The sequence below is a fragment of the Aegilops tauschii genome, chromosome 5 (assembly GCF_002575655.3).
Source record: "Aegilops tauschii subsp. strangulata cultivar AL8/78 chromosome 5, Aet v6.0, whole genome shotgun sequence".
NCBI classification, from domain to species: domain Eukaryota; kingdom Viridiplantae; phylum Streptophyta; class Magnoliopsida; order Poales; family Poaceae; genus Aegilops; species Aegilops tauschii.
Window position 1 is genome coordinate 381,350,744 of NC_053039.3, and position 72,089 is coordinate 381,422,832.

Sequence of the window (72,089 nt, forward strand, 5' to 3'; positions counted from 1 at the left end):
TGACAGTCCTGCCTAATGAGTAATGAATCAATTAGAAAGTGGGTGATGAGGAGTGGCTGCTGAGTGTTGAGGACATATCTCAGGATAAATCGGGTTGGATTAGTGGCTGCTGCACGCCTTAGCTCTGAACGGACAGGGAAGGAAGGCACGGTGGTGCGCCCGGGTGTTGGGGCACGTAGTAATTTCAAAAAAATTCCTACGCAGAGAGTGTGTCCACGTACCCTCGTAGACCGAAAGCGCAAGCGTTAGCACAACACGGTTGATGTAGTCGTACGTCTTCACGATCCGACCGATCCAAGTACCGAACGTACGGCACCTCCGAGTTCAGCACACGTTCAGCTCGATGACATCCCATGAACTCCGATCCAGCAGAGCTTTGCGGGAGAGTTCCGTCAGCACGACGGCGTGATGATGCTACCGACGCAGGGCTTCGCCTAAGCACCGCTACGATATAACCGAGGTGGAATATGGTGGAGGGGGGCACCACACACGGCTAAGAGATCAATGATCAATTGTTGTTTCTAGAGGTGCCCCCCTGCCCCCGTATATAAAGGATGGAGGAGGGGAGGCCGGCCAGCCCCTAGGGCGCGCCAGAAGTGTGGAGTCCTACTAGGACTCCCTAGTCCTAGTAGGATTCCTCCTCCCACATGGAATAGGAAAAAGGGAAGGGAAAAGGAGAAGGAAGGAAGGGGCGCCCCCCCTCCCTAGTCCAATTCGGACCAGACCATGGGGAGGGGTGCGGCCACCTTTTGAGGCCTTTCTCTCCTTTCCCGTATGGCCCATTAAGGCCCAATACGAATTCCCGTAACTCTCCGGTAGTCCAAAAAATACCCGTATCACTCAGAACCTTTCCGATGTCCAAATATAGTCGTCCAATATATCGATCTTTACGTCCCGACCATTTCAAGACTCCTCGTCATGTCCCCGATCTCATACGGGACTCCGAACTACCTTCGGTACATAAAATCACATAACTCATAATACAAATCGTCACCGAACATTAAGCGTGCGGACCCTACGGGTTCGAGAACTATGTAGACATGACCGAGACACATATCCGGTCAATAACCAAGAGCGGAACCTGGATGCTCATATTGGCTCCTACATATTCTACGAATATCTTTATTGGTCAAACCGCATAACAACATACGTTGTTGCCTTTGTCATCGGTATGTTACTTGCCTGAGATTCGATCGTCGGTATCTCAATACCTAGTTCAATCTCGTTACCGGCAAGTCTCTTTACTCGTTATGTAATGCATCATCCCGCAACTAACTCATTAGTCACATTGCTTGCAAGGCTTATAGTGATGTGCATTACCGAGAGGGCCTAGAGATACCTCTCCGACAATCGGAGTGACAAATCCTAATCTTGAAATACGCCAACTCAACAAGTACCTTCGGAGACACCTGTAGAGCACCTTTATAATCACCCAGTTACGTTGTGACGTTTGGTAGCACACAAAGTGTTCCTCCGGTAAACGGGAGTTGCATAATCTCATAGTCATAGGAACATGTATAAGTCATGAAGAAAGCAATATCAACATACTAAACGATCAAGTGCTAAGCTAACGGAATGGGTCAAGTCAATCACATCATTCTCCTAATGATGTGATCCCGTTAATCAAATGACAACTCATGTCTATGACTAGGAAACTTAACCATCTTTGATTCAACGAGCTAGTCAAGTAGAGGCATACTAGTAACATTCTGTTTTGTCTATGTATTCACACATGTATCAAGTTTCCGGTTAATACAATTCTAGCATGAATAATAAGCATTTATCATGAAATAAGGAAATAAATAATAACTTTATTATTGCCTCTAGGGCATATTTCCTTCAGTCTCCCACTTGCACTAGAGTCAATAATCTAGTTCACATCGCCATGTGATTTAACATCAATAGCTCACATCTTTATGTGGTTACCACCCATAGTTCACATCGACATGTGACCAACACCCAAAGGGTTTACTAGAGTTAGTAATCTAGTTCACATCGCTTTGTGATTAACACCCAAAGAGTACTAAGGTGTGATCATGTTTTGCTTGTGAGATAATTTTAGTTAAAGGGTCTGTCACATTCAGATCCGTAAGTATTTTGCAAATTTCTATGTCTACAATGATCTGCACGGAGCTACTCTAGCTAATAGCTCCCACTTTCAATATGTATCTAGATCGAGACTTAGAGTCATCCAGATCGGTGTCAGAGCTTGCATCGACGTAACTCTTTACGACAAACTCTTTATCACCTCCATAACCGAGAAATATTTACTTATTCCACTAAGGATAATTTTGACCCCTGTCCAGTGATCTACTCCTAGATCACTATTGTACCCTCTTACCAAACTCTTGGTGAGGTACACAATAGATCTTGTACACAACATGGCATACTTCATAGAACCTATGGCTGAGGCATAACGAATGACTTTCGTTCTCTTTCTATCTTCTGCCGTGGTCGGGCTTTGAGTCTTACTCAATTTCACATCTTGTAACACAGGTAAGAACTCTTTCTTTGACTGATCCATTTTGAACTACTTCAAAATCTTGTCAAGGTATGTACTCATTGAAAAAACTTATCAAGCGTCTTGATCTATCTCTATAGATCTTGATGCTCAATATGTAAGTAGCTTCACCGAGGTCCTTATTTGAAAAACTCCTTTCAAATACTCCTTTATGCTTTACAAAAAATTCTACATTATTTTCGATCAACAATATGTCATTCACATATACTTATCAGAAATGCTGTAGTGCTCCCACTCACTTTCTTGTAAATACATGCTTCATCGCAAGTCTGTATAAACTATATGCTTTGATCAACTCATCAAAGCGTATATTCCAACTCTAAGATGCTTGCACCAGTCCATGGATGGATCGCTGGAGGTTTGCATACTTTGTTAGTACCCTTTGGATCGATAAAACCTTCAGGTTGCATCATATACAACTCTTCTTCCAGAAATCCATTCAGGAATGCAGTCTTTACATCCATTTGCCAAATTTCATAATCATAAAATGCGGCAATTGCTAACATGATTCGGACGGACTTAAGCATCGCTACGGGTGAGAAGGTCTCATCGTAGTCAACTCCTTGAACTTGTTGAAAACCTTTCGCAACAAGTCGAGCTTTGTAGACAGTAACATTACCATCAGCATCTGTCTTCTTCTTGAAGATCCATTTGTTCTCGATGGCTTGCCGATCATCGGGCAAGTCAACCAAAGTCCACACTTTGTTCTCATGCATGGATCCCATCTCAGATTTCATGGCTTCAAGCCATTTTGCGGAAACTGGGCTCATCATCGCTTCCTCATAGTTCGTAGGTTCGTCATGGTCAAGTAACATGACTTCCAGAATAGGGTTACCGTACCACTCTGGTGCGGATCTTACTCTGGTTGACCTATGAGGTTCAGTAGCAACTTGATCTGAAGTTTCATGATCATCATCATTAGCTTCCTCACTAATTGGTGTAGATGTCACAGAAAAGGTTTCTGTGATGAACTACTTTCCAATAAGGGAGTAGGTACAGTTACCTCATCAAGTTCTACTTTCCTCCCACTCAGTTCTTTCGAGAGAAAATCCTTCTCTAGAAAGGATCCAAATTTAGCAACAAAAGTCTTGCCTTCGGATCTGTGATAGAAGGTGTACCCAACATTTTGGGTATCCTATGAAGACGCACTTCTCCGATTTGGGTTTGAGCTTATCAGGCTGAAACCTTTCTCACATAAGCATTGCAACCCCAAACTATAAGAAACGACAGCTTAGGTTTCTTGCTAAACCACAATTCATATGGTGTCGTCTCAACGGATTTAGATGGTGCCCTTTTTAACGTGAATGCAACTGTCTCTAATGCAGAACCCCAAAACAATAGTGGTAAATCGGCAAGAGACATCATAGATTGCACCATATCTAATAAAGTGTGGTTACGATGTTCGGACACACCATTACGCTGTGGTGTTCTAGGTGGCGTGAGTTGCGAAACTATTTCACATTGTTTCAAATGAAGACCAAACTCGTAACTCAAATATTCGTCTCCGCGATCAGATCGTAGAAACTTTATTTTCTTGTTACGATGATTTTACACTTCACTCTGAAATTCTTTTGAACTTTTCAAATGTTTCATCAAGAAGATATACCCATATCTGCTCAAATCATCTGTGAAGGTCAGAAAATAACGATACCAACCGCGAGCCTCAACACTCATCAGATCGCATACATCAGTATGTATTATTTCCAATAAGTCAGTAGCTTGCTCCATTGTTCCGGAGAACGGAGTCTTAGTCATCTTGCCCATGAGGCATGGTTCGCAAGCATCAACTGATTCATAATCAAGTGATTCCAAAAGCCCATCTGCATGGATTTTCTTCATGTGCTTTACACCAATATGACCTAAACGGCAGTGCCACAAATAAGTTGCACTATCATTATTAACTTTGCATCTTTTGGCTTCAATATTATGAATATGTGTATCACTACAATCGAGATTCAATAAACCATTCACCTTGGGTGTATGACGATTGAAGGTTTTATTCATGTAAACAGAACAACAATTATTCTTTGATTTTAAATGAATAACCGTATTGCAATAACATGATCAAATCATATTCATGCTTAACGCAAGCACCAAATAACATTTATTTAGGTTCAACACTAATCCCGAAAGTATAGGGAGTGTGCGATGATGATCATATCAATCTTGGAACTACTTCCAACACACATCATCACTTCACCCTTAACTAGTTTCTGTTCATTCTGCAACTTCCGTTTCGAGTTACTACTTTTAGCAACTGAACCAGTATCAAATACCGAGGGGTTGCTATAAACACTAGTAAAGTACACATCAATAACATGTATATCAAATATACCTTTGTTCACTTTGCCATCCTTCTTATCCGCCAATTACTTGGGGTAGTTTCCGCTTCCAGTGACCAATCCCTTTGCAGTAGAAGCACTTAGTCTCAGGCTTAGGTCCAGACTTGGGATTCTTCACTTGAGTAGAAACTTACTTGCCGTTCTTCTTGAAGTTCCCTTTCTTCCCTTTACCCTTTTTATTGAAACTAGTGGTCTTGTCAACCATCAACACTTGATGTTTTTCTTTATTTCTACCTTCGCCGATTTTAGCATCGCGAAGAGCTTGGGAATTGTTTTCGTCATCCCTTGCATATTATAGTTCATCACTAAGTTCTAGTAACTTGGTGATAGTGACTAGAGAACTTTGTCAATTACTATCTTATCTGGAAGATTAACTCCCACTTGATTCAAGCAATTGTAGTACCCAGACAATCTGAGCACATGCTCACTGGTTGAGCTATTCTCCTCCATCTTGTAGGCAAAGTACTGTCAGAGGTCTCATACCTCTCGACACGGGCATGAGTATGAAATACCAATTTCAACTCTTGGAACATCTCATATGCTCCGCGGAATTTCAAAAATGTCTTTGAAGCCCCGATTCTAAGCTGTAAAGCATGGTGCACTAAACTATCAAGTAGTCATCATACCGAGCTTTTGTCAAACGTTCATAACGTCTGCATCTGCTCCTGCAATAGTTCTGTCACCTAGCGGTGCATAATACTTCTGTGCGGCAATGAGGTTAATCCTCAGATCACGGACCAAGTCCGCATCATTGCTACTAACATCTTTCAACTTAGTTTGCTCTAGGAACATATCAAAATAAAACAGGGGAGCTAAACGCGAGCTATTGATCTACAACATAGATATGCTAATACTACCAGGACTAAGTTCATGATAAATTTAAGTTCAATTAATCATATTACTTAAGAACTCCCACTTAGATAGACATCCCTCTAATCATCTAAGTGATCACGTGATCCAAATCAACTAAACCATGTCCGATCATCACGTGAGATGTAGTAGTTTTCAATGGTGAACATCACTATGTTGATCATATCTACTATATGATTCACGCTCGACCTTTCGGTCTCAGTGTTCCGAGGCCATATCTGCATATGCTAGGCCCGTCAAGTTTAACCTGAGTATTCCGCGTGTGCAAAACTGTCTTGCACCTGTTGTATTTGAACGTAGAGCCTATCACACCCGATCATCACGTGGTGTCTCAGCACGAAGAACTTTCGCAACGGTGCATACTCAGGGAGAACACTTATACCTTGAAATTTAGTGAGAGATCATCTGATAATGCTACCGTCGATCTAAGCAAAATAAGATGCATAAAAGATAAACATCACATGCAATCAATATAAGAGATATGATATGGCCATCATCATCTTGTGCTTGTGATCTCCATTTCCGAAGCACCGTCATGATCACCATCATCACCGGCGCGACACCTTGATCTCCATCGTAGCATCGTTGTCGTCTCGCCAACTATTGCTTCTACGACTATCGCTACCGCTTAGTGATAAAGTAAAGCAATTACAGGGCGATTGCATTGCATACAATAAAGCGACAACCATATGGCTCCTGCCAGTTGCCGATAACTTGGTTACAAAACGTGATCATCTCATACAATAAAATATAGCATCATGTCTTGACCATATCACATCACAACATGCCCTACAAAAACAAGTTAGACGTCCTCTACTTTGTTGTTGCAAGTTTTACGTGGCTGCTACGGGCTGAGCAAGAACCGTTCTTACCTACGCATCAAAACCACAATGATAGTTCATCAAGTTAGTGCTGTTTTAACCTTCTCAAGGACCGGGCGTAGTCACACTTGGTTCAACTAAAGTTGGAGAAACCGACACCCGCCAGCCACCTGTGTGCAAAGCACGTCGGTAGAACCAGTCTCGCGTAAGCGTACGCGTAATGTCGGTCCGAGCCGCTTCATCCAACAATACCGCCGAACCAAAGTATGACATGCTGGTAAGCAGTATGACTTGTATCGTCCACAACTCACTTGTGTTCTACTCGTGTATATAACATCTACGCATAAAACTGGCTCGGATGCCACTGTTGGGGAATGTAGTAATTTCAAAAAATTTCCTACGCACACACATGATCATGGTGATGCATAGCAACGAGAGGGGAGAGTGGGTCCACGTACCCTCGTAGACCGAAAGCGGAAGCGTTAGCACAACACGGTTGATGTAGTCGTACGTCTTCACGATCCGACCGATCCAAGTACCGAACGTACGACACCTCCGAGTTCAGCACACGTTCAGTTCGATGACGTCCCACGAACTCCGATCCAGCAGAGCTTTGCGGGAGAGTTCCGTCAGCACGATGGCGTGATGACGGTGTTGATGATGCTACCGACGCAGGGCTTCGCCTAAGCACCGCTACGATATAACCGAGGTGGAATATGGTGGAGGGGGGCACTGCACACAGCTAAGAGATCAATGATCAATTGTTGTTTCTAGAGGTGCCCCCTGCCCCCGTATATAAAGGATGGAGGAGGGGAGGCCGGCCAGCCCCTAGGGCGCGCCAGAAGTGTGGAGTCCTACTAGGACTCCCTAGTCCTAGTAGGATTCCTCCTCCCACATGGAATAGGAAAAAGGGAAGGGAAAAGGAGAAGGAAGGAAGGGGGCGCCCCCCTCCCTAGTCCAATTCGGACCAGACCATGGGGAGGGGTGCGGCCACCTTTTGAGGCCTTTCTCTCCTTTCCCGTATGGCCCATTAAGGCCCAATACGAATTCCCGTAACTCTCCAGTACTCCGAAAAATACCCGAATCACTCGGAACCTTTCCGATGTCCGAATATAGTCGTCCAATATATCGATCTTTACATCTCGACCATTTTGAGACTCCTCGTCATGTCCCCGATCTCATACGGGACTCCGAACTACCTTCGGTACATCAAATCACATAACTCATAATACAAATCGTCACCGAACGTTAAGCGTGCGGACCCTACGGGTTCGAGAACTATGTAGACATGACCGAGACACATCTCCGGTCAATAACCAAGAGTGGAACCTGGATGCTCATATTGGCTCCTACATATTCTACGAATATCTTTATTGGTCAAACCGCATAACAACATACGTTGTTCCCTTTGTCATCGGTATGTTACTTGCCCGAGATTCGATCGTCGGTATCTCAATACCTAGTTCAATCTCGTTACCGGCAAGTCTCTTTACTCGTTATGTAATGCATCATCCCGCAACTAACTCATTAGTCACATTGCTTGCAAGGCTTATAGTGATGTGCATTACCGAGAGGGCCCAGAGATACCTCTCCGACAATCGGAGTGACAAATCCTAATCTCGAAATACGCCAACTCAACAAGTACCTTCGGAGACACCTGTAGAGGACCTTTATAATCACCCAGTTACATTGTGACATTTGGTAGCACACAAAGTGTTCCTCCGGAGAACGGGAGTTGCATAATCTCATAGTCATAGGAACATGTATAAGTCATGAAGAAAGCAATAGCAACATACTAAACGATCGAGTGCTAAGCTAACGGAATGGGTCAAGTCAATCACATCATTCTCCTAATGATGTGATCCCGTTAATCAAATGACAACTCATGTCTATGGCTAGGAAACTTAACCATCTTTGATTCAACGAGCTAATCAAGTAGAGGCATACTAGTGTCATTCTGTTTTGTCTATGTATTCACACATGTATCAAGTTTCCGGTTAATACAATTCTAGCATGAATAATAAACATTTATCATGAAATAAGGAAATAAATAATAACTTTGTTATTGCCTCTAGGGCATATTTCTTTCACCGGGCAACGGTGACGCTGTTGGGCGAGCGGCTCCTGACCTCGTGCTAGTCCGATGTCTCCTCCTAGAGTCATGCCGTCCGGGGACGGCAAGTCACCGGCGAGGCAGGCGGCTGGGGGCGAGTAGAGATCGGAAGCGCAGCAATACAAAGGGGAATCGGGGCCTGGGCCGAGCCAAAATCCCAGGGTGGGCCGCGGCGCACCATGGGCACCCTGTAGAGATACACACCCGAGTGGCGAACATGCATTTTCAAAACTAAATTAGGAACATTTAGCTGACCAACTAAATTACTCTGTTTTAATAATATCAGATTCGTATTTGAACAACTAAGCTTGTTTAGCTTGATGGGTGGAGCAGTGTGATACGTCTCCAACGTATCTATAATTTTTGATTATTCCATGCTATTATATTATCTGTTTTGGATGTTTAATGGGATTTAATATGCTCTTTTATATTATTTTTGTGACTAACCTATTAACCGGAGGCCCAGTGCCAGTTTCTGTTTTTTTGCCTATTTCAGTGTTTCGTAGAAAAGGAATACCAAACGGAATCCAAACGGAATGAAACCTTCGCGATGATCTTTCTTGGACCGAAAGAAAACCAGGAGACTTGCAGTGACAGTCTGGAATTCTGTGAGGCGGCCCCGAGATAGGAGGGCGCGCCTAGGGGGGTAGGCGCGCCCCCACCCTCGTGGGCCCCACGGAGCTCCACCGACATACTTCTTTCACCAATATATATACTCTTATACCCTAGAAACATCAGGGGGAGCCACGAAACCACTTTTCCACCGCCGCAACCTTCTGTACCCGTGAGATCCCATCTTGGGGCCTTGTTCGGCGATCTGCCGGAGGGGGAATCGATAACGGAGGGCTTCTACATCAACACCATAGCCTCTCCGATGAAGCGTGAGTAGTTTACCACAGACCTTCGGGTGAGGTTCTTGATTGACAACCCCTTTATCGCGTTGGTTGCGAGGTTCTTGATTGTTTATGCAGGTACTAGGTGACTTGTGTATTGTCTCCTACTAGATTGATACCTTGGTTCTCAAAAACTGAGGGAAATACTTATGCTACTTTGCCGCATCACACTTTCCTATTCAAGGGAAAACCAACACATGCTCAAGAGGTAGCAAGAAGGATTTCTGGCGCCGTTGCCGGGGAGATCTACGCCAAGTCAAGACATACCAAGTATCCATCATAAACTCTTCTCCTCGCATTACATTATTTGCCATTCGCTTCTCGTTTTCCTCTCCCCCACTTCTAAAATGATTTTCGAAAACCTTTGCCTTTTCTTCGCCCCTTTTCCGTTCGTCTCTTTTCGCTTGCTTCTTGTGTGCTTATGTGTTGGATTGATTGTTTGTCACGATGGCTCAAGATAATACTAAATTGTGTGACTTTTCCAATACCAACAACAATGATTTTATTAGCACTCCGATCGCTCCTACTACCGATGCTGAATCTTGTGAAATTAATACCGCTTTGTTGAATCTTGTTATGAAAGACCAATTTTCTGGCCTTCCCAGTGAAGATGCCGCTACCCATCTATACAACTTTGTTGATTTCTGTGATATGCAAAAGAAGAAACATATGGATAATGATATTGTTAAATTTAAGCTATTTCTGTTTTCGCTTAGAGATCGTGCTAAAACCTTGTTCTCTTCTTTGCCTAAAATAGTATTGATTCATGGAATAAGTGCAAAGATGCTTTTATCCCTAAGTATTTTCCTCCCGCTAAGATCATCTCTCTTAGGAACGATATTATGAATTTTAAATAAGTTGATCATGAGCATGTTGCACAAGCTTGAGAGAGGATGAATTTAAAGATTCGTAATTGCCCTACACATGGTTTGAATTTGTGGATGATTATACAAAAAATTTATGCCGGATTGAATTTTGCTTCTAGAAAATTTTTAGATTCGGCCGTGGGAGGCACTTTTATGGAAATCACTTTTAGGAGAAGCTACTAAACTCCTAGAAAATATTATGGTTAATTATTCTCAATGGCACATCGAAAGATCCACTAGTAAAAAGGTTCATGCGATTGAAGAGATTAATGTTTTGAGTGGAAAGATGGATGAACTTATGAAATTGTTTGCTAATAAAAGTATTTCTTCCGATCCTAATGATATGCCTTTGTCCACTTTGATTGAGAATAATAATGAATCTATGGATGTGAATTTTGTTGGCAGGAACAATTTTGCTAACAACGCGTATAGAGGAAACTTTAATCCTAGGCCGTTTCCTAGTAATTCCTCTAATAATTATGGTAATTCCTACAACAAATCTTATGGAAATTTTAATAATATGCCCTCTGATTTTGAGACTAGTGTTAAAGAATTTATGAATTCGCATAAGAATTCCAATGCTTTGGTTGAAGAAAAATTGCTTAAGATTGATGAGTTGGCTAGGAACGTGGATAGAATTTCTCTTGATGTTGATTCTTTGAAACTTAGATCTATTCCACCTAAACATGATATCAATGAGTCTCTCAAAGCCATGAGAATTTCCATTGATGAGTGCAATGAAAGAACCGCTAGGATGCATGCTAAAAAAGATTGCTTTGTGAAAGCGTGTTCTCCTAGTTTTCATGATAATAATGATGAAGATCTAAAAGTGATTGATGTGTCTCCTATTAAATATTTGTTTTCCAATATGATTCTTGATAAAGATGGGACTGGAGATGAGTCAACTTTAGTTAACAGGCGTCCCAATGATTCGGAGTTTTTAGATCTTGATGCAAAAATTAATAAAAGTGGGATTGAAGAGGTCAAAACTTTGCATAGCAATGAACCCACTATTTTGGATTTCAAGGAATTTAATTATGATAGTTTCTCTTTGATAGATTGTATTTCCTTGTTCCAATCCGTTTTAAATTCTCCTCATGCTTATGATCAAAATAAAGCTTTTACTAAACATATCGTTGATGCTTTAATGCAATCCCATGAGGAAAAGCTTGAACTAGAAGTTTCTACCCCTAGAAAACTTTATGATGAGTGGGAACCTACTATTAAAATTAAGATTAAAGATTATGAATGTTATGCTTTATGTGATTTGGGTGCTAGTGTTTCCACGATTCCAAAAACTTTGTGTGATGTGCTAGGTTTCCGTGAATTTGATGATTGTTCTTTAAATTTGCATCTTGCGGATTCCACCATTAAGAAACCTATGGGAAGAATTAATGATGTTCTTATTGTTGCAAATAGGAATTATGTGCCCATAGATTTCATTGTTCTTGACATAGATTGCAATCCTACATGTCCTATTATTCTTGGTAGACCTTTCCTTAGAACGATTGGTGCAATTATTGACATGAAAAAAGGAAATATTAGATTCCAATTTCCGTTAAGGAAAGGCATGGAACACTTTCCTAGGAAGAAAATTAAATTTCCTTATCTATTATGAGAGCCACTTATGGATTGCATACCCAAGATGACAATACCTAAATCTATTCTTGCTTTTATGCCTAGCTAGGGGCGTTAAACGATAGCGCTTGTTGGGAGGCAACCCAATTTTATTTTTGTTCTTTACTTTTTGTTCCTGTTTAGTAATAAATAATTTATCTAGCCTCTGTTATGATTGTGTTTTATATGTTTTAATTAGTGTTTGTGCCAACTAAAGCCTTTAGGATCTTCTTGGGTGATTATTGTTTGATCTTGCTGATAAAAACAGAAAGTATGCGCTCATGAGAATAATTTCCATTTTTTACCAGAGAGCGATAAAATACCAATTCCAACTGCAGTAGATCAGTATACAAATTTTCCTGGTCTTCCTAATTTTTCAATTTTTTTGGAGTTACATAAGTATTCGAAACCAACAGATTGCTACAGACTGTTCTGTTTTTGACAGATTCTGTTTTTCGCGTGTTGTTTGCTTATTTTGATGCATCTATGGCTAGTATTGGGGGGTATGAACCATAGAGAAGTTGGAATACAGTAGGTTTAACACCAATATAAATAAATAATGAGTTAATTACAGTAAATTAAGGTGGTGGTTTATTTTCTTATACTTACGGAGCTCACGAGATTTTCTGTTGAGTTTTGTGTTGTGAAGTTTTCAAGTTTTTGGGTAAAGATTTGATGGATTTTGGAACAAGGAGTGGCAAGAGCCTAAGCTTGGGGATGCCCAAGGCACCCCAAGGTAAAATTCAAGGACAACCAAAATCCTAAGCTTGGGGATGCCCGGAAGGCATCCCCTCTTTCGTTTTCGTCTATCAGTAACTTTACTTGAGGCTATATTTTTATTCACCACATGATATGTGTTTTGCTTGGAGCGTCTTGTATGATTTGATTCTTTGCTTTTTAGTTTACCACAATCACCTTTGCTTTACACACCTTTTGGGAGATACACACATGAATCGGAATTTATTAGAATACTCTATGTGCTTCACTTATATCTTTTGAGCTATACAATTTCGCTCTAGTGCTTCACTTATATCTTTTTAGAGCATGGTGGTGGTTTTATTTTATAGAAATTATTGATCTCTCATGCTTCACTTATATTGAGAGTCTTTTAGAACAACATGGTAATTTGCTTTGGCTATAAAATTAGTCCTAATATGATAGGCATCCAACATAGGTATAATAAAAACTTTCATATAAAGTGCATTGAATACTATGAGAAGTTTGACTCCTTATGATTGTTTTGAGATATGAAGATGGTGATATTAGAGTCATGCTAGTTGAGTAGTTGTGAATTTGAGAGATACTTGTGTTAAAGTTTGTGATTTCCCGTAGCATGCACGTATGGCGAACCGTTATGTGATGAAGTCGGAGCATGATTTATTTTTTGATTGTCTTCCTTATGAGTGGTGATCGGGGACGAGCGATGGTATTTTCCTACCAATCTATCCCCCTAGGAGCATGCGCGTAATACTTTGTTTCGATAACTAATGGATTTTTGCAATAAGTATGTGAGTTCTTTATGACTAATGTTGAGTCCATGGATTATACGCACTCTCACCCTTCCACCCTTGCTAGCCTCTCTAGTACCACGCAACTTTCGCCGGTACCATAAACCCACCATTTACCTTCCTCAAAACAGCCACCATACCTACCTATTATGGCATTTCCATAGCCATTCCGAGATATATTGCCATGCAACTTTCCACTGTTTCGTTTATTATGACATGTTCCATCATTGTCATATTGCTTTGCATGATCATGTAGCTGACATCATATTTGTGGCAAAGCCGCCGTTCATAATTTTTCATACATGTCACTCTTGATTCATTGCACATCCCGGTACACCGCCGGAGGCATTCACATAGAGTCATATTTTGTTCTAAGTATCGAGTTGTAATTCTTGAGTTGTAAGTAAATAAAAGTGTGATGGTCATCATTATTAGAGCATTGTCCCAGTGAGGAAAGGATGATGGAGACTATGATTCCCCCACAAGTTAGGATGAGACTCCGAACGAAAAATAAAAAAAAGAGAAAAAAGAGGCCATAAAAAAGTGAAAAAGGCCCAAATAAAAAAAATGAGAGAAAAAGAGAGAAGGGACAATGCTACTATCCTTTTTCCACACTTGTGATTCAAAGTAGCACCATAATCTTCATGATAGAGAGTCTCCTATTTTGTCACTTTCATATACTAGTGGGGATTTTTCATTATAGAACTTGGCTTGTATATTCCAATGACGGGCTTCCTCAAAATGCCCTAGGTCTTCGTGAGCAAGCAAGTTGGATGCACACCCACTTAGTTTCTTTTGTTGAGCTTTCATACACTTATAGCTCTAGTGCATCCGTTGCATGGCAATCCCTACTCACTCACATTGATATCAATTGATGGGCATCTCCATAGCCCATTGATACGCCTAGTTGATGTGAGACTATCTTCTCCTTTTTGTCTTCTCCACAACCACCATTCTATTCCACCTATAGTGATATGTCCATGGCTCACGCTCATGTATTGCGTGAAGATTGAAAAAGTTTGAGAACATCAAAAGTATGAAACAATTGCTTGGCTTGTCATCGGGGTTGTGCATGATTTAAATATTTTGTGTGATGAAGATAGAGCATAGCCAGACTATATGATTTTGTAGGGACAACTTTCTTTGGCCATGTTGTTTTGAGAAGACATAATTGCTTTGTTAGTATGCTTGAAGTATTATTGTTTTTATGTCAATATTAAACTTTTGTCTTCAATCTTTTGGATCTGAACATTCATGACACAATAAATAAAATTACATTAATAAATATGTTAGGCAACATTCCACATCAAAAATTCCGTTTTTATCATTTACCTACTCGAGGACGAGCAGGAATTAAGCTTGGGGATGCTTGATACGTCTCCAACGTATCTATAATTTTTCATTGTTCCATGCTATTATATTATCTGTTTTGGATGTTTAATGGGCTTTAATACAATCTTTTATATTATTTTTGGGACTAACCTATTAACCGGAGGCCCAATGCCAGTTTCTGTTTTTTTGCCTATTTTAGTGTTTCGCAGAAAAGGAATACCAAACGGAATCCAAACGGAATGAAACCTTTGCGATGATCTTTCTTGGACCGAAAGCAAACCAGGAGACTTGGAGTGGAAGTCTGGAACTCCGCGAGGCGGCCACAAGATAGGAGGGCCCGCCCAGGGGGTAGGCGCGCCCCCACCCTCGTGGGCCCCACGGAGCTCCACCGACGTACTTCTTTCGCCTATATATACTCTTATACCCTAGAAACATCAGGGGGAGCCACGAAACCACTTTTCCACCGCCGCAACCTTCTGTACCCGTGAGATCCCATCTTGGGGCCTTTTCCAGTGATCTGCCGGAGGGGGCATCGATCACGAAGGGCTTCTACATCAACAACATAGCATCTCCGATGAAGCGTGAGTAGTTTACCACAGACCTTCGGGTCCATAGTTATTAGCTAGATGGCTTCTTCTCTCTCTTTGATCTTCAATACAAAGTTCTCCTCGATGTTCTTGGAGATCTATTCGATGTAATACTCTTTTGCGGTGTGTTTGCCGAGATCCGATGAATTGTGGGTTTATGAACTTGATTATCTATGCATATTATTTGGTTCTTCTCTGAATTCTTATATGCATGATTTGATATCTCTGCAAGTCTCTTTGAATTATTGGTTTAGTTTGACCTACTAGATTGATCTTTCTTGCAATGGGAGAAGTGCTTAGCTTTGGGTTCAATCTTGCAGTGTCCTTTCCTAGTGACAGTAGGGGCAGCAAGGCACGTATTGTATTGTTGCCATCGAGGATAAAAGATGGGGTTTATGTCATATTGCTTGAGTTTATCCCTCTACATCATGTCATCTTGCTTAATGCGTTACTCTGTTCTTATGAACTTAATACTCTAGATGCATGCTGGATAGCGGTAGATATGTGGAGTAATAGTAGTAGATGCAGAATCATTTCGATCTACTTGACACGGACGTGATGCCTATATTCATGATCATTGCCTTAAATATCTTCATAACTATGCACTTTTCTATCAATTGCTCAGCAGTAATTTTTTCACCCACCGTAATACATGCTATCATGAGAGAAGCCACTAGTGAAACCTATGGCCCTCGGGTCGCTTTCTTATTATACTGCATCTCTTTTATTATCGCATCTCGTTTACTATTTTGCAATCTTTACTTTCCAATCTATAAAACAAAATACCAAAAATATTTATCTTATTATCTTTATCAGATCTCACTTTCGTAAGTGACCGTGAAGGGATTGACAACCCCTTTATCGCGTTGGTTGCGAGGTTCTTGATTGTTTGTGCAGGTACTAGGTGACTTGTGTGTTGTCTCCTACTGGATTGATACCTTGGTTCTCAAAAACTGAGGGAAATACTTACGCTACTTTGCTGCATCACCCTTTCCACTTCAAGGGAAAACCAACGCATGCTCAAGAGGTAGCACAGTGCTATTATGATATGAAGCACGTATGTTGATCGTATAGTGATCATAAAAGGGGGAAACCCTAAGCAAATGTTTTTTGAGCAAAAGAGGGTTTCCCCTCTGATTTCTATTAAAGAAACCACCACGGAACTAACATGATCAATTAAACCCTATTATGACTGTGCCATGGTAGATTTAAAACTGCAAACCGCAGAAATGCTATTTAGCATCCATTGTTTGCTTCGAACTAAGAACTAAATTCTAAGAGCTGAAAAGAATGTACAGTAACCAAGTTACGATCTATTTTCTGGTTGAGATCAAAAAGTTGAGGAGATATGAAGTACCACCTCCCTTGCGGCGTCGTGTAGGCATCGGCGGTGCGATGGCTATCGGTGGCGTTGAAGCATATCTGCGACGGTAGACGGGTGCATCGGGGGATAGGTCCCGTAGCGGTGGACGAGAAGGTCGTGTGAGCAGCCCCGACAAAGAGGACGACGACGCCGATGAAGCGAGAGGATGCGATCCAGGGCTCTTGGTCCGTCACCGTGGATGAGAAACGTCAATCTCTAGCAGTGGACGATGCGGTCTTGGTAGGTGCTCTGGCATGGCGGAGGACGGTGGCGATGGATGGGGTGGAGGACGACGGTGATGGATGGGGTGGCGGACTGAGGAGGCTGGTGTGGGGATGGTGTTCTAGCACGGATGGTGTATGAATGGGAAAATGGAGGGAGAGGTACGGGGAACCATGTTTTTGGGACGCGCCTGTCTGAAATATGGGAAAGTTACGAACTTAGCCCCAGTTTAAAATTTGGACGTCTCCTTGGTTGGGGAAAGGACGGTAATCTCGCATCTAGCCAATATTTGCCCAGAGCGATTTCGGGTGAGGAGAGGGTGTTTTGGCGCCCACGGTTGACACCCACGGTGTATGAACGGGGCTGACAGGTAGGGCGGTTGTGTCACGTCTGAGTGAAGTTACAAACTTGCCCCTATTGAAAATATTTGCCTACATCGATTTCGGTCAAGTCGAGTTTGTTTTGCCGCCCACCGTGTATGATTGGGGAAATGGAGGGAGAGACAGAGGTCTTTCGGATGAGCTTGAATCAAATGTGTTTTGCCGCCCATGTTTGGCGCCCACTGTGTCGGAATTGGCTCAGAGGCGGTCGTGTCACGTCTAATTGAAGTTACTAACCTACCCCTATTGAGAGCAGTGGAAATCCGGCAGATGGATTGTCCATCTAAGGGGTAGACAGTAATTTCCATCTGCCAAACACTTTGCTTCGGGCAGCCGACGTGGGAGTGGACATTTTGCTGCTTCTTTCAAATTTTGGGACAATAAGCATCCACGTTTACCCTGGCAACTAAATTCGAATCCATTTTGTATTCCTATACAAATCGTTATAAATCATTCTATGTGTTTTTATATATCTTCAAAAGCACGACAAAGATGTATTCCACTGTCATATATGAATATTATTTACAAATGCCGATACTCGAATTCAGAAGCTAGAATCCAGTTTAAGGTGAATTCGAATATTTGAAACCACTTTATGTCCAACTCAAGTGTCACATGCAGCATAATGTGTACTCCCATTTAGATATGTACACAAGCGATGTATCAAGATTCAAATACTGAGTCAATCAACCAATAATGTACAAAACTAACGGACATATAAACACTTATAGAGTATATGGATCAATAATATCAACTAACATACATAAGCCAAATAGGCAGCCAGTGTTCCCAGTTTGTACAGGTAGCTGCCACGTGTCCTCTTTGCCATCTGCTAGCGGACGGCTTTGCCGTCCGCTAGCAGACGACAAAGAGGCTATATATCCCCTGTTTTTATTTATATCCATTTAATTTCACAGGAATTCACACACAGATATACATATATATATATTTTTCACAGGCACAACAGGCATATGATGTATCCAACACATAGCTCCATCCATGACAACATACATACATAGAAACACAGTACATATTAAAGTAATATCACAATGTTCACCCAACACATTGTTCCATGCATCCATATAACAAGTTCCACATTATTCTTCGATACAAACGAAAAGAAGAACAGGGAAACAAGCACTCCAGCCATGCAAGCTTCCATATAGTGAATTAAATCTGGAAAATGGGAAACAAGAAAGTTAGAAGAAGAAGAAGAAGAAAACAAGAAGAAGAAGAAGAAGAAGAATAAGAATAAGAATAAGAAGAAGTTAAAGAAGAAGAAGAAGTTCTTCTTCTTCTTCTTCTTCTTTTCTTCCTATTCCTTCTTTCCTTCCTCTTCTTTGATTTTCTTCATCTTATTATGTCATTTGTGGACTAAATAGGCTAAATTATGCCAAAAATGGACTAAATAGGCTAAATAAGAAGAAAAATGCCATTTTTGAGCTAACCTAGCTAATTATGTCATTTTTGACCTAACTAAGCTTATTGTGTCATTTTAGAAGACAACAAGCTAAGTATATGACATTTATGAGGTTAGCAAGGTTATTATGCCATTTACGAATAAAAATAAGTAAGAGGAGGAAAAGAAGAAGAAGAACTTCTTCTTCTTCTTCTTTTCTTCCTATTCCTTCTTTCCTTCCTCTTCTTTGATTTTCTTCATCTTATTATGTCATTTGTGGACTAAATAGGCTAAATTATGCCAAAAATGGACTAAATAGGCTAAATAAGAAGAAAAACGCTATTTTTGAGCTAACCTAGCTAATTATGCCATTTTAAACCTAACTAAGCTTATTGTGTCATTTTAGAAGACAACAAGCTAAGTATATGACATTTATGAGGTTAGCAAGGTTATTATGCCATTTACGAATAAAAACAAGTAAGAGGAGAAGAAGAAGAAGAAGAAGAGAACTTCTTCTTCTTCTTCTTCTTTTCTTCCTGTTCCTTCTTTCCTTCCTCTTCTTTGATTTTCTTCATCTTATTATGTCATTTGTGTACTAAATAGGCTAAATTATGTCAAAAATGGACTAAAAAGACTAAATAAGAAGAAAAATACCGTTATCGCGGAGGTGTAGGAATGGTTGGGGCTGCACCAGTGGCAGACAGAGGTGAAGGACCGGTCGGGGTTCCGACATTGGCATACGCAGAAGGATTGGTCGATGCTTGCCGGGAGCCATGCTGGACCAAAGATCATTTCCAATAATGTCTCGTTAGCATGATGCAAACTGAAATGTGAATAGTAGTAACTAAGTACCAAATCAAACTCACCATGGTCGCCGGAGCAATCTGGGGCATCGGCGGAGGGGCCTGACCGTTTTTCTCGCACATGGTCTGCACATTTGGTTCTCACGAGTCAGTCATATTAGTTAGTAATGCCAACATTACGTGCATGATTGGGCTAATATGCACGAGAAACGTACCACGATGAGCTCGTATAGGGACCGGTTAGACGCCTCGTTCCGGTTCCTCTCCTCCAACAGCTTAGCCGTCCTCTCCTCCATCTCCCTCTCCCTCTCCGCCGCCTCCTTTTTTGCCTCCTCCAAAAGCGCCTGGGTCTTCAATCTTTCTTTCTCAACCAATGCCTGCAACACACCACTCCTTGTTAGCATTGTAATCATTGACGGATGCACACACAATGTAATGGAGGAAAGGTGAGAGAGTCCGTATAACTAACCGCCATGGCGAGATCCACGGGCCGTGCACGAGCCGTTATCTCATGATCAGAGCTACTCAGGCGCTTCTTGATCTGCGGGAGAGTGCTAGGACATTGTATCAGTCCATCACCAATGGCTTGAGAGCCATGGGGCCTCCCGCCACCAGATATCATCACCAGCTCTGTATCAAAAGGATCCTGGCTAGGGTTAAAGTCCTCCCCTTTCCTCGCCTTCCCCTCGTCTCTGTACTTCACAAGCATGTGGTGGGAGGAGATGTTGGTGAAGCTCTTTGGATGATCTAGGTCAGACTCCGTGAATGGCTTGGCCTTCTTGTACGGGGCCATATGGGCCATGCCATAGAGGTCGAACAGACTTGGCACATGCTTCTTGTGGTGGTGCGCCTAAGGGAGTGGAACAAAATATTAGTTAAGGGCTCAAACTAGCATGAAGAATGATATTGCTATGTAAATAGGTCATTTTGGAGCTAAGAAAGGTTATTATGTCATTTTTGAGGAAAATAAGCTAAATTTAGGTCATTTTCGAGGTAACCAAGATTATTATGCCATTTTTGACCAAAGTATGCTAATTATGTCATTATTGAGCTATCCAAGGTAGTTATGCCATTTTTAGCTAACTATAGCATATTTAGGCATTCTATAGAGCTATCTAAGGTTATTATGTCATTTTAGAGCTAATTACGTCATGAATGAACTAGCTAAGATTAGTTTAGGTCGTTATTGAGTTATCGAAGGTAGTTATGCCATTTTTTAACTAACTAAAGCATATTAAGTCATTTTATAGAGCTATTTAAGGTTATTATGTCATTTTAGAGCTAATTATGTCATGAATGAACTAGCTAAGATTAGTTTAGGTCGGTATTGAGCTATCAAAGGTGGTTACGCCATTTTTTAACTAACTAAAGCATATTAAGTCATTTTATAGAGCTATTTAAGGTTATTATGTCATTTTGGAGCTAAATATGTCATAAATGAACTATACAAGGTAGTTATGCCTTTTTTTTAACTAACTAAGCATATTAATTAAGTCATTTTGGAAGGGATAAATGCTAGCATGAAGAATGAAATTGCATGAATCATGTAGCAAACCACATACCCAGTTATCCCCATACTCAAACAGGTTGGAGCTCCCTTGATGGTGTGGCACACCTTCCATTTGGTCGCGCTTATCCTTGGCCCTTTGGTGTTCGACTAGCCATTGGGGAGAGCACCACGCATCCACCAACGCCTCCCAACAGTCCATCTTATCCACACAACATCTCGGGGGTACCTAAGTGAGTCAAGAGAAATTTTAGCGCTACGCCTACGAATCAAATCAAGAAAACTAAGTTCAAGGCCTTAAGAATAGGTAATTACCTGCATGTACTTCTCCTTACTCAGAAACTTGCCGCGACACTTCTTCTTGCCCCTCCTAATACCCTTCGAGGCGTAGTAGTCTCGAACGGCCTGCACCCGAGCCTCGTGTCGTAAGTTCTGAAGTAGGCGCTTGCACTCGGTTTTGACAACCATACACGCGGCCTCCTGCTCTCCCTCTGAAACCCTGTAGAAGGTCTGCAATCAAACAAGACAACACTGATTAGTACAATCACTAGGTAGTGTTGATTTTTAATTCTGTAAGGAGAAATCACCCAAAACCAACGGAACACAATGTCGGCCATCGTCTCGCACAAGACACCGTCGACCCTCTCCTATGGTGGGGCCAGGGCAACCGGGTACAGCTCCCAGGTCAGTGCTAGCTGTGGAGCCTGACCCTCACCGGGCAACGTGACCCACCCAGGGAAGTGCTACCGGCAAAGCACAACAAGGACCTGGTTGGGCCTGCGGACAACACGGGGGTGTACCCAGCCCCTGCAGTATGACAAGGCCAATGCATTAGATATTAATTTGAAGGAACATGAAGGCAAAAGGTTAAAAAATAGTAAATGCACTTACTTCAACCCTTTAGGCGCAATCAACCACCTTTGGTCGGGGGTCGTCGACACGGGCGGGAGCTTTGTACAGCCACGCTTGTAGAACTTCTTGCCCTTCTCAACCAGCTTGTCGTCGTTGTAGCTATCATCTAAAAAGGTGTCCTCTCTACCATCCTCCAGGACACTAGCCTCCGGAGTCTCGTGGGAAGAAGACTGCGGGATCGGAGTCTTCTGGGACGTAGACCCCGTGACCGGAGTCTTCTGGGACGAAGACCCCATGACCGGAGTCTTCTGGGAGGAAGACTCTGGGATCAGACTCACGTGGGGCGAAGGATCGGCGACCCGAGTCTGGTGGGGCGAAGGATCAGCGACCGGAGGCTCATGGACTGGAGTCCGAGGGTCCACGTAAGACGGAGCAGTCCGGTGGTCGGGTGAATCAGCTGAGGGTGGCGGCGAGGAACGCGTAGCAGCCTTCCTACCTCTCCCGCTGCCATGTCCACCTCTACGAGCCTTCTTCGTCCTCCCTCGACCTCTCCCAGCCGCAGAAGAAGCACCCGCTGCAGCTGTCTACATACCGTCCTGCACCGCTCTCCAGAGGGGCTGCGCTGCAATAAAGGAACCACCCCTCCCAGTAGCGCTCGCAGGAGGCTCGGGGCGCTCCGGACCCTTGCCCACCATCCTGTCAACACCTGCAATGACAAAAAGTAAACAAAATTAGTACAACATAAAAAATTTGGATACCTGACATGAACATAATAATATGTATATAATTTAAGTGTATCATCATCATGAACATAATAAAAATACACCCGATCAACACAAATATATATGATGTTTTTGTATCATCATCATGTCCGGGGTCGATCGGGGTGTCAGGGTGTCGGGGTCAGGGTCGGGGTGTGCTGTCAGGCTGTCGGGGTGTGGTGTCAAGGTGTCGGGGGTCGGGGTCGGGGTGGGGGTGGGGGTGAGGGTGTCGATTGTCGGGGTCTCAGGGTGTCGGGGTCGGGGTCAGGGTGTCGGTGGTCGGGGTCGGTGTCGGGGTGTCGGTGGTCGGGGTGTCAGGTGTCGGGGTGTCGGTGGTCGGGGTCGGGTGTGGTGTCAAGGTGTCGGGGTGTCGGGGTCGGGGTGTCGTGCCGGGGTGTCGTGTCTGGGTCGGGGTGTCAGGGTGTCGGGGTCGGGGTCGGGGGTGGGTCGGGGTGTGGTGTCAGGGTGTCGGGGGTCGGGGTGTCGATTGTTGGGGTCTTAGGGTGTCGGTGGTCGGGGTGTCGGTGGTCGGGGTGTGAGGTGTCGGGGTGTCGGTGGTCGGGGTCGGGGTCGGGGTGCCGGTGGTCTTCTCCTCGTCCTCCTCTCCTCTAGCTTTCTTCTCCTCCTCCTCTCCTCTTTCTTCTTCTTCTTCTTCTTCTTCTTCTTCTCCTTCTTCTTCTCCTTCTTCTCCTTCTCTTTCTTCTTCTTCTTCTTCTTCTTCTTCTTCTTCTTCTTCTTCTTCTTCTTCTTCTTCTTCTTCTTCTTCTTTCTCCTCCTCCTCCTCCTCCTCCTCCTCCTCCTCTTCTTCTTCTTCTTCTTCTTCTTCTTCTTCTTCTTCTTCTTCTTCTTCTTCTTCTTCTCCTTTTTCCTCTTCTTAAACCTAGCACTAATTAACCTAAAACAAAATAGGAAAAAACTACACCTAAACCTAGCTTATTCTTCTTCTCCTCCTCTTCTTCTAACTATTCTTAGTTTTTTTCATGACTAAACATAAACCTAAAACTAAACTAAACCTAAGACCAAACTAAAAGTAATCTAAACTAAACTAAATATAAAACCAAACTAAAAGTAATCTAAACTAAACTAAATCTAAAACAAAACTAAACGTAATCTAAACTAAAAAAACAGAAGAAAAAATAGGAGAAGAGGGGTGCAGCCGGGGCTCACCTGCGGCAGGGGTGGGATGGCCTGCGGCAGACCGGCAGGGCCCAGGGGCGCCGGGCGGCGGGGTTGCTCGGCGGTGGAGGGGCATTGGCCGGGCGGAGGGTTCACCGAGCGATGGTGGCGATGGGGCCGCGGGGCTCTGGGCGGCGGGGTGGCGCTGGCCGGGCGAAGGGGGCGCCGGGCGGTGGGGGCGACGGGGCCGCAGGGCTCCGGGGCAGCGGGGTGGAGCGGCGGCAGCGTCCGGGCGGCGTTGGCCGGGTGGAGGGGGCGCCGGGCAGTGGTGGCGATGGGCCGCTGGGCTCCGCGGCGACGGGGTGGTGCTGCGGCGGGGTGGGGCGGCGGCGCTCGGCGGCGGCGGCGCTCGGCGACGGCGGTGCGGGCGCGGGCGCGGGTGAGTTGCGGGCACAGGGTGGAGAGAGGGGTGAGAGAGAGGGGAGAGGGGTGGGGCCGGAGAGACAAAGAGGGGGCGGCCGTTACTAAGTGGGGGCACGTTCTTTGCCGTCCGCTAGCGGACGGCAAAGGGCGCGCATAGCAGAAGGGGGAGACGACCGTTAGCTGGGCCCTTTCTTTGCCGTCCGCCAGCGGACGGCAAAGGTCCATCGGGCAGATGACAAAGAATAGGCAGACGGCAAAGAATCTGACCTAGCCACGGCGTGCCCTATGGGGCCCACCTGGCTCTTTGCCGTTTGCCTTCTAGCTCTTTGCCGTCAGCTGGCTGATGGCAAAGAAGCAGCTGATGGCAAATAGCCTTTTTGCCATCTGCCCTTTCTTTGTCGTCCGCTTTGCGGAAGCGGACGGCAAAGAGCCTCTTTGCCGTCAGCTGGCAGACGGCAAAGAGGAGGCAGACGGCAAAATGCCAGATTCCAGTAGTGGTAGTCAGTAACTTGATTAGAGCAACAAGTTACAGCAGCAAACCTGTTACACAAATATATTTTTGAAAATGTACCTGCTGTGCAATTGGACTTCCAATTGGATCCTGAAAACTTGATGTTGGTAAGATGATTATAGCAACAAGTTACAACAGCAAACCAGGTAAACAAGGAAGTTTCTGAAAGGATACCTGTTGTGCCAACGGAGTTTCAGCTAGATCCTGCAAACTTGAATGTTGGCAATCATAAATAAAGTGTTGCAAGAGCCATAAGAAACTAACATCAAACTAGTAAACTAACCAGTTTTGGCAACATATTTAACTACACATGAACTAGTAAAACTAACAAGTTCTTGGCAACGTATTAAATTAACAAGTCGGTACCGTTTCCAGCAACACACACATCTGTAAATTTCTTTGATGTAAGCAAAATGATTCCAACACACACACACACACACACACATATATATATATATATATATATATATATATATATATATATATATATATATATATATAAGTTAAAAAGACGGTGTCCCTCATATAAACCTGACAGTTGTCTATCTATGAACATGCAAACATTACTAGTGCTACAAGTGATAACAGCAAACCATTTAAACAAACAGGGTATCAGAACGTAAATTACATGTGAATTCTGCTACACCCTAGAAGTACATATGACCAGCTATCTACGTGCTTAAGTAGCTATTTAAGTTCAGGCAAACAGGTAATTCTTAACATTAAGTATCAAACACATAGATAGGCGCAGTCTATAATAGGATTAACAGGCTATGGCATTATGTAATTAGTAGCAAACTAAATTAAGCCAAGCAAAGCAATTGAACAATTTTGCAATAAGTGGCTAACTAAAATTCCGAGAAGCAGGCAACTGAACTTACGCTAGCTCTTTGTATAGGCACACTGCAAGTTCTTTTTTTCTTACAAGGTTCTACAAAGGAGTCCATGGCATCAATTGCTTGGATACGCAGTCCCAATATTTTTTTCTTCCCACACTGCATTGGTACGTCGAATGGTTAATCTGATAAAATGGTGCGTCCTTGATATGTTATATGAGGACGGGTTGTCAGAATAGTTGTAGCCACACACATCACACTGGCTTTTACTGTATATTTCATGTGATTACATTTGGCATATCGAGATCTAAGCAATCTACATTAGGATGAAAAGACTGTCATCCTTCACATTATTGGCGAACTCAGTTCATAGAAACAAGCATTTCAACCATTCTATGGGTAAATCAAAAGCGCCACTGGAATATTTTTCACTACCCCAATCATACACGCAAAAAGGAGCGACGCCACCGTAGGGGCTGGTATGGGCGGCCGCCTCGGGTGGCTAGAAAGTGCGCACCTAGTTTGAGTCGTCCAGGTTGGCCCAGGCTAGTTTTGTTTGTCCCAACGCACGAGCAGGCAATGTAAAAAATCAAGAAAAAAGTTTCAATTTGGATGGGCCAACAACGTAAGTGCAAGGCATGCCCTATAGCAGGCTTGCGACCCAAACTAGCGCCTCCCATATCGATCAACAGCAGGAAAAATCCCAATTCCTTCGCTCGAGCCTCCAGTTTGGTTCACTCCTAACCTAGCCACCGCTGGACATACCGACACAGCACTTCCTCGCGCCCTCGTTGGAGGACAGTCGCCGGGCTTCAAGCGAATGGAAGGACAAGAAGATGAAGATCCAACCCTGGGTGTAGCCTGCGTGGGAGGCAGTGGCGGCAGCACAGGCATGGCATCGAGCTTGCGCAAACGAACAATCGCATCTTGCAAGAGCAGCATGCGCAACAAGAAGGTACATCACATCCCTGATTATATCTAATTCAACTGTTCAATTTCTAGCCAATAGTTAAACCTGGCGGTGTTGTAAAACTGCTTGTATGTAGGGCATCTATGAGAAAATGAAACAACTTTCTGCTTATTTTATAACTCCCCATTCAATACTGAACTGACTGAACCTGATGTATCTAATCAAGTTTCCGGTGCAAACATACAAGCTCATGTTGTTCTTGAGCCTGAAGTGTCTAATGAATAGACTGCTAATGAAGGATTTGATGCAAACATTTTACATGATCCTCGTGATGAACATATAGTGTCTAATGAAGGATCTAATGCAAGCATTTTGCAAGCTCCCATTGAAGGATTTAGTGTCTAATGATGATCTGCTATGTTGAGAAAGACATAGAGATTTGCAGGCATTGATGACAAGCAAATTATAGTACATTTTCATGGCTTGAGGAAACGTCGAGGCCATCTACTAGAAATTCCCCGTATCATGACAACGTAGCATAAATACTTTTCTAATCTGTTGTTTGAAACTATCACTACGAAAAAAGACACATCCGTGACATTTTGGGCTGAACAAATTTTTTTGGTCATGCTTATGACACTTCTATGACGATAATTGTGAAAAATCCCAGTATCATCATAGTTGTGGTGGGCTCCTACTTCTATGACAAAAAATCATGATAGAAAATGGGCTTTTCGTCCTGGGCGGGCCGGAGATGCAGCTGCATGACATTCTTTGAGCCGTCCATGACGGAAAAAACCGTGGTAGAAGCGAGGGCGAGGAAAATATCGGCGAGTTCCCGGTAATGGTGGGTGGTCGGGGCCGAGCGATGCACGGAGGTTTGCGCTTTTCTCTCGTACACGTACACACGTGTGTGTGTGAGGCCTTGCGCTCTAAATGAACCCGAGCGAGGCGTTGGGCTCTAACTGAACCCGAGCGATTGCACTAGCTACGTTACTGAACCCCGATCGATTCCTTGCTGTTAACTGAACCCGAGTGATTCCTTCGCTACTGCTGCTAACTGAAGCTGATCCGTGCTGTCTCTTGATGAATAGTGAGTGTTGTTGGGGGGGTTGGATGAAGAGTTCCCGGTGGGGGGGTGGATGAACAGGACCCCGTGGTAGTAGAGGTTGTTGCCGCTGGATGAATAGGAACCTGATCAAGCCTGTTGGGGGTGGATGAACAGGACCCCGTGGAGGGCTGGATGAACAGGACCCCGTGGAGGGCTGGTTGAATAGTTGTCGGTGGAGGGCTGGATGAACAGTAGCCCATGGAGGGTGGTTGAACAGGACCCCGTGGAGAGGGCTGGTTGAACAGTAGCCGGTCACATGTCTGTTTGCTTTAGTTATATCACAGCTAATAATTGATTGTTCCTGGATTTTGTAAGTTACAGTTATTTTTCTTGTAAACTGGTTGCTCATAATCTTTGTTTGTGAGTTACAGTTGGTTCAGTAGTCCTAGGGTCACATATCTGTTTTTTAGGGTTAGACAGTAGGAAAGGCTCCTACTGCATGAATATATTAAAGTAAGCTGGTCAACTGTACATGGAGTGAGAGGGGGGTGGGGGTGGGGGGGTGGAGAAGACCTACACAAGAGCTAATAATACATAATTGTGTTTCAAGGAGAAAGCTATGTTGTAGTGTCTAGAAAATCAGGAACCACATGTCTCTTGTGCTCTGGCAGTCTGTGAACAATGTTTGAAAAATCAGTCTTGAATCTGGCCCTCCAAGCAGAGAAGGAGGGTGTCACCTGCCGAAAGTAGTTATTGTTCCTCTCTTTCCAAAGACCCCAAGCAGCCACAAGAAATATATCCATGATCAATTTTTGGTGATGCCTAGTTTTTAGGTGGGTCATGATGTCCAAGCGGTTACCAACGGTTGGCCAGCTGATATTCAATTCACGCCAACAGTGCTTACTGAATTTGTAGTGGAAGAAAAGGTGCTCAACTGTTTCTTCAACATTTTCACCACAAAGCAGACAATCAAGATTGGTCCCGATGTTATAGTGCCTCCTCTTCAACATGTTTCGTGTGTTAACACTACCAGGAAAATGCTTATAGACAGTAGAATAGTAGTAGCGCTTTTTATAATAAAGCGCTGCTAGTACTTATCAGTAGCGGTTTTTATAAAAAGCGCTACTACTATGCACTTACCAGTAGCGTTGTTTTAGTAAAAAAAGCTACTACTACAATTGCCAGGCCGTTGCCGGCAGGCCAGGCATAGTAGTAGCGCTTTTATGTATGAAGCGCTACTGCTACCGGACGTAGCAGTAGCGCTTTCTACATATAAGAGCTACTACTACGGGCTCTTTATCCAGCCCAATGGCCCGCGCTCGACCTCTCTCTCTCTCTCACTCACTCCTTCGCCCTCACACACTCACTCGCCTCTCTCCGCCGTCGTCGGCGCTGCCCTCTCCCGCGCACCGCCGTCCCCCGCGCCGGAGCTCTCCCTCCGACCGCCCTCGCCCGCGCCAGCTCTGCTCCCCTGCCGGCCACCCTCCCCCGCCGGCCACCCTCGCCCACACCGGCTCTGCTCCCCCGCCGGCCTCCTCCCCGCGCCGGCCTCCTCCCCCACCGGCCTCCACCACCACCGTGAGGTACTCCTCCTCCCTCCATTTAGTTCATTAGGTTAGGTAACTTAGGTGAATTTAGTTAATTAACTTATGTGAATTTAGTTAATTAACTTATATGTTTTTTAGTTAGGGAAGTAGGTTAGGTAACTAATTAAGTAGATGCTAATTTAGGGCAGTGGTGTTTAGTTTATAGAAAAAATTCAATATAGTTTTTTTACTGTTTTTAGTAAGTGTTTAATAGAATTAGTTAGAAAATTAATAGAACTAGTTTAACTAGTTTATTTTTAGTAAGTACTAGTTTATTTTATTTATAGTAAGTGCTTAGTTGAACTAGTTGAATTAATAAAACTAGTTTATTTTTAGTAAGAAAATTTAGGTATATGAGATTTGATGATCTAATTAAAATTTTACTATAGAACTAGTTTATTTTTAGTAAGAAAATTAATAGAACTAGTTTAATTTTTTAGTTAAACCAATTATTCCCACATCGACGTTGACGATGCCTATCCCGCATCCTCGTCGTCGACTCGGCGGAGGAGGCCTGGGCTTGGTGAGGAGCCATGTCCGGGACTGGGCTCCGCCGGTCTGGTACTGGGAGGTGCTACCTTCCGGGGGGCGTAGCTTGGTGAGGAGCCAGCCCGTCATTGACCCGAACCTTCTTTGGTGGCGGTCGGGTGGGCCAGTGACGGTGCGGAGGCTTGAGGACCCCGCGGAGGTGGTACGTCACCGTGTCAGCGAGGAGGACGAGCACGTCCGTCGCTACATGGTTGCATTGGAGGGCAGGTTCTCCAATACCTGGGAGGTTCTTCAGGGATCTCACTGGAGCTATTATCCTGTGATGGTTCCTTCTCTTTGGGTGTCCACCGCCCGCGCCGATACCCGTCGTTCTCAACGGTTTTAGCTGTATTAGTGATGTTATATGTATGATACTATTCGAGATCTATTAGTGATAATATTCAACGATGTACGGACGAAAGAGATGGTTTAGTTTTGCTTATTGAATGAATGCTAATTTGAATACTAATTTATTTTACTATTTGGTTTTGCTTATTGAATGCTCAAATTGGAAAACTACTCCATCAAGTTTGAATGCTCATATGATGTAGATATAAACATGTATATCTTGTGTTGCTCAAATAGGATATATGCTTGCCCAAGTGGTCGGCCATGTTTGCAGGTTACACCTCCTATAGTGGCCTATGTTTTTCCGGAGTGTTGATTAATTTCCGTTCCGGCAAATTTCAGGCGCTCGATATGTCCTTTTTTAGCAAAGGTCATGCCGGATTTTTCCGTGAATTCTGGCATGACTTGTGTTAGAATATGTAGGAAATATCGAGTGGCCTGGATTTTCTCGAATAATAATTAAACGACATTTCGGGTTGACTTTAAGTCTGTTGAGGCTCCATCACCGAAGGTCGAAAAATCAGTGAGGGAGTGTATCCACCATATATGAGAGAGGACGAAGAAGCCCGACTGTTGTCGTGGGGGTCGTTTTTCCTTCTTCTCCTTGTGCTAGACCTTTGTTATGCACTAGGGGAAGGAGGTATAACGACCATCACCGACGGTCGAAAAATCTATGAGGGAGTGTATCCACCATATATGAGAGAGGACGAAGAATCCCGACTGTTGTCGTGGGGGTCGTTTCTCCTTCTTCTCCTTGTGCTAGACCTTTGTTATGCACTAGGGGAAGGAGGAGTAACGACCATCACCGACGGTCGCAAATGTCAGAGAGGAATCAGTGAGGGAGAGTCTCCACCATATAGACTCGGCAGACCGATAGTCAACCCGTGATGAATAATAATGATCTAATTCATATAGTACATATACTGAATTGTACAAGTTTAATCTTTGAATTATGAACGTAAGAAATGTCGTCATCGGACGACGAAAGTCTCCCGGGGGAGTGCAGCTGGTGCAACGACGACCGAGGTCTGTGCGACAGGCCTCACGTGGACGAAGATCGGCGCTTCAGCATTAAGCTCCAGGAGACCTTCGATGTTGAAACGGTACGCAACGACGAAAAGTGTTTTTTTCGTAATTAAGCATGACTTCAACTATTTCAACGTGTAATTTTCATCTTTTACAATTCGAGTAGCTTATCCCATGCCATGCAAGACGCTATGTCTTGGAGAGGATGGGTTTTGAAGACCGCGAAAATTTCGAAACAAAGAAAATTCACCTAAGGACCCATCATGATATGGGTTTTGAAGTAAATCTGTATAATTCTGAGAGCGTAACCCATTTTGGTTGCAAAAATTAGGAAGCACTTTGCAAGATGTATGGTTTTTATGAGGGTATGCTTGTCACCATGGATCTTGGTGATCCTGACATCGACCAAGACAATATGGACATTTGGGTCCTTGTTGATACGCTTCCAATTCTACCGCTATGTGAGTTTCTCAAACATAGTTATTAACTAATTTATATTTTTCATTTCAAAATAGTTGACAGCTTATTTCCATTGATAGCTTATTTTCATTGTTCAAACAATGTGCGGAACATGGTAGACAGAACCTACTACACCGGTGGCTCTGAGTTAACTTATCAGGAGAAAAATCATCAGGTCGCATTTTGTACTGGTCTTGAGAATTACAATATCTATTATAAAACTCCTCCACATTATGGTCAATACGTGCCACTAGTGCACGTGTTGAACTACGGTAACATCCATGGAGATGCCATGGTAAGATTTTTTACTATTACGGCATCCGTGCATCTTTTGCATAAATTCTTTTAAAACTTAACTACATTGCTAACTACGAAGTTATTACTATGTTTTTCAACAGAAAATCCCGAATGATTGTGTGCCTCATCTGATGTATCAAAATTGTCGCCTTGATGTTTTGAACATACGGCCAGGTCATCCTACGAATCTCACCTGTCCATATCGGATTTCTAAAAGAAGTGGAGACATGAAAAATCACAGAATGGAAAAAATGTATGGACAGTCGTAAGGAGGTACTTGGAAGAAACATTGTGCGAAAGGCAAGAATTGAAGACAGGATAATCTCCATTCTCCATAATGGAGAGTCAGGACCTATCTTGTTTTATGCTATTTTACCTAAGAGAAGGTAGTAGGTCCTAGTTAATAATACTCATGATCATGTGCTAAGAACAACTAAGTAGGATTGGTTAGATGACTATGATGATGATGTGGTATCAAGTAGAAGTTGTATGATCGATGATGATGAGTATGACTTGTTATTATGATACCAATGATGAGTTATTTATTATTATGATCGATGATGCATGATGCTAAGTTGTTATATGAGCATGATTACTTATTATATATAACAGTGGGTGAAATGAACCTGGATTAGATTCAAGTGAAGCCAACATGTGGTGCACATCGAAAGTACTACTAATCCAAACTAGATCAAGTTTGGATTAGAGGAGTACTTTCGACATGCACCACATGTTGCCTCCACTTGAATCTACTCCACGTTCATTTCACCCACTATTATATATAATAATTAATCATGGTCATAAAATCATATGATGAAAGTACTGTATATAAAACCACACAATGAAAATAAGCTGTATTTTTAAAAATACAGGAAAAGTTAGCAACAACGCTTTTTAGAACAAGCGCTACTACTACTTACAAGTAGCATTAGCGTTGTCCAAAGGAAAGCGCTACTGCTAACTAGGTACAGCAGTAGCGCTGCCTTTCTAGCGCTACTGCTACTAGTTAGCTGTAGCGCCTTAGTGGTAGCGCTGGACCCAGCGCTACTGCTATGCATATTTCAAGCGCTACTACTAGGGTTTTCCCTAGTAGTGTAAGGCGATCAACTAGGAGAAACCACCCAAACACTTTGATTTTGTGAACACATTTTGCTTTCCACAACCATCCAAAAGCTGCATGTGCAATTATCTCTCGGAAGTAGAACTTATAGTAATCCGTGCTCTTGAAAACCTGCGCCCCCCACGTATAAATCCATGTGTCTTTGTTCTCAGAGAGGGTGGTGGACCTGACATTAGTTTGGAGGGCTCAGAGTTCTTCATGAGCCTGAATGGAAAGGGGTAGTTGAAACGCCTCCCTAATATTGGAAATCATGAGCATACCGTTGACCGAGGCATCTTCCAAGGTGGTGTAGAAGAAGGCTCAGGGAAAGGCTTCTGCAAGAATGTGTTGAGTCCAGTCATCTTTCCAAAAAAAGGGTTGTCCTACCATCATTGATCAAAACTTTCGTGACCCCACGGTAGATTGGCATAAGTTTCACTAGTTCACGCCACCAGAAGGAGCCACAGGAGGGCATCGCATGTGGGATCACACCCGAGTAGTCTGTGTCCCAAATAAGTTTCACCCAGGGTACATCTAGTTGATTATAGAACTTGTGGAGCAACTTGAGCAGCATCGCATCATTTTGAATTTTAAGATTGAGAACTCCCAAACCACCATTATTTTTTGGGCGACACACCATATCCCAAGCAGCCAGCGAATTGGACTTGTCACCCATCTCAGTTTTTTTCTTCCACAACCCATGTCTTCGAATTTTATCAAGCTGCTCGATTATTCTGGGGGGAGTCTCAGTACTCCCATGGGGTAAATGGCTATTGAGGTGACCAGCGAGTTCACGAGAGCTAGTTTCCCAGCATATGACATAAGAGACATGGCCGCCGTAATCCTGCCTTCTGCCTTGCACACCCAGGGAGTCATGTCCAGCACCGATGGTTTTGTGGTTCCAAGAGGGAGGCCGAGGTACGTGAATGGCATGCAGGCCGTGACGCATCCAAAGATGTCTGCAAGTTCATTGCACTTGTCTTCCGGGGTGTTGATAGGGATCAACGTGGACTTATGGAAGTTGATGTGCAGGCCAACTGAGGCAACATAGTCTGTTAGGATTTCCTTCATGATCGTCGCCTGATTTACGCAAGCTGGCATAATGATGATTGTATCATCGGCGTATTGGATCACTGGATAGTTGGTCATGGTGGGGTCACATCTCTGTTAGGAGCTAAGGAGTTATTCTCTTGGGTATTTTTGCTTAGAGTGCAAAGGAAGCTATTATCTTTTCCAGTTTTGCTTTTCACCTCAAGTTATTTTTGCTTGCTGCTAAAATTTATTAGTATGAGTTCTCCCATGTTGACAGCGTCGTTATTTGAAATGCACCGTAGTTATGTGCTTATGTATGCTCAGTATTTGCCTCTTTATGGTAGTTTTTGCTAGTTCATTCTTTTCATTTACTCTCCACAATTGAAAGACATTTGAGTTACAATTTACAGCATGAAATTATTCTTATAAGTTGCACGAATAGAATTTGTCAACATCTACTCCCTCAGTCCCAAAATACGTGTCTCAAGCTTAGTGCAACTTTGTACTAGAGTTAGTACAAAGTTGAGATACTTATTTTGGGACGGAGGGAGTATGTAGTAAGGCTGATATGATTGACCACAAGAACAATAATTTCTGTTCGTGACCCACTGCTTTTTTAACCCATAACTGGTGAGGCAACTTATTTTCGAAAATGTGAACAAATTCTGGGATGTACAATATGCCGTAACATGTATGTGAATCTATAAAATAATAATGCACATGTATGAACGTTTCTGTTTTGTGCGAAAAAGATGAGAAGAGATAAGTGAATATGATGTGCCCATACTGTAATTGACATTTTGCATGGTTTTCTATAGGTGCATATTATAGCATGGCCTACATACATGTTATTTTCTTCCATATTTTTGGGGGAACCGTATTTTGGATCTGGTGGTTTCCTTTTTAGTTAGGGTTAATTGGATTCATGCCACTGCAACTTTCACGAGTTGGAAAAATGCCATTACAAAAGCCGAAGTTGGGAATATGCCACTGCAACTTTTTCATACCTCTACATTTGCCATTGTCTTCAATACCTGTCCATATACTGCCTTTTATATATCCTGTATACATTCACGTACTACCTTTATACGCTGGTCCAAACTGATTGGAGCCGCACGCACACGCACACGCCTGGCGGCGTCTGGAGGGGAGCGGCCGCTGGAGGCGCGCGCAGCCGGCGGCTGGAGCGGAGCAGCGACGGTGGCTGGAGGCTGGCGCGGCGACGGCAGGAGGTGTGCGTGGCCTGGCGTCTCGAGGGGAGCGGCCGCTGGAGGCGCGCACGGCCGGTGGCTGGAGGGGAGCGGCGACGGTGGCTGGAGGCTGGCGCGCGGCCCAGCGACTGGAGGGGAGCGGCGGTGGCGGTCGCATGCGTCGTCGCGTGAAAAGTGGAATCATCAGCGTCATGCTGCAACGACGTCGCCGACGCGCCGGGAAACTCTGTCCACGGCAAGGCCAGCTTATGTGCGCATGCACGCAAGGTGCTTGTGTTTATTCACTGTCCACTCTCCACTCGTACAACTAAATCTGCATGAAGCCGTGGAGAGGTCGCCGTGATTCCAGCTAGTTTCTTCCCTCCATCGACGACAGCCATGGAGGTGGGCGTGATGCGCATGCCACGGCTGGAAGCGCGCGATGCAGCTGCTGATTCCCCATCCCAGTACTGAAGTACACATTGAAATACAAGCGTTTATTGAACCTATATTCTCTTAAGTAAAGAAAATGACATATGTAGAGGTATGAGAAAGTTGTAGTGGCATATTTCCAACTTCACTTTTTGTAATGGCATTTCTCCAACTCGTGAAAGTTGCAGTGGCATAAATCCAATTAACCCTAGTTAGTTAACCCTAGAACCCTTTTGATAAGATAATGCTTCAGTAAGCCACCTTTTGTATCATCTTCTTAACCTTTTATTCCGATCTATAGATCGCACAGGGAGCTGGTGAGGGGGTTCTTTGGCAATGCACGAGAGCTGCTTCAGCCGTATGGTGAAATCCACATTAGCAACAAGACAGGACATCCTTACGGCGGGTGGGATATTGAGCAACTCGCCTCAGAATCATCTCTGGCTATGATTGACATGGTTAGTTTCCAGAAACAAGACTACCCCGGCTATAACCCGAAGATAGGAAGCGGTGCAGAGTCCAACAAACCATTCCCTCTCGGTGACTGCAGCACATACAAGTTTGTCGCGAAACGTAATGATGCTCAATAAGAACGTGCATGCTGCTGCTACATTTGCCAAGATACATATGCGAGCTGTCTCGCCGCACTCGGAGTTGGGCATGGGGGGCACCTTGCATATTGATGAAATGTAGTGAACTGGTAGTAGTACTAATTAGGGTGTGTACCTTCGGACTAGTAGTTTTTGGTGAACCTGGGATGCTTTTGGTGAACTTGATGTGGGACGACTTTTCATGTGGTGGAGTACCTTCGGACTTCCATGGACATGGCATGGCCCGTGCTGATGAAGCACCATCCATTACTGTAATTGACTAGATGTACTGCTGAAAGTATGAACAACATTATGTGATGAAAATGCAGGCACTTCTCTTGCAATGGTTTGCGTGGCCTGTATGTTTATTTTGGGGTTTGTTTTCCCTTGTATCAATTGTTGCAGGTTCAGTCAAGAAATAGCAGAGCCCCCCCCCCCCCCCCCCCCCCCCCCCCCCCCCCCCAACATAAAATCCAATATATATGTTCTGATGAGGTATAGTGATCTGGTTTTGGGAGCGAGTTATACCAATATTTGACTGAACCAACCATTCAGCCCCTACATGAATCTAATCTAATGGATCGCCATAAACGCTCGTTCCAAATTCATGCGATGCATTCCACTTCGTGCTAGTGCTACAACAGCATTCGAAACGGTTTACGCATGCATGATGCATCGCTTGGTGTTTCAGATTCCCACGAACAGAGAGTTTACTGATGGCTTAATGGAAGATCCACCCAGAGGGGCCGCGCGTGCCAGCTGAGCAGAACCCAAGGCGACGCATGCAGCTAGCGCTAGCCCTTCCTCTCCCTCCCACGTACTACTCCATTAAGCTTCGTCGGTGCGTACGTAGCTCTGGCCTCGCCCTCTTCGGGCAAGGGGAATGGCGACGCCGGTGGTGAGGCTGGCGGCGCTCCCCGTGGAGGTGGAGGGGAAGAAGGACGAGAAGGTGGTCAGGTGGCTCAAGCACTACTCCTCCGCGCAGCGCATTCTCATCGTCGGCGACGGCGACTTCTCCTTCTCCCGTGCGCTCGTCACCGCCTTCGGCTCCGGCGCCAACCTCGTCGCCACGTCCCTAGACTCATACGGTTCGACATCCTTTCCGCTTTCCCTTGCTTCCCGTACTGAGAGATCGGTCCTGCTAAGGTGCATGCATATTACTGGTACCTCTACCACTAACTGGAATAGATGGAACAATGAACTCAACTTTTATAACAAAAATTAATTTTTTTAACCTCCGTATAGTTGTCGTATTTATCTGTTTGCTCTGCATTTTTTCTTGTTGCCAAAGGGGCGTTGATCTGCAAGCATCACCAAGCCGAATCAAACGTAAGAGAGCTGAAGAGAATGGGGGCCACAGTTTTGCATGACGTTGACGTGAAGGATATGAAGCTTCATACTTGTCTGAAGATGAAACGGTTCGATCGGATTGTATTCAATTTCCCCCATGCAGGTTTCATTGGACAGGAGACCCAGCTGCATGTGATCAAGTATGTGGACTTACTTGCTGCGTGGTTATTTTGCACTCCCTCCGCACCAAAATAATTGAAGTTCTAGCATTGCTCTAAGTCAAACTTTTTAAGCTTTGACCGAATTCATAGAAAGATCTACAGTACAATATATAATATGAGAATATATTTCATAATGAATCTAATAAAACAAATGTGGTGCTGTAGATGTTGTTATATTCTTAAATAAATTTGATCAAACTTAATGAAGTTTGGCTTAGGACAAACCTAGAACTTTAATTATTTTGAAATGGAAGAAGTATCTCAACTAATGTATAATTTTAGTATAAAATTGTACTAAGTATGCATCATTTAATTTGGATCGGAGGGAGTAGTACAATTTTTCATGTGGACTTGTGGTATCATAATTTATTTTAGCCTTGAGCTAGATCCAACTTAGCCATCAGCTCGATGTTTCGGAGTACGTTGTAGTAATTAAACTCCACCATGGCCAACTGAGACAGACATATATAGCCAGCATATGATTCGATGTTTTCTTTTTGTCAGAAACCAAGCTATTTCAACCTAACCAAATTCACCACCAAAATGTTGCCACACCCACCTTAACGAGACAGTGACCTAAACTAAGCCCTTGCAGCCAATTCTCCAAATATAAATACTAGATGTGTGAAAATATTGAAATAAATAGATATTGAATGTCAGGCAACAGTAGCAGAAGAGCGATCAAGAAAATGTGACGAATAGATACCCCTTTAGTGGAAGTACATTAAATGATTATCCTTAGTTGAAATAACCCCTCTATCAAAATGGCATAAAGATATCTTTGTCTTTAGGGAAAGGTGGAGCTTCGGTAAGTGTTTGTACTGAATCAAGATTATAATTCAACTAACAGAAAAGATCCAAGTGCATGTACAGCCCACCTAAAAATATCATGATATGCTATGAGAACAATTAGATATCTGTTTCTACAGTTTATTCCAGGCCACTAAATTAGCGCCCAGCAAGTGTTACTATGATCATAACCTCCAGGTAACCCGTTTTGTCAAAACACAAAACCTAAGGTTTTATCCCTGGTGGACTATCGAGGGTACAACCATCCAAGTAATGACAATTTCACATCATTTCTATAATGGGCCTAAAAGTTACCAAGAAGTCATTTTGACCATCAGCACTACGTACTTCCGAAAGATTAGAATTGAATGGGTTGCTTTAAACACGAGATAACCCCCATCACCACCGCACAATACCCGCAAATATATTCCTTTTTGTGGGGGAGGGGTACAACATGAGATAACCCCCACCCCCACCCCACAATACCCGCAAATCAGTTTGTTTTTGTGGGGAAGAGGGGCACACACTTCATAAGTAAACATTTACATCCAAATGTTGAATGCCTAGCTCTTACGGTACTTTTTCTAGGAAAATAGGGGTGCGCCCTAGTTTTTCTTATAAAAATTGTACATCAATAGTCCAACTCTACCTTTGTCTCCCTCAAAAAGAGAAGAACTTCTACCTTTGTCTTCGGAAAAAATAAGAGGACACACGTAGTTAAATTACTTGAGTGATTTAATCAACACCCATGGTCTTCTATTCGTATACGTGAAAACTGTAACTTACCGAAAAAGGCTTTCGCCCCGCTTTATATATAAAGCAAACCACCCAAGCCAAATATCCAACAAGGTTCACACACACACCAAGTCTCACAAAAACACGGAGTAGCAAATAGGGTTAATGCTGAGGGCACAGCTCAACAAGCCCGGGAAACAAAACAGCACACTCACACACAGCAACCCGAGCAACTTAATGTCTGTTGTGTCATGTGTGGGGGTCTTTTCACAGTTGACTTGATATTAACATCTTTTTTGTGCTGATCTGATATTTAGCTCGCACAAGGAGCTGGTGAGGGTCTTTTTCCGGAATGCAAGCAACTTGCTTTGCCCTGACGGTGAAGTCCACGTCAGCCACAAGACAGGGCAGCCTTATGACAGATGGGATATATCGAGCAATTGGCCTCTGAATATTCACTTGTTATGTTTGAGAAAGTTGGTTTTGCCAAAGGAGACTACCCTGGTTACAACCAGAAGAAAGGAGATGGTCGCAAGTGCAATCGATCTTTCCCTCTACGTAATGGTTGCACTTTCAAGTTCCGCATGGAGCGTAAAGAATCGGAAGATGAAAGTGCGATGTATTGTCTTGTTGCTGCAATGGCAAAGATGAGCATGGCTCGCGCTCACGATGATGTGACTATGTAAGCAGCGGCAGACCAGCTTCGTGGCTGCAGGGAGAATTTTGTTTGAGATCGAAAGTGAAATCTCTGTCTTGATTGATGGTTACAGGCGCTACTTATACTATCTGGAGAGACGCGATCGGAGGGAGGCGTCGGTTCCAGGGGGCAGGAGCGAGAAGCCGTCTGTGCGGGACAAACCGCACGACGGTTTGGGCAAGGGGAGATTTTCCCCTAATTACAAATTGTAATTAATTCTAACACTCCCCCTAATCTACACTTGACCATGTAGAACCATCTTCACGATTATCCGGGAAGCTCTATCATCTCAAAAGATTCTCCTTCAAAAGTTCTTCATAAAATCTTTGATGAGATCCTGAAACATATACTCACAAAGAAAGATAGCATAATGTGATGTCATTAAAATGAGGATATCTCAAGAAGAGACTCCCCCTGACACCTGCAAGTCTCTAAGTCTTCGCATACCAATTCCATGAACGCATTTCTGGAATGTAGAATTTGGTAGAGACTTGGTAAATAAATCAGCAAGGTTGTCGCGATTTGACTTGCAGAATGCTTATTTCCCCGCTTTTCTGAAGATTATGGGGGAAAAACCATTTAGGAGAAATATGCTTGGTGATATTACTCTTGATGTATCCTGTTTGCATCTGCGCAACACAGGCCGCATTATCTTCATAGATAATGGTAGGTGATTTTATCGAACCCATTCCACATGACTGTTGTATGTGGTTTATCATTCTGCGGAGCCATACACATTCGCATGTTGCTTCAAATAATAAAATTATTTCAGAATGATTGGTAGATGTTGCCACCAGAGTCTGTTTCGAAGACTTCCATGATATAGCAGTGCCACCATGTAGGAACACGAAGCCGGTCTGAGATCTGGCATTATGGGGATCAGACAAATAACCGGCATCTGCATATCCAATCATATCAGAGTCCTGATTTTTCTGGAACTGGAAAAATAGGCCAAGGTCCTTTGTGCCTTGGAGATATCGAAAGATATTCTTCACTCCAGACCAATGACGTTTGGTGGGAGCTGCGCTATGTCTAGCAAGTAGATTCACTGCAAATGCAATATCAGGTCTTGTGCAATTTGCAAGATACATAAGCGCTCCAACAGCACTAAGGTATGGAACTTCAGGTCCCAACACCTCTTCTCCATCATCCCTTGGTCTGAACGGATCTTTCTCTATGTCTAGAGATCGAACCACCATGGGAGTTTTAGATGGATAGGATTTGTCCATATTGAATTTCTCCAATATTTTCTGGATATAGGCAGATTGGTGTACCATGATTCCTGAGGGAAAATGCTCAAGTTGAATACCTAAGCAAAATTTGGTTTTACCCAAATCCTTCATCTCAAATTCCATCTTTAGGTGATTGCGTGCTTCATCAATGTCTGGTGTGCTGGCGATGATGTTGAGATCGTCAACATACACAGAAATGATGCAAAATCCTGTAGAGGACTTCTTGATGAAAACACATGGGCAATCAGCACTATTGGAGTAACCTTTCTGAAGAAGGAACTCACTGAGTCGGTTGTTCCACATCCGTCCCGACCGCCTTAAGCCATATAATGACTTATTCAGCTTTACATAATACATGTTGCGTTTTGCATTTTTATTCGGGACATAGATTCCATCAGGAACCTTCATATATATGTCCGAATCTAGTGACCCGTAAAGGTATGCGGTCACGACGTCCATCAACTGCATAGATAGACGATTTTGTACTGCCAAGGATATAAGATATCGGAAAGTGGTTGCACTCATTACTGGAGAATATGTTTCAGTGAAATCAATGCCGGGTTTTTGCGCGAAACCTTGTGCTACGAGCCTTGCTTTATATCTCACCACCTCATTGTTCTCATTCCGTTTCCGGAGAAAAACCCATTTGAATCCCACAGGGAAAACACTGGGAGGTGTAGGTATTGCTTCAGTGAATACCTTTCTTTTGTTAAGCGAGGCAATTTCTGCTTGGATTGCATCCTTCCATTTAGGCCAGTCGGAGCGCTTTTGGCACTCAACGATAGACCTTGGATCATGATCAGTGAGAAGGGTATCTGCAATCTTTTCAGCAAAATATATGTCGACAGTCGTAGTCTTACGGTCAAATGATTCTCCAGAATCAACATAGTTGATGGAAATTTCCTGCACCCCTAGTGACTCTTCGTGATTTCCCAATACGATCGAGTCTGGGTGATCCGATGTCCCAGTTAGTTTGTGCATACTGGAACTGGGTTGTGGAGGTTGCCCTTCCACTGGGTGTATACTACCCATCAGGTGTTTGTCAACGTTGAGTTGACCTGCATTTAGTGACTCCGAGGTTTTTTTCCTCGATTTCCTTTGCTGCTTGCTAGAAGCATGCTCCGGGTCAGAGGCCGTACTACTCCCCCTCTTTTTAGGAATAGGGAGTTGAGTGGTTTTTATTGGTACCTCCACTCTTTCTGGCGCGTTTCTGGCCGGGTTTAAGGATTTTGTAACACCTTTCAAATCAGTAAATGAATTTGGCAGATTATTTGCAAGATGTTGCAAATTAATGATCTTCTGAACTTGAAGTTCGGTCTCTTGGGTACGTGGATCAGAGGATGAAATGGCATGAGCATTCCAATCAATTTCCGGGCATTCTTTCTGGTACTTGAAATCTCCCCCTAATGCCGGAAAATGTTCCTCACTAAATATGCAATCAGCGTGACGGGCTGTGAATAGATCCCCAGTCAGGGGTTCCAGGTACTTGATAATCAACGGCGATTTGTACCCCACATAGATCCCTAACTTCCTGTGTGGGCCCATAGATGTCCGCTGTGGTGGTGAGATCAGGATGTATGCAGCACATCCGAACTTACGCAGATGGGAAATGCTTGGAGGATTTCCACGCACCAATTCCAGAGGGGAAGAACTGTGATATGCAGTTGGCCTCAATTGTATCAAGTCAGCAGCGTGTAAAACAGCGTGACCCCAACAAGAGGTTGGCAAGTTGCAATTCGTCAAGAAAGGTCTTGTAATGAGTTTGATCCTCTTAATCAACGCTTCAGCCAAACCATTTTGTGTATGGACATATGGAACAGAGTGCTGAACTTCAATCCCCAAAGCCATGCAATAATCATTGAAAGTACGTGAGGAGAATTCTGCAGCATTGTCCATTCGAATTGATTTAATTCGACTTTCAGGATAATGGGCTTGCAACTTAATGACTTGCCTCATTATCTTGGCAAATGCATGGTTTCGTGTGGATAGAAGACACACATGTGACCATCGTGTAGATGCGTCAATCAGAACCATGAAATACCGGAAAGGTCCAGATAATGGCTGAATGGGACCACAAATGTCTCCTTGAATACGTTCAAGGAACTGAAGTGGTTCAACTTGTATTTTGAGGTGTGAGGGCCTCAAAATTAGCTTTCCCGTGGCACAAGATGTGCACACAAAATCAGAAGATTGAGGAAATTTTGACTCAAGCAAATTATGGCCAATGGAATTGCTAGTAATTTTCTCATCATCCCTATTCCAGGATGGCCTAGGAGATCTTGCCAGGTTTGGAATGCGTTAACATTCTGAAAAATTACTTTGTATGCAACATGTTCCACGGGTTTGATGTACGTATAGTACAAACCAGACGATAGAGAAGGAATTTTCTCATGTACCTTTTTGCCATATCCGTCATCTTTAGTAAAGAGTAGATACTCCTCTTTGTTGTCTTCATGGGTTTCAATATGAAAACCATTTTTACAGATATCTCGATAACTGATCAGGGTACGTGCAGAATCGGGATATAGTAAAGCATCCTCAATTGTCACATATGTACCACTTGGGAGGGTGAATATGGCACGTCCAGTACCAACAATCACAGTATCGCGTCCAGCGATAGTTAGAATATCTCCATTTGTCTTTTTCAGAGTTTGGAAATATTTCATCTCCCTCAGTATGGAGTTTGTGGCACCACTGTCCACAAGGCATAATTCCTCTTTCATCGGATTGTCCCCGTAGAAAACGGCGGCGAGTGCTCCCTCTCTTCTCCTTTCTCTGATGTTTCTGTTGCTCTCGCTGGCTGTTCTACGTGCGTGATAACGTGTTTGAGATCGAAAGTGAAATCTCTGTCTTGATTGATGGTTACAGGCGCTACTTATACTATCTGGAGAGACGCGATCGGAGGGAGGCGTCGGTTCCAGGGGGCAGGAGCGAGAAGCCGCCTGTGCGGGACAAACCACACGACGGTTTGGGCAAGGGGAGATTTTCCCCTAATTACAAATTGTAATTAATTCTAACAAATTTGTTGAAACTGATAGTGGTATTTAGGATATTTTGGTAAATTGCTGGTATTTTGGTGAACCACGATGAAGGGAAGGCTTTGTGTTGCTTGATCTGACGTGACTTGCAAAGTTGTAATGTTGACGGGCATATCTCTGTCACTTCCGTTGATCCATTGACGTGCATGCTGAGCACCTGATTTTGTGACCTACCACCATGTCTTAACTTGTAAATGACTATATGTACTGTATAATAATCTTATATGTGCAACATTGTGAAACTGAGAAACGGAAGCTCCTCTGCCCATTTAGAGCTACACTAACAGGTTCCCTATATGCGAGTTTATCTCTAAAAGCTACTCCCTCCGTCCCATAATATAAAAACGCTCTTATATTATGAGACGGAAGGAGTATCAAAATAGGATAGGACACAGATTCCCCACACTACATCTTTTTTTTGGGGGAAAAGGAGGATGACCCCCACACTACATTGTATGTCAATAATAAGCTTGAGGGCACGCCCTAGGAGGGAGGGACGGCTCAGACTAAGCTTGAGGGCGTGCCCTCGAGACCCAAGGGCCAATGCCTCCCCACCTCCTAGGGAAAATATACCGCCCTTCATATACTACCGTGATATAACTTTTGAAAAATCACATTTATATGTTTCAGAAAATTATGAAAAAAATTATGGATGTTCACAAGAGATACGTCTACAACTCCTAAAAAATCGTATCCAAATTCGAAATACCTATTGAGATTTTTTTCTGATAAATTTAGAATGAATAGTATCAAAAGAAGACAAAACATGAACAGTGTCAGAAATGACATTATTCACATATAGATTTGTCTTTGTTGTTTCTTAATGTATATTTTGAATTTTGGTCTGAATTTTTTAGGGGTTATAGTGTGAACATCCACAGAAATTTTCGATTTTTTAAAACATCTAAATGTGACTTTTCAAAATTTATAACATGGGAGCATGTAAAATGTGGTATCACCTGATATCCACCCACTCCTCCTGTGCGTCCTTACACTGGTGGAGCTACATAAAAATAGTTGGGCGGGCCAGAGAGTGCATTTGTTTTTCAAATCCGAAACCATATATACCATATATGTGGGTGTGTCTAGTGCCGGCGGTTGCTTCGGAGCACCTCCGCTCCGCTGCATGTTACTTTTCTTAGGAACAAGTGCTACACATGCGACTATGTGAGGCTGATGTCGTGATGCCTCATGTATTTCTATATCGATGTCCGTCATCATAATTTGGTTTTTTTTTCTTCAATACGCACGAGAGTGCTTATCATTAAAGGAGAAGAGGAGGAGACTCCCCACGGTCCAGACAATTATAAACCATTTACAAATAGATTCCTCCATCCACCTCCGCCCCAAATTCCTAAAGCCTACTACTCAGAACTACCCGCGTTGAGGCCTCTACCACTAATCCTTCTAAAGCGCTTCTAGTTAGGCCTGTCTGCTTTCCATACTTTTCCTTCATTGTCAATCCTCTTGATAACTCTGGCTATGGACAGAGACGTCCCACTGAAGACAATGTCGTTCTGGTGTTTCCAAATTCCCCACATGCCTAAAAGACAGAAGGCCCTTGTAGATCTCCAGTGATCACCTCTTAGCTTCTGCCTGATGCACCATTCACCCAACGTCTCTGTGACCCTTGGTTCAAAGTCTGGCCTACCGCTCGCCATATTAACCCGGTGCCACACTTCCTTGCAAAAGCACAGTTAATTAGTACTCCCTTCGTTTAAAAAAATTTGTCCCAAGTTTGTCCCTTAAATGGATATATCTAGCAACAAATTAGTACTAGATACATCAATTTAAGGGATAAGTTTTTTTGGACGGAGGAAGTAGATTTTTTTTTGAGACAAGACGGAGGGAGTAGATGGTTTATAGTCTTTTTGTGCTCAAGTTTTTTCGGACGGAGGGAGTAGATTTTTTTTGAGACAAGACAGAGGGAGTAGATGGTTTATAGTCTTTTTGTGCTCTCGCAGAACGGGCAAAAGTCCTGGTGAGGCAGCCCAAGTCCAGCAAGTTTGTCAGATGCCAAACACAAATTCTTGACGGTCAACCAAGCAAAAATAAAATAAAATAAGGCACCGCAACGGGGCTCGGGACTTTCAAGTAAACGAGGCCCTACGTGACACCTCAAGCCCTGCGAATTTGGCCACATACGCAGACCGCACCGAGAATAGCCCATTCTTTTCCCAAGACCACTTGATCGTGTCGTGTACCCCCGCACGTAGCTCTGGGAAAATCCTATTCGCTGCTTGCTGCGGCGATCTGTCGAGCGATCGCACAGAGCAGCGCAGCGAGCCACAGACATGGGCCGGCCCACTTATACATAGTGCGTCCAACCGGTTTTGAGAACTTTATAGAAGGTTCCTTGAACCGGGTTTTTTCCTGTATCATTTTTTCAGGTTCTTTTCGACTTTCTATTGGTTTTTTATTCTCTTTTTTTGTTTTTTCCTTTTCTATTTCTTTTCTTTTTTTAGATTCTGTTTCTTTTCTTTATGTTTTTTAAATTTCACAACTTTTCAAAATTTGTTCGCAAATTTAAGAAAAATGTTCGTTTTTCGTTTTTTGTTCACGAGTTTCAATAAATGTTCCTATTTCAAAATTGTCCATTTTTCAAAAAAAAAATTCATTCGAAAAATGTTCAGGAATTTCAAAAAGTGTTCCAGCTTTTCAAATTTGTTCATAAATTTATAAAATGTTCATGTTTTCAAATTTTGTTCACAAATTGGAAAAATGTTCGTAAATCCATAAAATTGTTTGGGAGTTTACAAAAATGTTCCCGTTCCAAAATTTGTTCTCATTTTTAAAAAATGTTCATATTTACAAGTTTTGTTCAGAGTTTCAAAAAATGTTCCGTTTCCAAAATTGTTTGCAAATTTAAGAAAATTCGTTTTTCAAATTTTGTTCTGGAGTTTCAAAAAATGTTTATGTGCAAAAGTTGTTCGTGTTTCCAAATTTTGTTTTGAAATTTGAAAAATTGTTCTAGTTCAGTTTTTTGAGTAGTTTAAAAAATATTTCAGTTCCAAAAAAATATGTTCGCGTCTCCAAAATTCGTTTGTGTGTTGAATTTTTTTTGAGTTTTCTCCAAATTTGTAAAAAAAATAATAATAATGTTCGCGTTTGATAAAACATTCACGTTTTGTTTTTGAAAACAATTTCTGTTCGGATTTTGAAAAATGTCCGGATCGGCATTTGAGTTTTCTTAAGGCTTCGCAATGTTTTATAATCAAGAAAACTAGCTAGTTCAACTGGTTCGAATCGTATGCCTGGAAGCAGCGGGTCTAGCGTTCGATTTCTGGCATCGCATCTTTTTTTATTCCAGCGTGATCTACTGTTCGCGCGACGCAGAGAGCCCCGTAGCTCTGTTGCTCCACCCTCGGCCAGAGCTCTAATAATTGACTTAGAGCATCTATAACCGGACTGGGCAAATCCGACCCATAAAACGCCCCCGGGCAAATCCGATCCACATGTGCTCCACAAGATCATTGAGTAGCTGCATGTGCACCTGCTGGTCTCGAAGATTCTGATGCATCTGCAGAAAGTTTATAAGTTGAGCCGTATCTTGATCTTTCGGGATTTCAACTTGTTCTCTGGATGCTTCGAAATCATGGGTTTGGGCTACACTATCACCCGCATCCTTGACAATCATATTGTGCAGAATAACACAACATGTCATTAGCTGCCACAAAGTTTCTGATTCCCACATCATTGTTGCGCTCCGCACAATTCCCCAACAAGCATGAAGCACAATAAATGCCATCTCCACGTCCTTCCTAGCCGCTTCCTGTATTGTTGTAAAGTGGCTTTGTTTATTGCCATGCGGCTCGGATATGGTCTTCACAAACGTCGCCCACTGAGGATAGATACCATCAGCAAGATAGTACCCCATGTTGTAGTCCTGACTGTTGACGGTGTAGTTGCACGGCGGTGATTCCCCATTGCAAAGCCTCCTGAACACCGAAGATCATTGAACCACGTTGATGTCATTGTGAGAACCGGGCATTTCAAAGAAAGCATGCCAAATCCATAAGTCATGGGATGCCACCGCTTCTAGTATGATGGTGGCCTCTATGGTGTGACCTTGATACATTCCCCGTAGACCTTTGGGGAAGTTCTTCCATTGCCAATGCATGCAATCAATTGATCCGAGCATTCCTGGAAACCCCCTTGCCTCTCAAATAGCCACAACTTCTCTGTGTCTTGCACATTTGGATCTCTGAGATACTCAGGTCCAAACACCTCAACCACGGCGTAGGCAAATTTGACAATAGTCTTCAGGCACATGCTCTCCCCCACCCGGACCATCTCACCAACGGCGTCTGCAGCAGTACCAAGTGCAAGCATCCTCAGAGTAGCCGTGCGCTTCTGCTTGGCCGAGAAAGAGAGTTGGCCGCAGCAATCCCTTCTGAGCTTGAAGTAGTCGTCGTGTGCCTCCACTCCCACCACAATGCGCCAGGCGGACAACCCTCGCCTGGCGCGACACTGTTGCCACGCAGCCCGTGACGTCACCCATGGCAGAGGAAGCCATGCCCCCATGATGGGTTGTCGGTACGTCCCGCAGGCGGCGGGCCCTACCTGTCCGTGAGAAGCCAGAAGGCGGCTGGCCGTGACCAGTCGGTGCGGGGGAGGCCGACTCCTGAGCAGGCGGCCCTCCCCCTTCCTCGGAGTCTGTGCACCATTAACGAGATAAGACGGGATGTGGCTACAGTGAGCGCCCGCCAGGCGGCGGGACTGTAGCCACGCTTCCCCCGACAAGGCCTCCGTCATCAAGGGCGAGGCTACAGTAACGAGCAGCCGATAGGACCCGCAGGCGCTGGGCCCTACCTGTCGGCCAAGAGGCCGGCAACCGGCGGAACCCACCAGGTGGCGGGCCCTAGGAGCCGGCGGAGAAGCCGGCCACAAGAGACACTGACGGCTGGGTCCTACACCTAGCCGGTTTACCATTGTACCCCTGGGGGTAGGCCTATATAAACCCCCCAGGACACGTGCAAAGGGTTCAACATCATAAGCAACACACACACATAGAGAGAGAAGTAGAGCTAGCCTTGCCCTTCTTCCTCCTCTAGCCAAACAGCTCTAGGAGCAACCTTGTAGCCACTCTATTGACATAGTGATCATGCGGAGACCCCGCAGAGCAGGACTAGGGGTGTTATCTCCTAGGAGAGCCCCGAACCTGGGTAAGATGCGTCGGGGTACATGTCTACGCCCTATCCCGTTTCCAGGCACCGGCGATGTATTACTCTCCCCCACCATGATAGGCCATCCTTTGGCATATGTCGCACGACACCCCCGACATTTGGCGCCCACCTTGGGGCTAGGTGCACCGTCGTCCGGAGATCTGTTCTGGACATGAACCCTTTTCCTCTCTAGCGAGCGCAGCCAGTCCGGCACGCCCGATGGAGTTTGCGCCGACGCGTTGCATGACACGGAAGTCGCCTGCGCGGCGAGCTGCCACGCTGATCTCATCGGCGAGATCCGCCTCTCCGACGAGCCCGCACCTGACGCGGGAGCAGCTAGCTCTGAGAGCTGCGTCGTCGACCTCCTTGGCAAGCTCCACATCGCCAACGAGCCAGCCTCTGACCTAGAGTCAGTTGGCTCCACCGACCCGATGCTCGTCGACTCCGACGCGGCATCCCTCGACGCCTTCCCCACCAACGTGATGGTCATCGATGACCCGCTCCCTCGTGCGGAGAGTGGCAGCAGCACCGTCGCGGAGGAGCCGCCCAGGATCCGCTGCAGGCGGTGATGCGGGACCTGTCCGCACCCATCGCGGCAGACGCCAACGCCGAGACGCTAGAAGCCTGCCGCATCTTGCTCATCGAGAACGCCAAGAAGTTCGCCACCATCAGACGGCTCTCCGAGGCCTACCAGCGCGAAATCGACCGCGCCGTCAGCGGCACGCCGGCTGCTGGTGGACCCAGCCGTGTGGGCACGGTACGGCAGCGCGGCGCAGCCGTCACCAGCATGTTTGGGGTAGACCGCCCTGTTTATGCCACACCCATGGAGAACATACGTGCTGCCCAGGCCGCAGCAGATGAGCTGGATCACCTGGAGGGTGACGAGCGTCGCTGCATGACGGAGCGTTTTCAGCAGCTCATCTATGCGGCTCCCGCACAGCAAGAAGCCGGCTGCCGCGTGGGAGAACCCGGCCAGCGGGTTGAGAACCTTCCCCCTCGCCGAGAGCAAGGCGCGACCTCCCGGACGCCGATAGGCGGCGTCCGCGACAGACGAGACCAAGAGTCGGCTGCTAGCCGCAGCCGCACGCACCTCACCATCGAGCGCGACCAAGACGGCTGCTCACGAGATGTGGAACGACGGGACGATTATCCGCCTCCTCCTCCTCCTCATAGGGAGAGGCGTGCCTCCCCGCCGCCTGTTGAGCACCCGACTCTCGAAGAACGGCTGGGCCGCCGAGAAGGAGTCGGAGAGAATGATGCCCGCCACCGAATCGACTGCCTCGCTCGATCCATAGATTTAGAAGAAGAAGATGCGATGGGCCCGCCTTGTTTCGGCCCGCACATCCGCGACGAGCCCTTCCCCAAAGGGTTCTCGCTCCCACGAGACACGCCCAAGTACAACGGCTCCGTGAAGCCGGAAGATTGGCTGGTCGACTACTCCACAACCGTCAACATAGCAAACGGCAACAAGCGCGTTGTCGTGAACTACGTTCCACTCATGCTCCAGGGCACGACCCGGACATGGCTGAACAGCCTGAAGCCCCGCAGCATCAACAGTTGGGTAGATTTCACCGAAGTCTTCATCCGCAACTTCACCAGCACCTACAAGCGGCCGCCCAAGCCCCGCCAGCTCTTGCTGTGCGTTCAAGGCCCGATCGAGTCCACCCTCGACTACTTGATGCGGTGGGCCGAAGTGCGCAACTCCTGCGAAGGGGTGCACGAGGTGCAAGACATTGAGTACTTCACCACCAGGTGCCGAGAGGGCACCTTACTCAGACACCGACTCCTCTGCGATGAGCCGGCTACACTCGACGAGCTGCTGATCATAGAAGACAAGTACGCCATGGCCGACTCCTCCATGAAGTCAGAGCTCCAAGTGGACGCGACCGGGAAGGTGCTCCCTCACGCTCCTCAGACGCCGGCTGGTGACGACAGTCGGCGCCAGCAGCAGAACGACAACAAGCGCAAGGCCCCGCAGCCGGCTTCAACCAGCTGGCAGGTGGCGACAGTTGAGGACCAGCAGTCGGAGGAACAACCCGGCCCCAAGCGTCAGAAGGGCGGCAAGCCAGCTTGGCTACCCACCTTCTCCTATGAGCAGACCCTCGATGCTCCCTGCAAATTCCACAGCGGCGCGAAGCCGTCCAACCACATCACCCGGAAGTGCCACTGGCTCACCCGAATCTCTAAGGGCGAAGGACTGTTGCCTCCCCCGCCTGTTGGCCAGCCGGCTCCGCCTCCTCAGCAGCCGGCGGTCCGTCCAGCAGTCGGCGCCATCCAAGACGAATTCCCTGAAGAGCACGGGGCTTACGTCGTCTTCACCAGCGTGGCTGGAGACAGGCACAACCGACGTCAGCAACACCGTGAAGTGAACGCCGTTGCTTCAAGTGCCCCAGAGTTCATGCAGTGGTCCGAGAAGCCCATCAGCTGGAGCCGAGCTGACCACCTGGAAGTGATGCCTTCTCCGGGTTCCTATGCCTTAGTGTTGGATGCCACCCTTGCAACAGAGAGGCGAGCTATTCGTTTCTCCCGGATTCTGATAGACGGCGGTAGCAGCATCAACATCCTTTACCGTGACACCATGGAGAAGTCGTGCATCAAAGAGAAGCAGCTCCAGCCTAGTCGGACTGTCTTTCATGGCATTGTGCCCGGCCTTTCCTGTTCACTAATCGGCAAGATCAAGATACACGTCCTCTTCGGAGACAAAGATCACTTCCGCCGCGAGGCAATTTGGTTTGAGTTGGTTGACCCAGAGAGTCCTTATCATGCACTCCTAGGCCGGCAAGCTCTAGCCAAGTTCATGGCGGTGCCACATTATGCTTACCTCAAGATGAAGATGCCGAAAACCAAGGGCATTATCACAATAGCCGGAGACTACGAGAAGTTGGCCGCCTGTGCTACAGCATGCAACCGGCTGGCCGAGTCCCTTGTGATTGCTACTGAGAAGAAGCTCCTGGATCGGGTGGTGGCCATGGCTAGCAAGCAGACGGACCTGTCACCAGATCCCAAGGAGTCGGAGACCCAGGGCTCCTTCCAGCCGGCCAAAGAAACAAAGAAGGTCCCCTTGGACCCCGAGCACCCGGAGAGGCGCGCTGTCATAGGTGCCAACCTTGAAAGCAAATAGGAAAGCGAGCTCGTCGATTTCCTCCGTGAGAATCGGGACATCTTCGCATGGTCTCCCAAAGACATGCCAGGTGTTCCGATGGATTTCGCCAAGCACAAGCTACATGTCAGACCGGATGCAAAACCAGTCAAGCAGCCCCTCCGCCGACTGTCGGAAGAGAAGAGAAGAATTGTTGATGAAGAGATCGCCCGCCTGCTGGCAACCGGCTTCATTATGGAAGTGTTTTTTCCAGAGTGGCTTGCCAACCCAGTCCTTGTACTAAAGAAGAACAACAAATGGCGCATGTGTATTGACTATACCAGCCTCAACAAAGCCTGCCCCAAGGATCCGTTTGCTTTGCCTCGGATTGACCAAGTGATAGAATCCACAGCCGGATGCGAGCTGCTGAGTTTTTTGGATGCCTACTCAGGGTACCACCGGAGCAAGTTCAACCCGGCCGACCGCCTGAAGACCGCCTTCATCACACCATTCGGAGCCTTCTGCTACATAACCATGACATTCGGCTTGAGAAATGTCGGTGCCACAGTTCAGCGTTGCATGCAAAAGTGTCTCTTCAAGCAACTCGACAGAAATGCCCACATCTATGTAGACGATATTGTGGTGAAGACAGAGAAGCGCGGTACCCTCTTGGAAGATCTCAAGGAAACTTTTGATAATCTGCGCCGTTTTCAAATCAAGCTCAACCCGGAGAAGTGTATTTTTGGAGTACCGACCGGCCAGCTCATTGGCTTCCTGGTCTCAGAACGCGGCATTGAGTGCAACCCTATGAAGATCAAGGCCATTGTGAGGATGGAGAGGCCCACCCGACTGTGAGACGTCTAGAAGTTCACCGGCTGCTTGGCATCCATCAGCCATTTCATCAGTCGGCTGGGCGAGAAGGCTCTTCCCCTGTACCAACTCATGGAGAAAACCACTCACTTCAAGTGGAATGACAAGGCGGACGAGGCCTTTCTCCAGCTGAAGAAGATGTTGACCACGCCGCCTATCCTGGCGGCCCCGACTGCTAAACAACCCATGTACCTCTACGTCGCCGCCACCAGCCGGCACTACAAAAAAAGACACTTCCGTGATGATACGTGTTTGTCATAGTAGGTCATGTTTTCTGTCATGCATGTACATCCATGACAAATATATGACAGAATCAAGATAGTCATACCTGTGCTGTGTAGAAGTGTTCCATGACATTACCAAAATTATCATCACGGAAGTGTCCACTTCCATGACGATAAATCGCGAGTCATGGAAGTGCTTTCGTCAAGGGTGACCGACACATGGCATCCACCGTAACAGAACACCGTTAAGCTATCGGGTCTGGTTTTGGATCCGATAACCCGCTAATAGCCCGGACCAAAGAGGATTTTCCACGTGTAAAATTCTCATTGGCCGGAGGAAACAAGTGTTGGCTCACCGTTGGGCCAGATGTCATCCATTCATTAGATAGGAGGCGCCTATGATACGTTGACATGTGGCACGGCCCAACAGAGGCCCATTCCGGTGAAAAGGCCGGCCCATTTCACTTGGTCAAAAGGTAACGGGCCGGCCCACGGAAAGCCTGTTAACGGCCTATTCGTATATAGCCCATTTACGGCCCGCTAACTCATGGCCCGTTACGGCCTATCCGAATTAAGCCCAGTAGCTTCATCTGGGCCTTCCAATATGATTCCACCCCGTTGTAACTTCCGGCCCATGTATGTCCCATGATGTCTTTTGGCCCATACGAGACCATTTGTAACTCTTGGCCCATTAACGGCCCGTGGTGAGTCTGGCCCGCAATGAACAGTGTACCCCTTTATACCCATTAACGGCCCATTATTCCATTGGGCCGTTTCCAACCCGTGTTATCTTTCGGCCTTCTCAGGGCCCATTTATTCTTGGGCTCATTTCTAACATTCGGTTACTTACGGCCCGTCATTGGCCTTTTCTGCCTGTGGGCCAAATTCAGCCCGCGGTTACAATCGGCCCGTTTGCGGCCCGTTACTCCGTTGGGCCGTTTTTATAACGTCATCAAATACGGCCGATTAACGACGGCCTGTTATTGTCGGCCCATGAACAGACGATTCCAAATCTAGCCCGTTTACGGCCCATAATGCGGTCTGTTATTGGACCATGTTTGGCCTATCGATCATACGGCACGTAGAAGGCCCATTGATGCTATGGCCCGTAGAAGGCCCATTCTTTCTACGGCCCAAACAAGGCCCATTGTTTCTACGGCCCATAGGAGGCCCATGGTAACTACAGTAAATATGTAGCCCATGGTTATTGTGGCCTAGTTTTTAAAAATAGGTTATTGCGGCCACTAGCAAACCGCGGAAAAAGAACAGCACTTACTACAAGCAAACAAATAAACAAGACAACAAGGAAATAAATAAGCAAGCAACTTACACTAGGCTATCACGGCTATTACACATATTACATCCACTAGGCATCAAAGTTCACCACCAGTGCAAATATAGGGAACAAAGCATCATATCATATACACTGGTTGTCAAAGTTGGCAACCAGTGCAAATAAACGCCGCAGCAAAACAAGTCTAGAACTGAAACCACTTCAGAAGATCTCAAGAAACAATATCCTGGGTACCCATAATGCTGGCAAGATGCTTAGCAAGCTTATTAACTTTCTCTTGTTTGGCGCTTAAATCCTCCAGCGCTTGCTGTTGCACCAGAAAGTATGCATCTGAATTATGCAGGGACTTCCTCAGTCCTTCAGCTTCCTATCGCAGCACATCTGATCGATGTCTTTCAACTTGAAGCTGAGACTCAAGAAGACGAACTGATTCAGGCAGCAAGTTCAAAGAGCTTGTGCCAGTAGTAGTGGACAGTAACTTGAACACTACATCAAGACAGGACTTTTGGGTTCTCTCACTGTCGTCAAGGTAGTTTTTATCAGCTTTCTTGGAGACCAACAGGGATGTCTCACTATCTTGAACATTATCTGCATTACTTCCTTTACCATTGCATAACGGGGTACTGCTCTCCAATATTTGTCCGCATTCTAAAAGAGAAACAAGCAGACACATCACAGGTTTACCATGTTGTATATGAAACTCATTTTGGTAAATCAGTTCAGTAGTAAAGTGCACAGGATAACAACATGAAACAAACATATATCTATGTACCATGGTCACTTTATGGTCTATATCATTCTAGTTTTTGTTGCCAAATCAAGATAGAGACACATTTCAAATAATATTTGTTCAAGACAAAGCAGAATAGATAGAATATAAGTGTGGGAAACTATAGAGCAATAACAACACTTGTAATGTGCATGACATGAGAACATAACTGTTTATTCAATTGAAACTGAAATAAATATAGAGCAAGTTACAACAGCAAACCCGTTAAAGAAACAGGTTTAAAACATACTTGTTGCGCCATTGGAGTTTCAATTCCATCCTTCAAATTTGAAAATAGTTGGTCTGAGTAAATACAGTGATGCAAGACCAAAGGAGTATGAACCATAGCTATAGAACCTGATCTGGGAACAATTCTTCTTCTCCTTTAATGTTGAGTTGGCATTCGTAGTGGTGGTCCTCGTGCTTTGGGCACTGCAGTTCCCTTACTAACTGCTCATGTTTGGGTGCTCTGTGGTGGAGACGGTGCTGTGTCAACTGGAACTGGTTTACTATCTGCTGGGGTTGGGGTTAGAAGGGGTGTAGCTGGTTCTCTGTCCAACTGGGTAGGGGTACAATCTGTGAGAGTCTGGGTTATGTGTGGTGGGGCTAGTTCTTGGGCAAGTACAACCGTGGTTCTATCTGCATCAACTGGTAGCACTATCTTTTCTGAAGACCGTGTTGTTACTCCCTTAGATACTGCCATCACCCTCTCCAATTCAAATGGCTGATAAACAAGAAAAGTAATTGAATGTACAGACATTGTATGATAGACAGGTGCAATGGATAGTGGGGAATAAAAGAGGGCATGAAATAATTCACATTTATGTTGTCTAACCAAACAGGATAGCATGACACAATTTCACATACATGATGGCTAACTAAACAGGATAGCATGACACAATTTCACATTATGATGGCTAACTAAAAAAGATGGAAAGATACATGCCGCCTATGGAAACATGATAACATGATATAATTCCCGGATAGAATGACATAATTCAAAATACAATGACTGTAAACACTAAATAGGATGAGAAGATATAACTATATGATGTCTTTATTAAATGGTTTGCCATGCCATAATTCAGATAGATGCTGTGTATGCAAACATGATGGCATGATATAATTCAAATATATGATTTATATAGTAAGCAAGTAAGTAGATGGCAATCCATATATGATGTAAAAACTAAGCAATGCAAGACAACATGCATGAAATGCGTAATATAACCCTGCCAAGTTTGAGCATAGACCTCAGGGGGGGAAATAGGACTGGTCATGAGTCTCTGAATCCTCCTCTGAGGAGCTCTCTGTATCCAGCAAGATGTCTGCTTCAGCAGGTAGCATTGTCTGCTCTGAATACCTTGTTTTCACTCCAGATACTTCCATCACTGCTTCAAATGGCTGATGCATAGGAAGAGTAGTTGAATATACAAACGTTGTCGACAAATAGAACACGTAATACAAAAAATGATAGCATGATATAATTCACATACATGATGATTGGCTCAACAGCATGGCATTGCATAATTCACATATATAATGCCTTTGCAACAAGATAGCATTGCATAATTCACATATATAATGTCTTGCAAATATATGGCAATGCATAATTCACATATATGGTAATTAGACACTAAACAGGTGGCCTTCACACAAAGCATGTCTAAACTAATCAAATGACATAGCAATGCAAGACACCATACGCACGATATGAGCAACATAACCCAGCCAAGTTAGAGCATACACCTCCGGGGGGGGGGAGGGAAATAGGACTGGTCATCTGTCTCTGAATCCTCCTCTGAGGAGCTATCCGTAACCAGCGAGATATGCGCTTCGTCGGATAGCATAGTCTGCTCTGAAGACCTTGTTTTAACTCCAGAATTTTCCATCACCGTGTCAAATGGCAGATGCACACGAAGAGTAGTTGAATGTATTAACATTGTTGACAAATGTAATATGTCATTAAAAAAAGGATGGCCTGATATAATTCACATATAAGATGACTGGCTAAGAAGGATGGCATTGCAAAATTCACATATATGATGCCTGGCTAAACAAGATGGTGTTGCATAATTCACATAAACGATGAATAAACTAAACAGATGGCATTCAACAAAGCATGTCAAAACTAAGCAGTTGACATATTTGATGTATAAAGTAAGCAATGCAAGGCACCATATGCATGATATAACCAACATCAGCATGCCAAGTTAGAGCGAAGACCTCAGGGGGTACATAGGAGTGGTCTTCTCCTTCTGAATCCCCCTCAGAACAGATATCTTCCTCTCGATTACAATCCAAAATGGGTGGAGGGGGGCTGCCTTTGCGCCTACCATGGAGCGACGTCTGCATGAAATTTTATTGCCACGCAAGGCTCGTCTCTTTTTCTCTACATGTTCAGTTCCATTGTGTACAATAACTGACATGCATAGGAATAAAATGTAGTGAGATTATGTAAGGAGTGCATGCAGAAATCCAGATTGATGGTAGCAACCTGTGGATAGAGCCAAAACCAATGATAGCAGTCAGATAATGGCTTCAGTTAAAAAATACAGATAATGGCTTGTTTACTGTTTGTTTCCCACCCAACATGAAACTCATAGTAGACACCAAAGATTAACCAGATAGTAGATAGATACTATTGATTGCGGCCCCGATATGTACCCCACAACCATTTAAAAACTCAAGTTTGACCATTAGTTTGGAGCTGACTCAGAGTCTAATCGGTGAACAGGACGATAAAGTAGCATGTAATATTAAGCGATGCATAACGTAAGCAGACACGAAAGAGTGCGACCTCTCTTGCGGGCCCGTGTAGTCCTCGAGGTCATCTGCTCGGTTGATGATGGTAATGCAGTTGTCATGGCTGCCGGCGGCGGGGAAGAAGATCTGAGGCGGCGAAAGATAGTCTGGAGGCCAGATCCCTGCTGTGCTGGACCCTTCTGTCATTGGAGCAGCTGATCTTGGGTGGACGACGGCGCAGCAAGAGTGGGACAAACCACACAAGGTTTTCTTTGACAACTATCTGTAAGAGAAGTAATTCTGTAAGGGCTCGTTTGAATTGGAGGATTCTAACAACGCAGGGATAGGAAATACACAGTAATAGGATAGGAATGCACGTGCACAACAGAGAATTTAAAAACACAGGATTTGTGCCAATCTGGTGTTTGGTTCACAAGAATTGGAAGATCATAGGATGCAAAGAAGCATGGTGAGATTAAGTCAAACCACAAGAAAATGTACGGTTATAATGCTATTATGCTACTATCTCTTAGTCTTGTGCTTCATGAATAGGAATTTGAAAAGGAGGACAAGTGGAAATTAATATCCGTACGGTTTTTCTTTCAAGGAGACACTAAAGGAACAAATCCTACAATTTTCCTTTGCTCCATTCCTTTGAACCAAATGCATGAATAGTAGTACCATAGGAAACTTTTCAATTTCTATGTTTTTCCTTCACTTTTCCTTTCAAGCACTGGCGATTCTAGTAGGCAAGCTTGAGCAAGGAAAAGCTACACTCAAAAAATGTTTTGTGCTACTTGCCTACTTCTACTACTTTGGACCCAGGCCACTGCCCTACTAGCTCAACTCCCAGGCCCATCGACAAATGCACAGCTCAAATACGTAGAGATAAATAATGATGGCATTCAAGAGAGTCCATCATGGATAGCTAAGTTGCCTGGTACCTCACTGCTTGTCATATAGTAGGAGAAACTAATCGTATTTCACGTGCTCAGTGGACAATATATATAACATGTAGAGTAAAAAAGAGATGCAACAAGTGTACAACCTCTTTGGCGAAGCCATGTCGATCTCAGTGTGATTGGGTTGGTCGGTGAGGATGATCCGGATGACTTTGCTGTCGGGGGAGGGGAAGAAGATCTTAGGCATCTTGAGATGGAGCCTGGGGTACTGCTCCGCTGTGATGGAGGGTTTCGTCATTGGAGCAGCTCCGGTGAGTTGTACGACGCCGAGGCTGAAGCAGGACAGGAGAGACAACGTTAACTCGAGTGGAATTCTAATAGCATCTCCAATAGATGACGTAAAATACATAACCACAAAGTGCTAGATGTAAAATACATCAGCCGCTCATCTCTGAACTTAACTATCTAAACTGAATTTAACTGTCGAAACTGAACTTAACTGTCGAAACTGAATTTTGCTATCGAAACTGAATTTTACTGTCGAAACTGAACGCACTAGCAAGTAGCAGAAAAGCAGTAGCAGCAGCAGTGCGTGCGTGCGAGAGCTGGTCGACTGAATTTTTAATCTCTGGTCAGTCGATTTTCCAGCCGTTGGATATGAAATCAAGGGCCTGCAGTTCAACTTCAACCTCCACCCCCCTGAGCCGCCAGCCACCACCGACCAAACCGCCGCCCTTCGCCGCCCGCGGCCGGCGGTGCGCCGCCCCGCCCGTCCCGAAACCACTCCCCATCGCTGGTCCGCTGCTGCCCCGGCCATCCCTCTAGCCCCCCCCTGTGCCGAGCTTTTTCTCCAGCGATCCCCATGCCACCGCCCCACCACCGTCGGCGACCACCGCCCCACCCTGAACCCTAAGATAGATAGTGGGGTACCTCTCCGGTGAGCCCCCCTCTCCGTTGCGGCTGGTTCTTCCTTAACTCCGGCGAGCCCTCCCACCCCCTGAAAATCGACACCCAAAAGTCGATTCAGTCGATTGAAGTGTAGCTAAATCGGAGCAGCATCGCAAGCAAGAGCAAGAGCGAGAGCAGCAGCGTGAGCAAGAGCAAGAGGAATAGCAAGAGCAGACCAAGCAAGGGACCGAGAGCAAGAGCAGAGCAGCAGCGCGAGCGAGAGCTAAAGCGTCAGCACCTCCTACTAATGTGGACGTCGCCGCCGAGGGAGCGACGTCGTGGAGGAAGTGGCCGGCGACGCCGCCGTGGATGGAGCCGCGCCGTGTCGGCTCGGTACCGATTGCCAGCAGCACCGTGAGATTGAATCAAGAAGAAAATGCGGCGATTAGTGTACAACCTCTTTGGTGGCGCCGATTAGGCCTCAGCTTCATCTGAGGAAACGGTGATGATGATGCTCTTCCGGTGGTGCAGGTGAAGACGGCAGTGTGGGAATGGAGGTGGCGTGAAAGACGAGGGTAACGTCAGGGCAGCTCCTTGGAGGTGGAGGACGGGGTGGCTGAACCGGCGGGACGGCGAGATCGACGACGGATCCTCATCCGGTAAGGTGGATGAGGGACATCGAGGTGTTGCTGTGGACGACGTCGTCGGGGAAGAGGCTCTGGCTGGGTGGCGGACGGAGGAGGGTGTGGGGCTTCACGGGTTTTCGCGGCCTCGGTGTACGAATGGGTGGGCGGATGGGATGGGAGTGGGGAACCATGGCTTAGGGACGCGCTTGTCTGAAATGTGGGGTAAGTTACGAAATTACCCCCACCGATTTGAGCTTGGCGGTTCTTTCGGTTCAGGGGTATCACGGGCATTTCGCGTGTCGGGATTTCACAGGAGGTGGGAGTTTTCACGCGCGTTGTAATTTTGGAATAGCAAGGCGCGGATTGAGATGGAGGGAGTTATCGGAGCACAACGAGACAAGAATATATCTTAATTATTTCGGGGTAACAAGGCACGGGTTGAAATTTCCGGACAAGCCCAACGTGTACTGTACCAAATCAATTCGCACTTCCATCGATGAAAAAACAAAAAGAAATCAATTCACAGCACACAAGAGAGTCTAGTCCCGTGTACTGTACCAAATCAATTCGCACTACAAATGTCATTCAGAACTTTGAATTCATGTTATGTTCAATTAAAATATTTTGCTACGTGTATAATGCATGCAACCTGCTACTCAAATGAACGTTTTAGTGCATTCCAAACGTATATACTACCGCTTCAATATGAATTAAATTTGAATTCATTTCTCTATTTGAATAAGATCTACAATAATGATTGTTGTGAAGTCAAACCATTTGAATTCGTTTCTCTATTTTAATAAGATCTACAGTCATCATTATTGTCAAGTTAAACTATCGTTCTTGTATTATCTTCACAACACACCACATGATTACTCTTGAGTTAGATATGAACTATGTGTACTATATGAACTCGAACTTGATTTTTTGAATCCACTTTATGTTGATTTCAAATCATAGTACATTTCAAGCTCTAGCTAGATCTTCATAATCTAAACCATGTCTCATATGTATAATGTGTTTATCACATAATGTATGGTGCCCCGCCTCCTACGCCTACAAGTATTTAGATGTGAGTTGCAAACACCACACATTACCACAAATTCAAATAAAATGTGAGATTGTTCGATATATAGTATTGTTTAGATTGTTCGATATTTAGTTGTAAGCTGCAAACGCCACACATTATCACAAATTCAAATAAAATGTGAGATTGTTCGATATATAGTATGGTTTAGATTGTTCGACATTTAGCTATGAGTTGCAAACACCATGCATTATCACATTATGGTGTAACATGTGCAAAACCACAGCACGCGTATCACCGCTATATTCATGCATGCATATGTTTATAACACTATGATCTCCTATTCAAATATATGAATCCACTTTCATATCAAATTATGATCTTTGTTAGTCTCTTACACCCACACAATCCTCTAACCTTTGTAGCTAGAAATAACTTTCTCTCGTGCATGCACACACCCTCCTCGCCCCCTCCCTCAGCATTCTATCCATCGCGCACATTCATTGTTTTCTTTAGGTCGTTCTCCCACAGTCTCCACAACTCCTTTCCGACACACATCGATCGATAAACCTCTCCAGCGTCTGCCTACAACATACGTACACACGCACCTTCCATCTCCTCGTTTCTGTGTCCATGCCTCGTGTCTCTCATATGGTCCACACACGTGTAAGCTCTCGCCCCTGTTTTCATCGATCTCACAACCGCACACTCCTCCCCCTATCTAGCTAGTAGCTCGGCCTCTCGCACCACCTCCTAGCTTCATTCTCTCTGTCTATCCGTCTCGCTGGGCCTTATTTGCCTCTAACAAATGGATGTACACTGACCGATCTCCCGCTATACATATAGCTAGCTAGGTCCTTATAACTCATTTTTTCCCACCCGTCGATCGATCTACCTCATTAGTTATGTCTCTCCCTTCCTCCGACAAACAACAATTGATCTACCGATCTAGTTAGGTTTGCTTAGCAAACACATGGTTCCCCTTCATCATCCATGCATGCGTCCCGACAGATCTATTACGCACAGGCACACACAGAAACACATCCCCACTCTTATTGATAATATTGCAGTTCTACCCTCAGTTTGTCTAGTAGGCCTCTCCCACCATCTTCGAGAAGCAACTCCATCACCCATCCAGCACTCTACCCCTCTCCCTCACTCTCTCTCTCCTCCCTCTCTCTCTCTCCTCTCTCTCTCTCTCTCTCTCTCTCTCTGTCCCAACCTATTTCCCGTCCCTCAGTTATGTATGGATGTCGACCCATCTCCCTCAAGACATAGTTGGGTCTCTCCTTCTCAACACATATACGAGTCGTTCTACCTCTTTAGTTAGGCCTCTGCCTCCCCCTCCCCCACCACCCCACACACCGATACATCGAGCGCTCTAGTCATGTCTCCCTGCCACACACAAACTTGCCCCGTTCCCTCTGACGTTCTGGTAGATCAGTCGCCCTATATCTTTGACTTGCACACACATAACTTCGATGCCTCTCTTCATCCATCTCGCACCCACCCACTTGATCCTCTCTTCAACTCTATCGATAGCTATGACCCCTCCCTCTCTTCTTGTGGATCGCCCCCTCTGGCCCTCTCTATATGATATGGATATGCCTCTATTTCACACACATTGCATGTAAAATTTTGTTTGAGATGTCATCGACACATATTCCCACAAATACATTCACGAAATCACCCCCAAACAAAAAATACTCACGAAAGCGCACGCCATCTGTCTAGGTTTGTATCTCTCTCACACACACCCACGGAGGTGGGGGACGTGCACGAAGAGAAGAGGTGCACGCACGGCGCACTTACTCCCGTCTCTTTCCCAACCACACCCACGCGGGTACACGGTGGAGCTCATTTCTGTACAAAAAGGCATCCCACGTGGTACTTTGACACGTGTACTGGTTGTCCACTTGATGGAGGATCGTCTACCACGGGTGAACAAACAAATTGCGACTTGACGTGTTATGTTAAAAAAGAGGCAAACCATGTGGGGCCTACCTTAGAGGCAAGGCTCTATACACTGGAGTACTTTTGATGTGTCCCATCAACTCGCAGAATGAGGAGAAGCTTGCTTAGTACGCTGTCTCCCCCGCCCACGGGCATGGTGGCTCACAGGATGAGGTGAAGCTTGCTTACTAGTACGCCCTACGCCCGCTCCCTCGCCCACGCGCGCAGTGGCTCGCAGGACGAGGAGAAAATTTTACTACTCCCTCCGTTTACTCCTCGTCCCTACCTTGGTTAGAGAGATTATCTTATTGTTTGGAATATATGTCCTTTAGTAGATTTCAATATGAAGTACTAGTACATACTCCAAACACTGATGTATATAGACGTATTTTAGAGTGTAGATTCACTCATTTTGCTCCGTATGTAGTCCATATTGAAACGGACATAATAGTACGCACTCGCCCTCGCCCCTCGACCCTCGCCCATGTGGTGGACGTGCAGCAATTCATTCGGTCTCATATAGCCAGAACGATATATACTGCAGTACATTATTGCTCGACTTCCCGAAGAGGCGAAGAGTCAATCGCAAGGTTAATATTTTGGAGATGCCAAGCGCAAGGTTTATAGGAGAATGAGTAGTAGGTGCCGCGTTATTTATAAATGAAGTTTTTTTTTCTTCGGTGGCACGTACGCAATATAAATAGGTTCATATGGAGAGAAAAGGAAACCGCTCCACTATATACATAGGCAGGACGAGCCTACACGGTTGCTTGCCGGGGTTGCTCTCTTCAGTCTTCACACTCTCTCGCACAAAACGATTGTGGCCACATCTCTAACATCCTGGCGGATCACGTCTGCCGGGGGAAGGGGTGGATGCTTAGTGTAGATGTGGTCGCTGTCGCCGACGGCGAAAACCCACTGTCGGCACGTCCCGACCAGGGGTCCCCGCCGTTCTCTCTCACAAAGCCGGTGAGGTTGCCTTCGTCCATTGCTCACTGCCGCAACGTGGGCAGTTGCCTTCTCCCGCCGCCCTCCTCTAGGTTGAGCTACGTCCCGACATCCCTCAGGTACAACTCCCTTTACAGCCGGCTTTTGCTCCAGCTGCCCACATCACTCCATGTGGATATTTTTCTACTTCTTTGCCCCGCTCATACCTCTACTGGCTTCTATGTACTGTATTTGTGATGAGTTTATGTCTCATCAACTAGTCCCAGTAATCTTATTCTAATCACGCTTCTTCAATTTCTTTGCCACAGGGATGCTCATCTCGATTTTGGTGAAACTGCACAAAATGATCCCATGGTCAAAGGGTTGCAAACTTCATTTCTTCGGAAGCTCCAACGTTGCCAGCAAATTAAAGCCTGGTTAGGGTTTATGATTCAAGGGCTAGGGACTGCATGGATCATTTTTTTCTTTAGCTATCTCAGTTCCAAAATAAGTGTCAACTTTAGTAGTAGTACAACTTTGTACTAAAGTTTGAATAAAGTTGAGACACTTATTATGGAACGGAGGGAGTACATATTGGCTATGATCTGTCAATCATTGAGATGCAATAGCATGCATGTTAGTCTCCTTTGTATTTGATGAAATGCTGCAACGAGCAACCTTGGGCGCAAGATACATGAAACAGAAGTTGGAAGCTTCATAGCACTGTACAAATTTATCTCGCTGATAAATACAGTACGTACTATACTAGTACTATGTAAAGAGTTAGGTGTCGCACGGTGTCCAGAAAATATGGTGATAGTGTGAGGTGGGCCATGTAATCACTGAGCCTGCTGTTTTCACTGCTCTCGCACTCCTCCACTGAGAATGAAGAAAATTGTAATCTAGTAGTACCTCCTTTCGCCGAAAGCGTGGGACATCTAGCAGTCCTACCACCTCAGTAATAATGACCAATGAGCCATCAAATCACATAGACCCAGCAGTAAGTTGGAAGGACGAAGCAACCATCACTCTTGAATCCGCTTCTCCCTTCAACGCAGGCGCCAGTGAGAGGTCGCACCCGCTCTGCCCGGGCATGAACGCGGCACCGATTCTTTGGAGCGGCGCTGACCGTTTCGGGCAGGAAGCGCGCACGGGTGATGGAGGGGCTTTGGGTGGGCCAGGCTGGTCAGGAGCGGGCGTGGCATCTGTCCAGCCTGTCCCGACCGGACGCCCGGAAACGAGAGGATGCACCGACTCTCGCGGCTAAATCGTACACTACACACCATCTCTCTGTAGGAGTAGGTCGATGTGTCGCTCTCTCTAACACACACATGTTGTTAAACACACACACACACACACACACACGCCGAGGTAAAATGAGTCTATATCTCAATTAATGAAGACTTGCATGTTACCATCCATATGTTACTACCTACTATGAAAGTAGTAGTAACATAGACTAGTAACATATGCATGTTACTAGTCCAAGTTACTCACCACTATGACCAGCCTAGCAATGTAACCAAACGCTCCTTACTCTGCCTTGTTATCTCCCTCGGAAACCCAATGCATGGAGTGCAACTATGCGTTGATGCATGCGAGTTAATACATGGCCCTGCATGGTAGCTAAAACGGCATCTCTTAGTTGTTGTGATTAATTTTTGTGTTTAGAGAAAGAAATCAGGGCTTTGATTAGAGGAAGGACCGGTCAAGTTTCTCCTTCTCCTCCAATCTGCTTGCACCTTGTTTCGAAAAAAAATCTGCTTGCACCTTGGTCCCGCTGCACCTTCTAACGTGACTTATTACACCTAGATGGAGGGAGTAGTACGAGATACGGTGGCACACTGACTTAGGTCGAATACAAGTGCCCAAAATTGTGTGCATGTTATAATACGGATTCACTTAAAATAGTACGTGAGCGAACAGAGGGATCAATTGGACAGTGTTCACGAGCAGTAGCGAGATGTGTGAGGTAAGATACACCGCTGGCGTTTTTATTTTTTCTTATTAATTTGTTTGTTTCACCCTCTGACTGGTGGGACCCAACATACTACGTGGAGAAAAGTAAGGTGACTAAGGCTGCATTATTTCTGTACTACCAACACTGCTTTAAATCCCAAAAGACCTTACCACCAAAGCCACATGACACGTTTATGATTTAAATCCCAATGACTCCCACGCAAAAAAAAACACGGCATGCTTGTCACACGAATGCAGGAATGTATCAAAGGTTATTTTCCTCTCGTTAAACATAACGTGGGGGTGGTGTAGTTGGTTAGCCTGTTCGCTCATCAAACTTGAGGTCTCGGGTTCGATAACTACACTTGAGCATAATTTTCTTTTTGTTCGACTTCTTTCTTCCACCCAATGACAGGTAGGCCCCGCATGACAGAGAGAGAAAGTGATCTGGGGCGGTGCCAGGAGGATTCTTTGACTGGTCAAAATGGATGGATACGGAGCTATACGATCTCGTAGTGACCGTATAATCACCTCATCACGTATATGCTGCAGCCTCGGCGCTTGTTTTCTAGGGTTTGCACTCTTCACACTCTCTCTCCTGTATATATATACACGCTGGAGCCTCAGCGCTTGTAGTTGCTCTCTTTACACTCTCCCACCCTCTCCAGATCTAAACAAGACTTCGTTGGCCTCTCTCTCTCCCCTCACTGCTGGTCAAAGAGCCGGCAGGATCTGTCCGCCGGGAAGGGTAGGAGGCTTAACGTTGTTGCCGTCGGCGAGGGATGGAATCCACTATCGGCGCAGCTGTTCTCTTTCACCCAGCGGCGGCGCGGGAGGGCCTCCGACCCCTTCTTCCTCGCCGCCGTACATAGTGTGGGCCGAACGGCCTCCGGTCGCCCACCGAACCACACCCCAAGAACCTTAAGGTATAATTTACTTATTCCACATGCATTGCTCTAACTGCATGTGGGCTTTTTCCGCTTCTGCACTCGAATCTAGGTGTTGGATCAAACAGGAAAGTAGTGGGGAAAGTTGTATAGCATGAATCTAGGACGTGGTTCAAAGAGGAAAGGAAGGGGGAAAGTACTAGTATAGACTGGCTATCCAGCGCCTACGTTGGTCAAAAAGGGGAAACAATGACAAACGCAGTACGCACATCTGTAACGAACTGATCTTTTGTTTTGGGGGACAAGGCTGTAGAGTTTGAGCGGGACTAGATTTGCTGCGCTCACATAGGGAAAGGTGTCTAAGGATAACAAAACTGGGACCAACACAAATATGCTCTTGGTTGTTTTTGTTCTTTGTTGCAACAGACTGTGCATCACCCCTTCATACATCGGTAGATGCACATGGTGCTGGTGCGTCCACTGTCCCGTGCAACTCTTTAGCTGTTGTTAATCTAAGGCCCTGTTTGGTTAAAAACTCCCTAGTCCCTACCTGCTTGGTTCCAGGGAATAAACATGCACTAGAGGTTATTAAATGACATGCTAAAAGACCATGTTACCCCTAGTAATGAACTAATAGAGACAAGCTGCGATGCGGGGCAGGGGCAACTGTTGGAAAAAGTCCCAAAAAGACTCTCCCTCGGGGTCTTCTTTCCTTAGTCCCTAAAAGTCCCTCCTGTTTGGTTTAGATGGGACTGACACGGACTTTTTTTAGTCCCTACACCAAAATGTCCCTGTAAACAAACACCCTCTAATAATGCCGCTGGAAAATTGATGCAATGCCACAGTTAAAAGCAAATTACATGTTTAACGAATTTTATTGTTAATATAATCTCTCTATTAATATTAATCAACCGTTTGAGAAATGCTACTGTCTTGCTTTCTTTCCCATTTAGATAAGTTAGATGCTTCTTTTTGTTGGCTTCTATGTCATCCACCGTTATTGACCACTAGTTGTTTCCTTTGCACCTCTGTGTAAACAGGGTTATCTACTTCACCTCGTTGCTATTGTGACCTTTTGTTGCACTGCACAAAACACTTTTTGTTTTAAGAGTGTTTTGTGCAGTTCAACCAAAATGTCACACCGACAACGTTGCTTGATTGCTTGATCTTAGTGGAACTGCACAAGAGGAGATCTTACTTCCTATCCGTGTTGGCAAATTTGGTTCAGATCTTCTTCTTGTGAGGTTTTTGAATTCCGCGTCATGAGAGGTCAGTACTAGCCTTCTTTCACATGATTGTGTAGTGTGCTTTCATATGTTGTGCTACTTGTACGCTAGTGTTGCTTGATTTTAGGGAACTGCACAAATGGAGACAAGACTTCCAATCTGTATGTGCACCGTAATATCCCATTGAGGTAAGATAAGGATATTTCACAACTGTTGGCCTGTATTTTGCCACTTTCATCTGAAAATTAATGTCGTTGTTTAGTGCTATACTTGTGCTCCCTAATTGACATGCCAAATCTTACACTGAAGGCGAAGCTTGTCTGTTATTGAACCAAGTGATGAAGGGGAAGAACAAGTGGAAGAAAAACAAAAATCAACTCCCGGTGCTGTAATGAAGCATTGGAACTGTGATGACAAAACTAATGATATAGTTTTGCATCTTAATTTATTGCTATGGCTGGAACGAGCAATTGTTTTGCCACTGATTTGATGCCACTCTTAATTTAATATGTAATTATCTCTACTTGTGCAAATATGGATCTTCTTTGAAGATACCATATATTTTAGTGGAACTGCACAAGAAGATGTTGGAATCATTAAACTAATTGAGGAGTATATAGTAAGCATGGCAACCACAGTAGATAACAACAGATGGTTTCGGAGAAGTGCTTGATCTGTATGCTCTACACAATAAGCCTCCTGACAAAGGTTGGTACTCGCCCACAGATTTCATCCATATGATTGAGCTTTGTCATCTCTATTGGTGTTGTGCTACTGTTTAGATACTGTCATGAGAAAGTGGTATTGTCCTTGAGAAGTGCTTCATCTGTGTTGTTTTAAATATTTCCTTTCCTTTTTTCCGAGCAAATAGAGATGCTAGCATTTAGTTGTCCTCTTGTCTTTGCACAACAGGATCATCCTCCTCTGAAGAAGAATATGGAGTACGTGAAGTGCCTAGTTTCGATTATGCCAGGATAAAGAAGCCAAGCCTCTCTTCTTAAGAAGGGAGCAGTTGAAGGATGGTTACATTATTGCCCACAAGAACAAACTAACTTTAGCTCAGAAGGACTCACGGATCTCCATCTTTGTTGCTGTGATGGCCAGTACAATGTTGTTTTACGATTCCTTCCGGTGAATTCCATTTTTTTAAATGTGTGCACTGCATGGATCATGTAGGTTGACTGTTTAAACTGTCAATTCATAGTACAATTTGCTTTATACTAATCACTTTTTTGTATTGATGCAAACAGGGGTGCTCAGCTTGATTTCAATGGGAACTGCACAAAATGTTCACGAATACATCAAATATTCTCGAATCATTCATTTCCACCACAAGAAAGGAGGTGCCGATATGTTCAAGGTGTTTGCAACATATAAAGGCGAAATCATACAAGCTATGCATGAATTTGGTTGATTTTGGTGGAACTGCACAAAAAGAACAGTTGGTTTATTTAGCACGAGGTGCCATGTCAATGTCCAAACTGATGGCAAACCTTGTCAAAGTAGGCATTTGATATTTTGGAATGGGGAAACCATGTCAAAGTTTGCTCATTGTTGTACGCCAAAACAACACGCATTTGACATTTTGGAATGGGACAACCTTGTCAAATTTTTCTCATTGATGTTAGCAAGAAGACATGCGTTTGATATTTTCGAATGGGACGCCCATTGCTGTTAGCAGCATCGATCGATTTTTCTTTATTCTTTAGTTGTGAAGTAAATATTGGCTTTGACATGTGAGTCGCTGAGATGCATAATCATCGATTGTTTTGAATGTTCTCTATGAATTGCCAGGCCTGTGTGTTGATTGCAATGTACAGGACACTAAATTTTGTACTCCCTCTGTTCCTTTTTACTTCGCATATTAGATTTCTTTCAAGTCAGTTGATTTTACAGTGTGAATGTTGATACTTTTTTCTATAAGATTGGTCAAAGTAGAGATACTTTGACTTCAGACAAAACTTATATGCAGACTACAAAGGACCGGAGGGAGTACATGTGAAACTGCTGCAAACGAGGTGATCACCCTGGGAATAATGCTAGTACGTATTGTTTTGCATGTTCATCCAATGCCAGTGATACAAGAATTCAAACAAATCAAACTAAATTCATTCATACACTGCCGTGTTCTACTCTTCCTCGTTTCTGTGTGGCGTGGTCTCGTTGGCAGCGGGGCGGGGCCTCGACGGAGCCGGCGATGTCCTCTGTCTCTTTGCCGGTGGGGCGGCACCTCGGCAGAGCGGAGGAAATCCTCCCCCTCATTGCCGGCAGGGTGGGGCCTCGGCTGAGCCGGCGATGTCCTCTGCCTTGTTGTTGGCGGGGCGGGGCCTCGGCGGATTCGGTGGTGTCCTCTGCCTCGTTGTTGGCGCCGCGGGCCTCGTCGACGCCAGCGGAGCGGGGACTTGTCGGAGCCGGCATTGTCCTCTGCCTCATCCTCGGTCTCGCCAAACAGCGCCTCACCCGCTTCATCGCCCTCTTTGTAGGCGGCCGCAGCCTCCACCACCCGCATGTGGTACCGCCAGCGCTCGAGGCGGCCCTCGCGGGTGGAGCAGTACGAGTCGAGCAGCGCGTCCTGCTCCGCCTGCTCCGCGGCGATCTGCTCCTCCACCTGCAGGTGGCACTGGAGGAGATGGTGGTTGTAGGCGGCGTCGGCCTGCACCTCCCGAAACTGCTCCTGACGCTCCTGCCTCACCGTGTCCATGTATTGGGCACGGGCCTCGTCGATGGTCATGGTGCAATGCACCGGCGAGGATGGCGCGGAGGAGGGGGTTGGCGCCGGATCGTCGACTACCATGTTCTCCATTGGGACATCGTCGTCCTCCGGCTGCCTGCCGGCCAGCCAGTCGGCAGCAATGGCTACCATCTCCTTGTAGTCCATCGTCCGCCCGTCCCGAAGATCGCTGGAGCGCGAGGAAACCATGGTGGGAGTAGTGGTGTGGACAGGAGAAAGGGAACGGAGGCAGATGACTGCGGCTATGGCCGGCGCAGTAGTTTATATAGCAATGGTGGGCGGCGGAGGGACGGACATGTGGTGCCGGAGTAGCCGCCTCGGCAACCGCATATCATTAATGTGGGCAGCAGACAGACGGACGGACGACATTTGTGTCGTTTGAAGGCGGAGCAATCGCCTGCACCGGGAAGCGGGGCGGGCGGCGCTGATCGTTTTGGGCGAAAAGCGCGGGCGGCGAGGGAGGCGGTCTGGGTGGGCCGGGGCAGTCCGACTCGTGCTTGGCAGCGGGTTGGTCCAGCAGCCGGACATGCTGGCTCGCCAGCGAGCTTGCCGAGCTGAGCGACGACACTCAGACGATGGACGTAGATTCCGACCAGGAGCCGCGGCCACTGTCCAAGCCGGTTC

General features: G+C 45.1%; 1 protein-coding gene, 1 long non-coding RNA gene and 1 pseudogene across 2 annotated transcripts; 2 read left to right on the forward strand and 1 right to left on the reverse strand.

Moving 5' to 3' along the window:
• Window positions 1-33,676: 33,676 nt before the first annotated feature.
• Window positions 33,677-34,096, reverse strand: LOC141022890 (uncharacterized). The gene has a single exon (XM_073499171.1). The coding sequence runs from the start codon at window positions 34,094-34,096 to the stop codon at window positions 33,677-33,679; it is 420 nt and encodes a 139-aa protein (XP_073355272.1).
• Window positions 34,097-34,901: 805 nt separating this feature from the next.
• On the forward strand, window positions 34,902-36,535 carry LOC120963998 (uncharacterized). Its single transcript, XR_012183696.1, has 2 exons — window positions 34,902-35,457; window positions 35,903-36,535. It is a non-coding gene; the product is annotated as an uncharacterized lncRNA (long non-coding RNA).
• A 539-nt stretch (window positions 36,536-37,074) lies between these two features.
• Window positions 37,075-39,912, forward strand: LOC109746515 (uncharacterized protein At4g26485-like; annotated as a pseudogene).
• Window positions 39,913-72,089: the final 32,177 nt, after the last annotated feature.

Coding starts and splice junctions, on each gene's coding strand:
- LOC141022890 (XM_073499171.1), bottom strand. CDS start 34,096: ATGACCAACTATCCAGTGATCCAATACGCCGATGATACAATCATCATT.